The sequence below is a fragment of the Camellia sinensis genome, chromosome 13, assembly GCF_055761805.1.
Source record: "Camellia sinensis isolate YWXY chromosome 13, ASM5576180v1, whole genome shotgun sequence".
In the NCBI taxonomy this organism is placed as follows: domain Eukaryota; kingdom Viridiplantae; phylum Streptophyta; class Magnoliopsida; order Ericales; family Theaceae; genus Camellia; species Camellia sinensis.
The window spans coordinates 108,654,796-108,726,884 of NC_138973.1; the positions used below are offsets into that span (position 1 = coordinate 108,654,796).

General features: G+C 36.5%; 1 protein-coding gene and 1 long non-coding RNA gene across 3 annotated transcripts; both read right to left on the minus strand.

Moving 5' to 3' along the window:
• Positions 1-1,954: 1,954 nt before the first annotated feature.
• LOC145805956 (uncharacterized) lies at positions 1,955-4,583 on the minus strand. The gene is made up of 4 exons (XR_014348315.1): positions 4,414-4,583; positions 3,110-3,157; positions 2,253-2,491; positions 1,955-2,162 (listed from the first exon to the last, which is right to left on the minus strand). It is a non-coding gene; the product is annotated as an uncharacterized LOC145805956 (long non-coding RNA).
• A 3,572-nt stretch (positions 4,584-8,155) lies between these two features.
• On the minus strand, positions 8,156-58,436 carry LOC114319352 (putative sulfate transporter 3.4). Of its 2 annotated transcripts, XM_082903128.1 has the most exons (13): positions 57,931-58,436; positions 56,239-56,287; positions 55,801-56,008; positions 52,435-52,606; positions 50,248-50,313; positions 41,521-41,634; positions 25,057-25,173; positions 14,154-14,280; positions 13,667-13,953; positions 12,030-12,220; positions 11,152-11,237; positions 8,394-8,470; positions 8,156-8,293 (listed from the first exon to the last, which is right to left on the minus strand). In XM_082903128.1, the coding sequence occupies exons 1-13, from the start codon at positions 58,300-58,302 to the stop codon at positions 8,156-8,158; spliced, it is 2,004 nt and encodes a 667-aa protein (XP_082759254.1). In that variant the 5' UTR covers positions 58,303-58,436. The 2 variants fall into 2 exon arrangements, with proteins under 2 accessions (XP_082759254.1, XP_082759253.1); XM_082903127.1 differs by lacking the exons at positions 8,156-8,293; positions 11,152-11,237.
• Between the last annotated feature and the right edge of the window lie 13,653 nt (positions 58,437-72,089).

Genomic DNA, 72,089 nt, shown 5'->3' on the forward strand with positions numbered 1-72,089 from the left:
AAGGGGCATTGTCCTGTTCTACCCCAAGGCGTGGTCTCTTCCTCTGTGAGCTCCAGGTGGACATCGACCGGGATGCCGTACTCCTCCCTGAACGCAGCTAGGGCAGCCGGGGTATCAACGAGGAAGCGAAATTTCCCCATTGACGACCGGCTAAATTAGCTCGGCTTTGGTTTGGCACTGTCAGGTGATTTGTGGCTGCTTGGTCTTTGGGAGCCTCAGGATTGGACAGTGGTCCCCTTAGACTCTGCAGGAAAAGGATGGCAAGTATAAGTGTGAGCGCGGTCGCGCGAAGAAAGCTGGACATTAGCTCGGTCATTAAGAGTGCCAAACCACCTTGGTCGTCTAAGTTAACTAAGGAGCTCGGTCGCCCAAACAGACCAGATGTTAGCCCGGTCGAGCGACTAATTCCTTTTGCTATCTCGGTTTTCGCTAGGGTTGGGACAAACATGTTATTTGCTCGGTTAGATTGGTTTTTTGAATCAAATAAAGACCAGGAGCCCGGTCCGCCCCAGTTCTTCAGTGTTCTTCACGAAAAATAAAGAACACCAAAAACAGTGGGAGGTTTGGGATGGTTTCTATGGCCTTTGCCCTAAGAACTAAGTTTTAGTGCCCTAATGTGCGAAATATTAAAGAAGATAGCAACAAGAGGGGTTAAAGGTCTTACCAGTGAAGGGCAATTACTTTTCCTTCGAGCACAAACGCAAAGAATGGCAAGCGGGGCTTGGAGGAAGATGCTAGAGCTCTGGCGAGTCGGATAGCAGAAAGACAGTAGGAGGAAATTGAGTAAGAAGGGTCTTGTATGTATAGACAAGAGAGACCGCCCAAATTCAAATTCTAGCAAAAACGGCGGGTTAGCTGCTCGAGAACTAATGGCGGCCCGCCACGTGTCCCCATTTATGGCAACGTCAGAACTGAAGAGACAGGTTGAAGAGTCGAGGAGCCAACCGGGCTATTTTCGAATAAGAGGACGTCAGCCGAGGAGTATAACCGGGCAAGTTTGCAGGCAATCATGTTAACTAGCCCGGTCGCCCTTTGGCATTTTGAAGACCGAAGAAATGTTACCCCGGTCGAAGTATAGGTAATCCCAGTCACGCTCGCACGGACGGAATTAAGGGGCAATTGAGAGGGAGATTTATGATCTGGAATTGGGCCGAGGTAACGGCCGAGCAGGTTGAGAGCCTAATGATGCATGGGGCCGAGATGACCGGCGATCCGCCCCTAGATGGGCTACCAGGACTTGGGTCGGGCAGGAGTTGGGCCAAGTATGTGCCGCCCCAGACCGTAAAGAAGCTGCTCGGCAAGGCAGTGCTCGGTTGGACCGAGCTGCTTGATCAAGCGATGGTGGAGCCAGTCAAGCTGAGTGACCGGCGCCCGGAAAGGCGTGGTCAGCCGAGGTAATCGTTTGATCGGCAGGAAGGCCGACCACAGGAGGTGCCCCGGGCTCGGCTTTGCCGAGATGCCGCCTAGCCCGGTCCTCCTTGGGCTTAGCCAGTGAAGTGCTTGGGAATGAAGCACAGCACGGCCGTGGATAGAGGAGCTCGGCTGCCAAGCTCCAGCTGAGAAGGCAGGCAGTTGAGATTAGGTGATGTTTAGCAAGGTTTACGCTGACAGATAGGATAGCGGAGCCACGTGTCAGGAGATGACTAGGAGTGGATATGGGACGCAGAGGGTATATAAGCATGGCTGCGCCCCCCATACACAGACGGATGAACATTTTGTAAGGGAATTCTTACACTCAAACACTCCTCTCTATATCTCACTATCCTAAGGTGTGTGCTAACTTGATCGTCGGAGGGTTTTTTCGGCCACACACCGCCGGGTAGCTCACCGTTATTTGCTCGCAGGTGATCGGACAGAAACGGAGCTCGAAAGAAAGGAATACGGGATTGCCTGAATATTTGCTCCCCGTACAACTAGTAACACAAAAACCAACTAAATATCAAACTTTCTCAACTAGCATTGTTCCTAATATTAACAAACTAGTTGAAAATTTCTTAATAATATGTAACATTCGAAACAATACTTTAATCCATCGTGCATAGGTATTATATAAAATCAATTAATCAAAATGTGCTTTACCTAGACTGGATTATAGATGTCAATGAGTCTGAAACTTTGATAACATCAGATGGATTTAATAGTGAGACTGAATTTGCAATCACCTGCAAGAAATACCAGGAACATAGTATTTGGTAAGTCATACCTTCACATCATTAAATATGTAACCAAAGAAAAAGGGACTAAGGAAGAACCTTATCATCTTGGGTATATAAGCAATTTAAGATTAGTGCTCAATCATTAGCATGTATCGCTAAAACATAAACAGAATCCACACTTGGAGGCATCACGTGCTAAGAAATTTATTTTTTCTCAAGGCTCTTAACCTTGTCATTCTCTAGTAAATTTAAACTTGCAAGTTTCTCACCCATGGTTGGCTTGTTTAAATCCTTGTCAATTTGGCATCCATCCATTGGCTCTCCATGAGTTGTATCTAGCAGCAAAACCAGCTTATTTGTTAAATGCTGAAATTCTAGTGTTGGTGCATAAAATGCACATATTTTATTTTAATATTAAAAACAATATTTTATTACACCAACATAATGATGTAAGAAAACCAACCTCAAATAACAAGTTTGAAACTGACAAAACTTTCCCGCCCAAATAGACCTTGTATACCATTAATTTCAAATTTGTTCCATCACATATCACTGACCAAATATCAAATTACGTTTCATCCGTGCACACATAATCATAAGAGAAATATTAAACAGGACCATTCTATCAAATTTCAAGCACATTTTAATCAATAAATTGATATATAGAGGACAAACCTAGATCGAGAAATGAAATTAAAAAAAAAATTCATGAATAACCAAATATGCTATTGATGAAAAAAATATGAAATCAATTGATCAGCTACAGATCAACAAACGGTAGAGGTACGAAATTGTCAATAAACTCAGAGTTATTACATGGTCCTAGAGCACTATCAGATTTAGAAAGATGCAAAAGTTGTTGCTCAAAGTTTGAAGTAATTTATTATTATCAGCAACAATCAACACCAAATCAGATTATGGATTGCTCAATGTTTGTTCGAATAGTGGCATACCTATTCATCTTCTTTTGAAGCTTGCTGCCCACTAGATGCATCCGACACCTACAAGATGTTAGTATAATGTGTTAATATTTGATAAAATGTCCCAGAATGTGCATTATTTCCTGTTTTAGTGGTTCTCTTTATCTCCACAACAAGTTTCTTTTCCTATATCAACAAATAATTTATAATTAGATCAAACACCAAAAACTTGCAACAGAAACATTACCTATAAACTCTTTAACATACTTCCAATTGCAAGGTGGTGATTTCCCTCTCAAATGTTTGTTGGTTTCTTTATAGCACTGAATAAATACTCTATAAATACTTGTTTTCATTGTCCGTGGTTAAAGGATACATGCGTAATAGATGTTTTGATATATCTATATAGGTAACTAATCCCCACAAGCAAAGCATCGTCATAGTTCCCCCAAAAAAAAAAAAAAAACATTTGGGTAAAACAATAATAAGAAAGGGGTAATTTAGGCTTTAGGTACATGGGCATATCAAGAAAAGATTTTAAGGTTGATTCTTAACTCCTTCAACAACCAACCTACCCCACTTCTTAAAAATAAAAACAGAAGTAAAAAGTAAAAAACGGAGGTTGGTTGAAGTTGCAAACAACATTTGATGACTACCCTTTTTTCTGTTTTAAACTTTTGTTATCATTGTTGTTCAAAAAAAAAAAAAAACTTTTGTTACCATTCTAATTTTTCCTCTGTACTATCTGTTCTTCATCTCCACATAATGGCCTCTTTCAAAACTGTTTTCCCTCTACCCTGCTGTTTTTATTTGATTTTTTAATGAATCTAAAAAATTTCCTGAAATATAAATAAATAAATAAATCACTAAAAATAAAGGAAAATTCATATAGAAACAGTTTTGAAAACCTCTTATTAGCTAGCATCCAGAAATTCCAACAATAATTTCAAGCAACCAAACACTTTCAAAACCAAGCCAATTCGAACAATTTTCCTTCCATATAGCCCAAGATTTTACAAGCTTTCCTTAATCATCACTATTCATAGTTCATGAAACTACCTAACATAGTTGTGTACAAACAATTGAATCAACAATTCTGGATCAACACAACACAGATGAAATCATAGTTGAAACAGTAAGAGTAGATAGAGATTGTTCCAAGAGGTTCAAACACCTCTATTGTTTTCAACAAAGAATTAAATTCAACAGAATATTGAAGAGGAGAGAACTAAAACCTCCCCAAAACTGCCACATCACAGAATATTAAAATCATTAAACACAACTAATAGATATAATAGAGAGAGAAAGTTGGATTCATTCATAGAAATTAGGCTTACCAATTCTGAATCAATCAAAATCTTCAAATCTTCATCAACAATCGATCAAAATCTTCAAATCTTCATCAACAATTGATTCAAATCTTCAAATAAACAATAAAATTGAGATGGAGAGTCCAAAGAAAGAGTCGAGCGAGAGAGAGTGCAGAGTGAAGAGTTCATGCCATTGGAGGTCAATCTTAAATGAAGATAGCGAAATCGATTTGGGAAATAAGGGATAGATAAGGCAAGTTTTACATGATTTGGTTATTTTATTTTATTTTTTTAAGTTAAGAACATGATTTGGGGGTTTATATAAAATGATATTTTGGTGTAAAAAGTGATTTTTTGTGACGAGCAAACAATTAGCCGCAAAAAAATAGATGCAAAAAGCCCTATTTCTAGTAATGTAAAGCATATATTTAAAGTTGATGTAGTGTAAGCCATACTCAAAATCCATTTAGTCCATACACTTAATTTTTTGAGAAATAAAAAAGTTCTTAAAAAAATAATACCAAAGTCTCTCAATAAATAGGGTAAAAATTTTGAAAAAAAAAAAAAAAAAAAACAAAAGGACTTCAAGCTCCTACCTACGTATGAGTCGTATGAATTGTATAGATCAGTTGTAGAACTCCATCTATTTATCTATTATTTTGTGGTTGAAATAATAGTATTAATATATTATTTTTTTGGATAAATTACACTGACACTCCTTGAAGTTTATGTTTATTACAGTTTCCTCCCTCCTCACCTTTTGGAAATTACATGTCCATCCCTAAGGTTTAAAGTTTCATTACAGATTCCCCCCTCAACAATTTATTTTTTTTAAATACCAATTTTTCCCTCACTAAGTAAATTACATTGACACCCCTTATATTTTAGAAATTACAATCTCCTCCCTAAGGTTTAAAGTAGTATTACCAATTGCTCTCTCAGTTAGTATTAGTTGGAAAAAAAAAAATCATTGAAAAAAAAATTAATTGAAAAAAAAATATTTGAAAAAAAATATTGTTAGTAAAATTTTTAAATTTCTGTTTAAAAACCAACGTAAACTCATTTTTCGAATTTACGTTTTTTGTCTTCAAATTTACAAACCGAGACAACCATTTATAAACCAAAAAAATTATCGAACAAGTTTTTATGACAATTTTTAAAATTTTTGTAAATATAAATTGAAAACTGAAAACGACTCAAATGGTGAAAATGTCATAAAATTAACAAATAATTAAACAAGTTACTAACGTAGGAAATGACTTATCGGAAGATTTTTAGGCTATGTATGGTTTGATTTTTAGAAAAAAAAAATTAAAATTTAAAAATTAATTTGTTTAAGAAATAAAAAATAAAAAAATAATTATCATTATATAATTTTTATCTTTCGAGTGGCTAGAAGTAATTTTTTACAAATTAAATTGAAACAGTCATATATATGTATATATAACATGCCCAAAAGTTAAAATGATAATTATTTTTTACCCTCAAATGATAATTATTTTTTATTTTTTATTTCTTATTTCTTAACCAAATTAATTTTTAATTTTTAAAAACAAATTCTAAAAATCAAACCGTGCATAGCCTAAGAATCTTTTGATAAATCATTTCTTACGTTGGTAACTTATTTAAGTATTTGTTAATTTTACGATATTTTTACCATCTGAGACTTGTTTGGTAACTATTTCGTTTTCAGTTTTCAATTTATATTTACATAAATTTTAAAAACTGTCATAAAAACTTGTTTGATAATTTTTTTGGTTTATAAATTGTTGTCTCAGTTTGTAAATTTGAGGAAAAAAATAAATTTAAAAAATCAGTTTACGTTGATTTTTAAACAGAAATTTAAAAATTTTACTAACAAATTTTTTTTTCAATTAATTTTTTTTTCAAACTAATACTAACCGAGGGAGCCATTGGTAATGCTACTTTAAACCTTAGGGAGGAGATTATAATTTTTAAAATGTGAGGGGTGTCAATGTAATTTACCTAGTGAGGGCAAAATTGGTATTTAAAAAAAATTAAATTACTGAGGGGGGAATCTATAATAAAACTTTAAATCTCAGGAAGGGAGATGTAATTTCCAAAAGGTGAGTGGAGGAATTGTAATAAACATAAACTTCAGAAGGTGTTAGTGTAATTTGCCCTTTTTTTTTTTTTTTTTTTTTTTGTGATTTAACAAGTTTAAATTAAGAGATTTATTGAAAGTGGATGATAGATATTGACAAGTGATTTTTTTTTTTTTTTTTTGGCATAAACTTTAATCAAGTATTTGAATGATTACCCCAAGCCTTATTCTTGGAACAGCCACTGGTAGAGGTAAAAGTGTTGCTATAGAGGAGGTATTGGCAATGGTAGGTATATGTGGTAGTAGTGGTGCGATGAAGATATTCGGTATATGGGGGGCGAAAGTGTGGTGGATGTATCATGAGGTTGTTGTGGTGCTGGCAAAGGCATTGGTACGTGTATGAGAGGTGGTGGTGTTGTTGGCAGAGGGATTAGTGGGGGTATAGAAGGTAGTGATGGTGGTAGAGGAGGAGGAAGTTATTGAAGGAGCTGTTGGAAGCGGCATCCGAGGAAGAATTAGTGGTGGAAGTGGTAGAGGTGGAGGATTTAGAGGTATTGGAAATGATGTTGGTGGAGTTGGTGACGGTGGATTCAGGAAAGGCTTATAAGGCAAAGGAATTGGTGGTGGAGTAGGCGGCAATAGAGGAGAAGGTGATGGTGGAGGAGGATTTGGAGGTGCTAGAGTGGTAGTAAAGAAACCATGAGGCTGAAAGAGTAAATTATAAAATAGTTTGACTTAATTTCACTTTGATCCCTATTATTTAAAATTGAACAATTTGGTTCCTTCACTTGAAGTGTAGTTTCAATTAGTCATTATGTTCAAATTGGAGGACACTACATGTAGAAGATTAATGAAAATTTTGATAGAATAACCAATTGAAAATCAACTTAAAATGTAAAAACTAAATTGTTCAAATTGAAACAATAGAGATCAAAATAAAATTTAAGTCAAACTATATGGGTGAAAAGTGTAATTTGCCCAGGGTGATAAGTGTATTTCTGGTGGTGTATTATTCTTCTACTAATACATAACATGAGTTTCTTTCTACCTTTCTATGAACTTTATTCTTTTAGGTAACCATGCTATCAACTTTGTTCTTTTGGTTGGAACTCTCAAAATGTTAATTGTGTATTATTCCAGTAACAACAGTTGCCAGGTGAATCCATTAAGAGTCAATTTTTTTGGCTATCCCTAAAACTCATCATTATTTATCTTTACCATTCAAGAAATTAAGACTACAATTGATTCACCCTGAACTCCTGTCTGTGGTACATGTAATAGTCCTAAAGTTTGATAGTTAATCAGTTTGAAGTAATTCTCATGATATTTTTAAATAATCAATTACATATAACAAACGCAAAGCTAAATATAATATTCTAACTACAGAAAACAAGGCCAATTGATACAAACCATCAATTCTGCAATCAAAGAAGCCGTACATATGCGAATAAATGTCCTTGTTTTACAGTATTAATTCTAAAAATTCCAATTTTTTTTCTAGTTAAATACAACTCCTACACCTTCTTCTAAGCAAAGTTCATTGTACATTGCTAGAATAAAACATCAGGTGCCACATTCTTGTAGCAGCGAAATGTTAAAATCATCCTATGTCTGCTCACGATCAAGGCTTCAATAATACTAATAATACAAATATCAAACTTAGAATCGGTCACAACTGTTTTGTGACCGGTTTCATGTTTATCCTCAAGGCTTCCACAAAGATGATGTATCAGCAACAGCTTCCCCAACTGTCAAATAAAGCCCACTCAATCTAAATAGATCTAAAATTTTTGAGTTGTTGAGCTTTTCCATTACATCCCCAACAGGATTCACCAAAACAAGCTGCAAGTAATATAAAAAAAAAAAAAAAATTAATAAGAAGTAACAAAAAAAAAACAATAATTTGTGCGGAAAAAATTATTTTTTGGGCTGATTTCCTTGCCTGGAGTGATCTCAAGTGCAGTGTTTTGTTCAATTCATATATAGCATCAATCCCGCTAGTGTCAATGGCTGTTACAGCTGAAAAAAATTTAAAAAATAAATAAATAATTGTGAACATTGTGTTAGATCTAAACATAGAAGCTGGTCACAGATACATAATGACGCAGCGGAATACACAGGGACTAGATATCATTCTAGTAGACGAAAGGGGCTCTCGAATCCACGAGAAAAAATAAAACCTTGAATCTACAAGGAATAGAAAATATCTTAATATTAAATGAAAAAATTTTCTGTGCCATGAGGCTTACATAGTTATTTATAATAAACCAAACCTAATACTTGTAGAAAAAGTAATTCTAAAATAAACTAGAAAAACTTAAATCAATACAAATTAGGAAACCTAAGAGAATAGGAAGCTAGAATTCTAAACTATTTAAAATCCTAGTCAAAATCTAATTCCAAAATAATAAAATTAAGAAACCTAATAATTCTAAAATATTTATACTAAATTACAAGAATCCTAATATTATATCAAAAATATTAAAACTAAAAAATATAAAAATTCTTAAAATCTTGTCCTTAAAATCTTGTCCTACATCAGACTCCTCTTCTTTGAAAGAACTCGTCCTCGAGTTCATATTAGAGATCTGCCATCGTCCATCCCAAATAAAAAGATACTTGGAATACTTCAGTTTTTTGTCCCTCTTCTGAACATTATATGCAAAGAAGTTTACTTTCTGAAAGTTGTTCTCTATATGTTTCAACTGGTTGACAAGATCAATTAGACAAGAATTGAAAATCAAATTAAATTGCTCCACACCAAGAAAATCAACGAAGTGTATTTTATGTTGATGTTGGATACTCTTTGGACTCTGCTCTGTCTTAGAATCAATTGGATATTCAATTATCAATCTTGGAATATCAATTGCAACATCCTCAATCAACTTCTTTGGTGCACATGTCAACTTTATTACCTCATCTTTTATTTCTTCTTTTCCATTGAGTTCAACTAGATCTCCTTCTTTTGCGATCTCATAACCATCATAATAATCAAGAGATGATAGTTCTGTCATTAGAAGCTCTTGGCTACCTTCAACGTTTTTCTCTTGCTTCACCTTTTCATTATCTTCTTCAAACATCTTGATCAAAGTAATTTCAGTGACCTCTCATCCATCAATTTCAACGTTCTCACCATTATTGAAATCAACTTGATTTTCTACTTCAATTGAATGTCTGTTTGGGCTTTCAAATTTTTGAAACATTGAGATATTCAAAACCTTTTCTTCTTCAATGTGTGGTGGAGCGTAACAAATTTGTTGAACTATAAGACTTGATTGACCCAAACTTGGCAAAGCCGTAGTCATGTTTCTCGAATAATCTTTATCCACAATTGCATAATAATTATTGAGTTGTGAAGAATATTGTGAATCAGAATTACCTTGGAACAATTGTTTCGATTCAAGCTTTCTTTGATATTGTTGATACAATATTTGCCCATGATTTGATTGAAGGAATCTAGAACTCATCAACTTCTTCATCTTATGCCACGTCCTAATGGGTTGTTTGTATTGTCGCCTTCGACCATATTGCAATTGTTCCCACCATGTAGACACATAACCTTGTAACTTACGTGCGACATATTTGGCTTGCTTTTCTTCAGAGATTTCCATACACTCAAGGAATTTGTCAACTTTACAAAACCAATAAATAAAATCCTCGGCATGACAAGAAGCATTAAAATAGGAAATTTCTAGTGGTACTTGATAATTTGAAAAGTCATGATTGATACAATTATTGCTATTGAACACATCACTAAATCTTCGTTGTTGCCTTACCGACTGATATTCACCATAATCCTCGAATAACTCATCTTTAGATTTATCCTCATTATCATATTGATAATAAGAAGATCGTCTCAAGACGTTGTGGTTAATAGATTGGCCTTGGACAAATCCCATAGCACGGTTCCTATTAACATTGTGACTAACAGGTTGGCTTTGGGCAAATCCCTTGACTCGAATCCTATTAGATATTTCTCTATGATCATCGTCAATAGAGCATGTGCTTCCTCTTCCGATGAATGACATCGAGCCAGGAGAAACCTTACTCTGATACCACTTGACGCAGCGGAATACACAGGGACTAGATACCGTTCTAGTAGACGAAAGGAGCTCTCGAATCCACGAGAAAAAATAAAATCTTGAATCCACAAAGAATAGAAAATATCTTAATATTGAATGAAAAAATTTTCTTTGCCATGAGGCTTACATAGTTATTTATAATAAACCAAACCTAATACTTGTAGGAAAAGTAATTCTAAAATAAACTAGAAAACTTAAATCAATACAAATTAGGAAACCTAAGAGAATAGGAAACTAGAATTCTAAACTATTTAAAATCCTAGTCAAAATCTAATTCCAAAATAATAAAATTAAGAAACCTAATAATTCTAAAATATTTATACTAAATTACAAAAATCATAATATTATATCAAAAATATTAAAACTAAAAAATATAAAAATTCTTAAAATCTTGTCCTTAAAATCTTGTCCTACATCACATAATAGACAAGAATGAATAATAAGATGTTATAGGGTGGGTTCACTTTTGAAAAATCTTATCTGTAAATATACATTATGTGTTCAATTATATGACCAGTTTCTGTATTCATAGACTTTTTTTTATATATGTAATTGTTAAAATGATTGCATTTCAAATTAGGCAAAATCAGATACAAAGAATACTTGTAAAGGGTATACCTGTCATATCCAAAATCACACATTTTAGGGAAGTCTCCTTGTTAGCTTTGATCCTCTCTTCCTCTTCCCTAACCCATCTTAATATTCTGCAAAAGCTTTTGAAATCAGCTATGCATTATGTGTCACTTTGATCCTTCAAATCTCAACTTTGTCAATTTTTTTCCTATGCTTTTTAATTTGAATCAAATTCGTCCAATTCTTAATGTACAGTCTAAATCATTCATGAAATTCTAAAATGCACTTATGAACCCTAGAGTATGTATCCGTTGTCATTGTAGTCCTCAGTGTTTTTATTTTTTTTTATCATTTTGTCTTAAACACTAACAAAAAATTTAAAGCATAAGATTACAGTGTTTAGGGACAATAATAAAATTGAAACTTTGGAGGCCAAAGTAACATAAAATGCAATTTTAGGGACCATATGTCAATTTTATAAATATTTCGTTAATGATTTAAATGGTCATGTGAAAGTGAACCAATTTGACTCAAATTTCACCTCTGTAATTTGATCTAAATTTCACTTTAATGCCTATAGTTTCAAATTGAAGAATTTGATTTCTAGGCTTTAAATCTAGTTTCAATTTGATTATTTCGTCCATATTGGGGGTTAAAATTAATAATTTTGAAACACTTGTTAATTTTTTAAGATGTACACGTAGACAAAATTAATAAAAATTTAGATGAAACGATCAAATTAAAATTAGACTTAAATATGGGGACGAAATTATTCAAATTGAAATTATAAGAACCAAAAAGAAATTTGAATCAAACGACAGGGATGGAAATTATAATAAACCCAAAAAAAATCACCAAAAAAAACAAAAACAAAAACAAAAAAATATTTTTAAGAATTTAAAACCACAGAGAGTGAATAGTACCTTTCTTGGAGATAGGTTGAGTTTGCAAAATAGATGGGAGATTCAATGGCTAAGATGAGGAATGCTGGAACTCTAGTTGCATTCTCATAACGACTGAGACTTTGGTATATTTGAGTACCTTGAATATTCCCCAACATATCAGTGTTTGGCCTTGTAACATGGAGGATTATCTTAAATACTGACACTCCCACCTGTAATTCCACCAACAGTTTCACTTCAAACCATTAGTCATTTTTAGCAGATATAAAATAACACTTGTATGTAAAACTAGATAGAAGTACATGCAAATTGGGACCCAAAAAGAAAGCAACAACTCTTATGTATAAAATGTGGATCGTTTTCGAAAAAATAAAATAAAATAAAATAAAATAAAAAATCAGAGTTTTATCAAAAAATAAGAACACAACAGAACATGTTGAACCCTTATCCCCTTATCTAAGGCTCTGCAAATGGGTCAAAGTGAATCTAATTTTGGGGTGTTTAAGCTTGGCGCACTTAAAATTAATTGAGTCTGAGTTCGAACCAAGCTTAAATAATCCAACTCAAGTTCAGTGTCAAAATTTAAGAACTCAAGTTTGACTCAATTTACATCGATTACATAAATAAGTAGAGATCGAGCTCAAGCTTGAGAAAAAAAAAAAAATCTAAATTATCCTGCATATATTAAGAGAAAAAAAGAATATTATAAGAAAAATATCATATTATTAATGAATTTCATCAATAAATTATTTTATTTTTCACAAATACAAAAAATAAATAGAGAAATAAAAGAAATTAATAAAAATATATTACCTAAAATAAATTATTACTTTATATATAATTGTATTCATGAACCTATCTCAGTCAAGCTTAGGTCTACTAGACCTCAACTAAATTATTAAATGAGTCAAAAAATTTAGTTTGAGCTCCTTCATTTAGACGATATTAAAATGTAGAATTTGAGGAGAGATTTATAGAGTTGAAAGAAAGAAAAAAAAGAGAAATTTAACAAAAAATCAGTTTCTATTTCTTTCACTTTTCCCTTCATGTTCCCTTTCTCATAAGTCCCCCCTCAAATCCTTAATCTAAATTTTATAAACAAAAAATTGAGTTTAAACAAGCCAATTTCAAACTGGTCATTAACAATTCATTTTTTTTTTTTTTTTTTTGCAGCCCTACTCTCACCCTCAACCACATATCTTAAAATTTCTCATTTTTGTCCCATTTTCTAGTGTCTTCCACAAAATTAAATAGAAAATGAAAAAAAAAAAAAAAGAAGGTAAATTACACTGACCCTCCTAAGATTTCAACAAAATAGAAATAATCTTATAATTTTAGCATAATTATACTGACCTCCTTTTTAGTAAGATTAAAGTAATCAAAATTAATGTAAATAGTGTAAAGACACACGGATAAATAATGAAATGTATATATATATTCAATGTAAAAGAAAAGACAATATCATACTTTTATCTGTATAACTAATGAATTATTGATAAAAAGGAAAACAATTATTATGTGAATCAAATTTTAAGATAGTAATCATGTTAAAGTTGTGGGACTTGCTATATATTTTTCAAATCTCAGTGTAACTTACTCAAAAATAAATAAATAAATAAATAAATAATTAGAGAAAAGAACAAGGCTGAGAAGAGTACAGCAATGGCAAGACCAGTCTGCACAGAGATAAACAGAACCCCAACAAATGAACACAAACATGCAAAGAAATCAAGCTTGTCAATCTTCCACAACCGAATAGCTGCATCGTAGTCGATCAAGCCAATCACAGAGGTTATGATAATTGCTGCTAAGATCACATTTGGAGTGTAATAAAACAGTGGCATGAGAAACAGCAGAGTCACTAGCACTGCTGCTGCCATCACTATGTTTGAAAATGCTGTCTTTGCTCCGGCATTGTAGTTCACAGCGGATCGCGAGAATGATCCTGCAAATTCATTGGATTACAAAATATTATAAATGAATTTAATCATCGATAGTTTTGCTACAGACACGGAAACAAATCACAGAAAATTCTAAATTGGATTACAAAGTATTATAAATGAATTTAATCGTCGATAGTTTTGCTACAGACACGGAAAAAAATCACAGAAAAGTCACAGAATAGACGCAAGATTAGTGGGTTACCTGTGGTGACATAGCATGAGCAGCAAGAACCAGCCATGTTCATGAGACCAATTGCTGTCATTTCTTTGTTTCCATCAACTTGATAGTTTTGAAGAGAAGCAAATGTTCTTCCTGCTGCAATTCCTTCCTAAGAAATAAGAAAAGTGTCATCTTGCAATTTAAAATTCCAATTTCAACTATAGGAACACAATCCTTTTCCAAGTTTAACAAGTATAGGAACACAAAAATCAATGGCAGAACTAGATACAAAATGTATATGGATTGATAAGATTTTTCATAAATGATTCTCAATAACAAATTATATAAAATTTTAAAGGGTTAATTAGACTTTGTATCCCTACACATTACACCGGATCTCATTTTAGTTCCCTCACTTTTTAATTGTAACGATCAACCTCTTACACTTTCGGTCCAGTTTCAATGTCATCTTTCCCTTAGTATGTTGTTAAACCCATTAACGAAATTTTGGTTAAATTATACTTTACACCCTTACACTTTAAATCAGATTTCAATTTGATCTCTGTTTTTCAATTCGAACAATCAATCCATTGCACTTTGGGTCAAGTTGCAATTTGGTCCTTTGGTTAGTTTGGTTTTAAATTATCTAACAAAAATTGTCATGTAAGCCTCACATAAGGTAATTTATAGGGGAAAAAAAATTAAATTTTCTTCTATTGTCATATTTTTCTTATTATCTATTTTTTCACTCTGTTTTATTTTCTAAACCCAACACCACTAACTATCCCTTCCTTGCTACTCTCCATCATTTTCTCAAAGCCCTCATTCATTTTCCACCACCTCCACGCCTTTCTCACCTGTTCTTTACCACCCATCACCACCCTTACTGTCTGCCCGCCAACCGCACTCCTTCCCACCGCCTAACGCCACCCTAACCTTTCAGCCCACCTATTGTGTTTCCTCTGACCTTTTCTCTCTCAATCAACCTCCAATCTCATAAATAAGGATAAATTGCAAATACACACCCTAAGATTTGATTAATATACGAATCGACCCATGTGGTTTTGGAAAATGTAGAAATGGTGGCATTGAGTGGTGGGAAGGGATAAAATTGGCCATGGGTGATGGAAAGGAAGTGAGGTAATGTGTCGGGTGGGAATAGGTAGAGAGATTGATAGTGTGACACCAGGTGGTGGAAAAGGTGGGCAAAAGGTAGAGGTAGTAATGGGTGGTAAGGATTCTATAGGGAAATGATGAAAATGGCAGTAAAGGGGTAAGTAGTTGCCACAAGCAATCACTACAACAAATTGCAGAATTGGCGACTAAAGTTTCTTTTTTCGTCGCTAAAAGTAGTAGAATTGGCGACTAAAATGGAATTAGTCGCCAAAATTGGTCACTTTTGCCGACTAAAACAGTTTAGTCGCCGAATACAAGGTTTTTAGCGACTGAAAGGCAGTTTAGTCGCCGAATCTGGGGGTTTTAGCGACTAAAGGTAGTTTAGTCGCCGAATGTGGCAGTTTTTGGCTACTAAAATAATTTAGTCGCCAAAAGTGATGGTTTTGGCGACTAAAAACAGGTTTAGTCGCTGATTATAGCAGTTTTGCCGACTAAAAGCAATTTAGTCGCTGAAAGTGGGGGTTTTGCCGACGAAAATCCATTTTAGTCGCCCAAAGTAGTGGTTTTGGCGACGAAATTTCTGTTTAGTCGCCAAAAGTGCTGATTTTTAATTGAGAACTTGTTTTTTTAGCGACAAATAAATAATTAGTAGCCCAAAATAATACAATTAGCGACTAAAAAATGGTTTTAGTCGCCAAAAGTCGCCTAATTTTTTTTTATTAAATAATTTATTTTTTGACAAAAATTATATTGAATTTAAAAAATTATATTTATAAATATTATTTTGTATTAATTGCGGTTAATATAGTATATAAATAATATATATTGCATATATGATCATGTGATGATGTACTGGCATAGTGGAGGGAGTGTTGTGCAAAGGGTTTGGCGTGTGCAAAGGGGCGTCGCAAGTTCGAAACCTGTTGGGAGCAGCGGAGGCGAAATTTTTTTTTTTCCTGAAAATACTTTCAGCGACTAAAGTGAATGGTCGCCAAAGGTATTAATAATAAAATAAAAATGAACTATTGGCGACTAAAAGTTTAGTCGGCAAAGGTATAATTTTCAATACAGAAATTGACTATTGGCGACGAAATATTTAGTCGCTGAAGACATATATATTGGCGACTAACAGTGTTTTAGTCGCCAAAGGCATTCGCGACCGTTTATTGGCGACAACACGGGCGACTAAACTTTTTTGTCGGGAAAAGTGAAATTTTGACATTTGGCGACTAAAATCGGACCTTTGGCGACTAAAAATTTAGTCACCAAAGGTGTTTTTTCTTGTAGTGAATGGGAAATACAAGGAATGAGTGGTCGGTGGTGATGGATTTAGAAAATATAGTAAAGAGAGAAAATATTGTGAAAAAATCAAGTACAAAAGATAATAAATTTACATTTTTGCACCTTAATCAAAAGTGTTAGGAATTGATTGTTATAATTAAAAAATAAAAAATAATAATTAAAAAAAAGGTCAAAATCAGATTCAATGTATAGTGTAAAGGTACAAAGTGCAATTTATCCTAATTTTGGGTAGCGAATTTAACACCATGCTAACAAAAAGATCACATTGTAATTTGACCGAAAGCACAAGGGATTGATTGTTACAATTAAAAAATGATGAACTAAAATGAAATTTGGCGTAACGTTCAAGGGCACTGTTAGGTTTTCGTAATTGGCAATCCCGTTTGACAAAACTCCTTTCAATTGTAATTTTATTCACTTTGATGTTTCAGTAAGGATGTAGGTGCTTAGATGCAAATCCAACAAGAATTGTGCCTATGCAGAGGAGTTTGTGATCTTGATCCTTTCATGTTTGCCACTTCGTTGACTTTGTATGGGGATTGAGCTACCTAATCAGCTCGCGGGGGTCCAAGGGACAACGCCCCATGGTGGGTCCAAAGCAAAAAGGAAAAATGCAGTTAAAATTGTTTGACCGTTCGAGCAGTCATTTGTGCGCTCAAGCAGAGAAACGGATCATCCATCTGAACTTCTGGAAAACAAGTTTTACTGCTTGAGCGGTGAATGTTGCGCTCAAGTGGCGAGCCTATATGTTTTACACTGCCTTTATTCACATCGCTCGAGCAATAAAATGTGTGGTCGAGGGGTATTCACGATTCAATTTACTGTAAAGTGCATTGTTTGCTCGCTTTAAGGTTTGAACCATCTAGATTTTCAAAGAGGAAGAAAAAACAAAGTGTTTTATATTAGAGGGTACTTTATGAGTGTTTCCTTGATGATTTTAAGACTGATCAATGGATCCATGAACTTTATATCAATATCATCAAGGGGTTTGTTTATTTTCTTTTATTCACAAAAAAGAAAATTGCTCTTCGGTGGATTTCGAGGAACTTGGGCCTGAAGCTTTGGTGGATTCTGAAGTGGCTCATCGTCGTGGATTCCACATCAGCATTGTGGATTCAATATTAGGCAAGACAATTCTGAGGTGAAGAAAGTGATGGAAAAGGCACATCAAGGTCGGTTCAATTCAGTCGTAGATTCGCTACGTAATTGAGGGTACACATATGTAATTCCTTTTTATCTTCTTAGTGAATTGTTTTGCGGCTTTAGCCGATGATTTTTTTTTTCACAATTAGAAGCGCTCTAATTGTGGTTTTTCAACATTAAATCGTTGTATCGATTTGTTTTTGATTATTTAATTGGGATTGTTATTCTTTGTTTAAAATTGAAACCTAATCGCAAATCAATATCTTGGGAATTTTTGATTTTTCAATTGGTATCAGAGCAGGTCGCTCAATTTTTTATATTTTTTATTTATTTTTTTTTTTATAAACTTAAGGAGCGGGATCTTGTTTGAGTTGTGATAATGGATTTAATTCGTGAAGAGAATTCTATGGTACGACCACTACTACTTGACGGATCCAATTATCCTTTTTAGAAAGTTCAGATGAGAGCATTTTGAAATCTATTGATGAAAAAGTTTGGCAATCCGTCATATGTGGGTGGACCGAACCAACGATTACCATTAATGGAGTAACTTTCACCAAACCAATTGATAAATAGGACGTAACTGATTACCAAAATAGTAGCTGGAATAGTAAAACTATCAATTCTAAAGTCACATTTGTAATTGTAATATTTGTAATTGCAAAGTCACAAAAGAGGGCACAACTGATTACTAGAAGAGTTTAGTCATATTTGTAATTGTAAAGTCTCAAAAGAGACTTGGGATAACTTATAAACTATTCATAAGGGCACTCTTTCTGTTAAATGTTCAAAACTTCAAATGCTCACTTCGAGTTTTGAAAACCTTTTCATGAAAAATAGTAAGACCTTTGATGAATTTTATGTGAGATTGAGTGACATTGTAAATTCTAGCTTCAATTTAGGTGAAAAAAAATACCACAATCCAAGATTGTAGGAGAATTTTTGAGGTCTTTGCCCGATCAGTTCCAACCAAAAGTTACAACTATTGAGGAGGCTCAAAATGTTGACAACCTCAAGCTGAATCATTTGGTTGGAAATCTTCAAACCTATAAGGCACATATGAATTTCAAAAAGAAACAAAAAGATGATCTTGCTTTTAGTAGTGCTCATAGAGCTGGAAAGGATTCCGATGAGGATTATGAGTTTGATTCCAAGATTACAGATGCATTTGTAAAACAATTAAAAAAGTCTTTTTTTGAAAAAGAAGTCTAATCTTTTGGAATCAACTCATAAATCTAAAAGCAAAGACAAGCTCAAAATTGATTCTACAACCAATAAGGAATGAAAAGTACAAAAGACTCCTCAAAGATTCCAATGCTATGAATGCCAAGGTTTTGGTCACTTTTCTTAAGAATGCCCTAATCGTTTGAAGAAGAAGAAAGCCTTCGTTATCACTTGAGATGATGAATTAGAGTCTGACAAAGATGAAAGTGACAACGAGGCTCAAGACGAAGAGGAGTATAAACAATTTCTTGCTTTCATGGCGACTTTTGAAGCTGAAGGATGAATGGAGTATCCCAAGAGGCCAGTTAAGAATATCACTGATGATGAATCCTCGGGGAGTGATGATGAAGTAGATGGTAAAGCGCTTCAACATGCTTATTAAAAATTGTACAAGTAATCTCTTAACTTATCCAAATTGAATAACAAAATCACTATGAAACTCAAAGCTTGTGAAAGTGAGAATATCAAACTAAAGGAGGAGATTTCTAAAGCTATGAATGATGCCATAAAGATCTCAAAGGATCAACAAGCTCTTTGTGCAAAACTCTTGACTTGTGAGACAAAGAGGAATGAGCTCCAACAAATCTATGCAACGTATGAAGAAAAGATCGAAACTCTCAAAATGTCTGAAGCTGCATTGGAAGAGCTAGTCGTCAAGAAAGATGAAGAGCTCAAGTGTGCTGTGGCTACCATTGGTCTTTGGAACAAAGGATCAAAGACTTTGGACAATATCATTAGATCTCAAAGAATGTGTTATGACAAAAGTGACATTGGCTTTAGTGGTGACAAAGAAGAAAAATAGAGTGCATCTGTATCTCATGATACAGGAACTCAAGGAAAAAAAGAGCAAGCAATTCAACATAAGGATGAACTTCTCAGGGGTTGTTTGGGATGACCTAAATAAGTGTACTTTTTGTCTTTTTACGAAAAAATGTGCAGAAAAGTAGAGAGGTGATGTGATGGAAAAAAGATAAAAAGATGGATTATTTATCATATGCCAAACTTGGCCTCAATCTTCCTAGAGTTGATAAGGTCAAAGAAAATAAGGTATACCTTGTTTTATTTGTTATCATTGTGGTATGTATGGTCATATTTGCCCTTATTATTATGAGTTGTATGGGAGAATGTCTCATAGAGGTAGAAGAAATTCTAATACCTTATGGGGTAGGAGACTGTTTAGTGGTCGTAATGAGGTTAATGGTCCAATTAGATCTCATTGTTTTGATTTGCTAGAGACCAAACATGAAACGAATTTGCATTTGCCTAGACCTTGGAGTAAGAGGTTGGTAACCAAATAAAGACAAACTCACATTGAAGGGGAAGGGAACAACAATGTCAAGACGTCACCTAAGAATCACAATTCTCATAACTTTGTTTATACTAAAGTGGTTTGGGTGAGAAACCTTGACTTCTGTTAATTTGTTTATTTGTATTTTTTTTTTCTTTCTTTATCTTTGATTGTAGGTTTCTATTTGTTTTTCTTTTTGGATTGTTTTGCGTGTACTTGTTCATTTTCTTTCTTGCTTTGTTTTAAAATATTAAAATAAAAATCCAAAAAGATTTTCTCAGTATGGTTTTGCAAGCTTGAAATTTTTGAGAAGTTCTTGGTACACATTGGAATTGATGAGAATATCCATTACATGTTAATATGTTTGTGCCATCTATGGTCGTTACTCAGTTTGGATTGTTTGTACTTTGATTAATATGTCTCATTCTGTACACACTCTTGGATTAGCAAATACTGGACTCTTCCGCATAAGTAATCAAAGTTCGCTATGGACTAATTACAGTATTTCATGTGCTTTTTCTTGAGAAATTGACCAATGCTAGCATATCTTTGGTGATGTTGAGTCTCTTAACCCCCTACCATCTTTTTGCATCTCCACGGCTTTCCCCTTGGGTTATTGTAGTCAAGGCATGAGTAAAAGGCTACCTCAAAGTCACCAACTAGGCTATCCTTATTTTCTCCATGCATCTCTAGTTAGGTTTCCATACATTTGAGTGTGAAAGCCGCCAATGAGTGCGCAAAAGAAAAGAAAAAAAAAATATAAAATAAAATTATTCATTGACTGAGGGGGAGTCTCTGCCTTTACTCAACAAATATCCCTTGATCACTACAGGTTTGATTTTTTTCAGTCATTTTCATATTCTCTTGCCAGAAGTCTAGCCATCAGATCACTACTGGATTTGAATCTAGTGTTTGTCGAACTCCAAGAGCCACAACACTTTTATCACGAGATTTATGCTTTTCTTATGTTGCATCACATTTTTTCATGAGGAATCTTCTAAAGGTTGTACACATTGTGTTTTCAAGTAATTGTATTTCTTGAATATTCTTGTGTGTTTTAAAGTACAAATATGAAATTCCTTACTTACTCCACCATATTGTTTTTGTCTTTTCCTTTTTTCGTCATTGTTTTGGTGCCTATGGTTGCTTCTAGTAAGAGGGATTTGGTTAATCATTGCAGCGGAGCTCTTTTTGCATGGACATACATTGATTGGTTTTGTAAGGAAGATTGATGTTAGTTGGTTTGCAAGTTACTATACACTGGTTATTTATAACTTATTTCCCGCATGCTATTATTATTACATCATCATGCCCTTGCTTGTGTGGTTTATTTTTTTTGCTTTAGTTAACTGAGCTTTTTTTGATAATTCATGACAAAAAGAGGGAAATCTTTGAGATAGAGCTTTTTTAGATAATTTTGAGGGGGAGTTTTTTTAGTGTGTCTACATGTTCAAGTTTCCATCTATTCATGTTGCATGTTCTTCAAATTTCCATCTATTCAGGCTTCAAGATAATTTTTTCATATGTTTATTGCTTTCATATTCTCTTGTGGCATTAATAACTATTTTGCAAAGTCATGACAGTGAAAAAGAAGTTAGTTTTTATTGGTTGGAATGGGTTAGGGTGATTAGGATTTTATTTATTAGGTGTGTTTTGTCACGGAATTACCAAAGGGGAGATTGTTTGGTTTTGGTAATTGGCAATCCCATTTGACAAAACTCCTTTTAGTTATAATTTTATTCACTTTTATGTTTCAGTGAAGATATGAGTGCTTACATGCGAATCTAACCCAAATTGTGCCTATGTAGAGGAGTTTGTAATCTTGATCCTTTCATGTTTGTCACTTCGTTGACAATGTACGGGAATCGAGCTGCCCGGTCAGCTGGTGGAGATCTAGAAGCTAGCACCCCATGGCGGGTTCGAAGCAAAAAGTAAAAATCCAATCGAAGTTGTTTCACCGCTCGAGCAGTCATCTGTGCGCTCGAGCGGAGAAAATGATCATTTAGTATTTTTGCAAATCGTTTGAACTGTTAGGAAACAAGTTTTACCGCTTAAGCAATGAATGTTGCACTTAAGCAGTCAGCCTATATGTTTTGCACCGCTTTTACTCACACTGCTCGAGTGGTATTCGTGATTTAGTTTATTATAAAGTGTGTTGTTTGCTTATTTTAGGGTTTGAGCTGCCAAGATTTTCAAATAGGAAGAACAAACAAAGTGTTTTATATTAGACGGAGCTTTTTGAGTGTTTCCTTGATGATTTAAGAGTGATCAATATGGATCCATGAACTTCATATCAACATCATCAAGAGGTTTGTTTGTTCTCTTTTATTCACAAAAGAGAGAGTTGTTCTTCAGTGGATTCCGAGGAACTTGGGCCTGAAGCTTTGACGGATTCCGAAATGGCTCATCGTCATGGATTAGACATCAGCATTATGGATTCAATTTGGGCAAAACAATTCCGAGGTGAAGATGGTGGTGAAAGAGGCACATCAGGATTGGTTCAATTCGGACATGGATTCGCTAGATTATTGAGGGTACACATGTGTAATTTCTTTTTGTCTTTTTAGTGGATTGTTTTGAGGCTTTGGCCCGTGGTTTTTTTATTACAATTAGAGGCGCTCTAATTGTGATTTTTTCATATTAAATCGTTGTGTCGATTTATTTTTGTTTGATTTGAATTGTTATTCTCTATTTAAAGTTGAAATATAATAACAAATTTATATCTCGGGAATTTTTTATTTTTCAGGCACAAAATGTAATTTACCCAATTTGTAATTTCAATGTATTGTATGTTTGGTTTATGTTTTCATAGAAGAATTGCTTTCAGTGCGACTATAAGAATCCGTACAAAAAAGGAGCGGGCCAAAAAGGACTAAAGTGAACTCTGACAATGCAATGTAACTCACATCAAGAATGGATTTAGAGGGTGCAGGCAGGTGCGGTTAGGGGTGTGGGGGTCCAATTCGGATGGTTTAAAAATAAAATTATAAATTGAATCGTAGATTGACAGATTAAAAGATTGACAAATCACGGTTTGGGTAGATTGACAGATTGAAAAATATTTTAACTAATTATCAAATATTTGTATAATATATAACACTAATTTGCATAATATTTTTTTATATACATAATACAAACTAATTTTACATAATATGTTTTATATATATAACTACTAATTTATAACAAATTTCACATCTTAAATCCCTCTCACACTCATTTTACTTTTATATTTTATTGAAGATTAAAAAATATATATGTATTAACTACAACGAAGTGGAGCGGTTTTAAAATTTAATCCATGATTAGTGGTTAGAGCAGTGCAGATTGATGCGGATTAGCATGGTTTTAATAGATTGGATGGTATTTTGAATAATCCTAGGTGCAGTCGCACATCCAAAACTTTTAAAAATTATGTTTATTATATTTGTAATTAGTAAGATAATTTAAAAGTAGAATACTTTGCACCCCAAAATTTCAGTAGTTTGCACCCTCCAAATTCTTTATATTACAAAATTTTTAAAAAAAGTTTTTAAATTGAGTTTTATCAAATATTGATATATTCCATTTGTTATATTCTATATTATTTAGATTTACTTATATTCTTTTATTTATTATTATTCTTGTTTTTTGTTCATGTCATTCATGTTTTTTTTTTTTTTTTTTTTTAAATCACACTTAAATTTGCTTATGCATCTCGTTTTGCATTTATTCTTATTTGTTGATTCTCTAGAAATACACATTTTCAATTATAATTTTTTTTCAAAACTAAACTGCGTAATAAGATGGCGTTTTTTATCAAATACTATCATCACTAATTATAATAAAGAGGACACAAAAAGCGGTATGGTCCAAGATGGCGTAATCAAATTGAAAGGTATGGTCCAAAACGACACAAAAAGTAAAGGTTCCAGCTTGTCTCAAGTTGAGATCAAAATTGAACCCGTCCAGTTCGGCATATGGGGCCCATTTTTTGGGCCAGTTTTGATAATCCGAACCGTTCAATGTGTAGAACTCGTCGAGTACTACGTGCCTGTAAAAATCACGTTGATCGGATATCAATAACTATGTAATCAAATCAAATTTGTATAAAAAAACGGACGGTGAAACAATTAACGGTTGATAAAAAACTGTTTTGTTCATATAGCTATCGATATCCGATCAACGTCATTTTTTTACAGACATATAGTACTCGACGAGTTCTACACATTGAACGGTTCGGATTATCAAAACGGGACCTGTAGAGGGCCCCCACGGGCCCAACAGCACGGTCCAATCCGATCTTGGACTGGACCAAAGCCACTGCCAAAAGTAAAAGAGGACTTACGTGTAGGTCCTAATAGGTAGACTCATAATCCAATAGATCACGTGATAATTAATGGCGTTTTTCATCAAACACTATTAAAAATGTCATTAATTCATAATTTTCAGTGACAGTTTAAAATTTGTTAAAAAAATTATCACTAATTATAAATTTTAACGATAATTTAAAAAATCATTACAAAAAAAATGTCACTACTTTTCAACTTTCACAAAAAAAAGTCACTAATTAAAAGTTTTAGCGATAATTTATAAAAACTGTAATAAAAAAAGTCACTAATTATCAATTTTTAGTGACATATGAAAAAAATCATCACAAAAAATTATTTTTAGCAATTATTTTTGTAAGATTTATTTTCAACAATGCTTGATAGAAATTAAATTCAATTATTAGGATTTACAAATAAATTACCAATAGTAAAATATAAATACTACTGCTGTAATTGTCCTAAAATTAATAAGTATGATTCTCGATACCAGTGTAGTGTTAAGTTGGCATAGACCAACCACAAGATTGAAGTAATCAATTGCGAGTTAAGGGGAGTACCTACTTACCGTGAGAGACAATATCCCAGTTACAATGCCTGTTTTGATACCAAGCCCTAGATGAGGACCTTTAAAATACAGCATGCTTACTGTAGGTCTGTTGATACCCACTGGCAAGCTTCCAATCTGTTTCATTTTATGACAATGGAACAAGTTAAATGATGTGCACATCCCAAGATCTTTTCAATTTTTTTATTAAGATTCTATTTAATTCATAAATTTGAAAAGAAATTTTAAAAATTAAAAAAGAAAAAGAAAAATATAAATAAAATATAACTAGATTTCACACACAATTTTCTTTTACCTTTATAAATCTCTCCCTAAATTTATAAATCAAACACAATGTAAGAAAAAAGTTCTAAAATGTGTTGAAAACAATTCAAAGTTTTTTTGAACTTCTTTGGTGGACTATTTTTGATAAGGGTAAATTTTAGAAAGAATTATATGTCATTAAAATAGATAAAAAATAATTGAGCAAATTATAAATAAAAAAAAATCTCAGAATTTAACGTGTTTTTTAAATTAAATTCGAAAATTTCAAGTTTATCAATTTAAATTCTTAATTTTTTTTTTTATTTTGAAAAAATTTCAGCCATTGGTCTGTTTTAGTTAAATATAACTAACGAAGTTAGGGCATTTCCGTCAATGAATTCTCTTGATCATTTTCCTTTATATATATAGATGAATAATATTAGGAATTATGAAAAAAATATCAACTTCATAAAGAATTTTTATCCCTTAATTAGCGTGTGGTGTTTTTTTTATATGTGTAATCTAATTGTGAAGAATCTTTATAAATAGATTGATATACACATTATATATAAAATATATGGAGAGAAAAGGTGAACAAATCTGATGTTTTTTTTTTTATCAAGAGAGCAGCGAATGGAGCTACGATCTGGACTCCGAGATCTGACTCTGAGCCTCCTTCAACCTTAGACTCATCACCCTCGACGGCTATGTAGATGACTGGAACGACATTGATAGGTCACATTTCTCTCTCTTATCCACTTTGGACGGTTTGTTTGAATCTATCATCCTTGTTCTTTCCAATTCTCTCTCTCTCTCTCTCTCCCTATCTAGCTGAGAACAAGTAATGTCATGGTTTCTAAAGAAATATGAGTAAAATGTTCCCCAAAGAAATGCGGAAAGTCGCATAATGTCCTCTTGATTATGAGATGCCCTGTTTGGTTAATGAGAAAAGCAATGTACAAAAGGAACGGAAAAGTTAGAATAAGAGAAAAACTAAAAAATATATAATGTTAAATCTTATGTTTCTTGACTACTAGACAGAGCACTGTCGTAGTGGTCCGCGTTATTATTCAACCCATTTGGCCTTTTTGGTTGGAGCACATGGTTGTTTGGTTCAACCTTTGACTTCACCTTGTTGAGTTTGTCCTGGGAATGCCTTGGATTGGTTTTGAAACGTTGAGTCTAGAATCTGTTCCAGGCGTGGTTGCGTCCGCGACCATGAGTGTCGCACCCGCGATGATAGAGGGTCGCGCCTGCTAGGGGCCGCGACTTGGCCGTGACAAAGGCCACCTTCAGGTCTGTTGGCCTGGAGGAGTGCGTTGCCCGCAATTGGCCGCGGTGGCTGGCTGCGACCAACGTGGTTGCGCCAGCAGGTCGCGCCCGCGACTGTTTCATTTTCCGCCACGATCTGTTTCATTGCGCCGCAATGGTCTGTCTATATAAGACAATAGTGCCTGTGAAATGCCACTTTTTTAGATCTTTTCTCTCTCATGTCCGCCATAGCCAAGCTTCCAAGCTCTTTTACCTTGGGTTTCATCTGTTTTTAGTCATTTCACACCTTACGTTCCGTATGCCAAAACATAGAGCGCGACAAAGGCTTTCATTTTATCTAAGCAAATCATGTTTTTGTCACCGTTGGATTTTCGGTTTTTCTCCTCTTCACTTTAAGAGGTATGGATTTTTTTTTATTACTTTCAATACCTCACCATAGATAGATAAGTAGTAGTTTTTATCGCATTAAAAGCATGAGTTGTTATGTGGTTTTTCTAAAGCATAAAAGGGGGTTTAGGGTGTTGAGTTTTGGGAGTTTAAATATCATGTTTTTGGGTGATTTGGTAAATTGGGAGGTAGATAATTGTGTTTGTGTTGATAGTGGTGAAAAGTCCTAATTTGAAATTGAGGGTGTAATAAAATGAATGAGTTAATATTGGGTAATTGTCGGACTATGGGTTTACATTAATGAATTAGAGTTTTGATTGCTAAAATGAGGTTAAACAAGTCTTGCGATTGTATTGGTTGATGTTGTGCTGTGTTGGGTTATGGTTGTAAGTCAACAAATTGGGATTTTCAAAATTAAAAAGGAATTTTGGCTAATGGTTGTGAGGGTTGGGGATTGAGATAATGGGTTTTGGTTTTGAAATAAAAATAAAAGATGCTTGCAAACTCTTTTGTAAATTGGGAATGCCAATGGGTTTATATATTGGATATTTGTTGTTGAATAGAACACACATGTTATCTCATATTGAATAACTATGTAATTGGGAATATACGTGGCATTGTGATGAGTTGATGATGATAATAAGCTTCTAATCGGAGGTACGACTACCTTACAACTAGCATCTGATAAATTGGAAGCATTTTGAATCAAAAGTGCCACTACCTTCTAACTTCCAACTAACGCCTGGTAAATTAGCAGAGGTACCATTACCTGGTATTGTTGTGGAAAGGTATACTGTTAGCTTATCGTACTTAAGGCAGGTAGAGCATGGATTTACTTTTTGTTGTTGTCTTGGTTTATCGTTGGAGTGTACCTTGTGTTGTGATGGTTATGGATTGGTGAAGTTGGGTTGTCCTATGTGTTAGTGTTGTGTCGTTGTTTTCGTATATGTGTTGTATTACAAAGAGTGCACTATTTGTTGGAGAAAAATGCTTGAATAAGAAATTATCTCATAAATGTGTATATAACTCACACATTTAAGGCTCATCAGTTTTACAAAATTGATTGGGCAGTTTTGCTAACATTAGTTGCCAGCCTTGATGGGTAGAGGCTCCTCCCCTCTCCCCCATGGTATATAAAAAGAGGCCCTATTCCTTGAAAAGAGATATAGAATTTTTCCTTGATATCCATACACTGTCAGTCTACTTCTTCTATAATTTTCTTCCCGAGAGAGAGTGCTGCCGTTGTCCATTCGCTAAGCTAATCAGAAGGTGCTTCTGTTGTAGCTGGTAAAAACCGTCGTATCCTGGGAAGTAGACGCCGACGTACCTCCAGCACCCAACGGTGAGGCGGCGAATCTATTTTAAGGAGACTGTGATATCACACAGGCTTCGGTTTGCTTCCTTTAACCATTTTATATTTTATCTGTATTTTATTCAGCATTTTATTTTTCCTGGGATTGAAGGTTTGTTTTTTTCATATCATAATTTTGCGATATGCAATGTGAAATTATGTAATGTGAGTAGTTTTTCCCAACAAGCTTAAAATAGATTTAACGTTTATCATAGAATTAGATTAATAGATTCATAGGTGTGTGTAATAATTTTGCATGTAATTGGCCACTGGTAGTACTAGCGAGTTAATTGGTTTATTAGATGCATATACACTGGGTTAAGCTTTTGATTTTGCCATTTTGTGTATGCTACTGTTTGGTCTTCCCATGGCATGGAATAGGCCACTGTTATCAATAGGGAAGAAGAGTTCCATTGGTGCAACGTTAATTCACTGTATTTTCTAATTAATTTATTAATTTATGGTGTACCGGTTCATGCCTTGTATTTCTAGATTTACATGCTTCTAGTTCACATGCTTCTAGTTTACAATATAAATTACATGTTCATTCGGGTTTAATTTTTAGTGTAATTTACATTTCTAGCATATTTATTAGGTAGTAAATTTTCATGTAACTTGTACCTATTAATCTTTAATTTAGGTGTGGAGTTGTAAAGTTTATAACTTGCCTATATTTAAATTCATGTTAATTTCTCTAGAATTATTTGCATGTTAATCATGTCATTTGCAATTCTTGCCTAGTAATGTGATTTAAGTATTTAGGAGTTATAAAATGTTTGTAAATTGCCTCAATTAATTACATGTTTAGTGTACCATAAGTTCATATGTAACCTTTACCAATTTAAAATATGGTTTAATTATATTTAATTTAGGTCTGTAACTTATATAGTTAATTACATGTTTATTATGTAATTAATTTTTTACAATTTTTTTTAGTTTAAATTCTAGATGTATAACTTAAGGGTTGGTCTTAATCTTTACTTACAGTTATTTATTAGTTTGTTTGCTAGTACCCTCCCCTTCAATCACTACTTTGCCAAAAGCAAAGACAAGCTGAGGGAGGTTTTGTTGTATTTTGCTGCTAACTCTTTATTGCAGGAATACCTATGAAAATGGGAAAAAGGATTAATTTGGACTAAATATTTGAAGCAATTGTTTGCTTGAGTGTTCATTTGTGGTTATTCACCAATATGTAAAGCACGTTTTATTTGTTTGTAATTATTGTAGCAATTTTGTTGTAATTGTTTGTACAGTTTGGAACTTGGTGTGTTTAACCTAGTTCATCCCTTGGAAAATTTAATTCTTAAAGTTGTTTCCCATGGACTAGGAGTCAACATGCTCTTGAAAGTTTTGTCTAAGGTTAACTGGATTTTAAGTGGGACCGGTGTGACCCCTCTAGTCTTCCTGCAAACTTTCCTGACCATGTTCGATTCTAGGTTGCGTGGTGAGACTAGTTTTGAATTAAATTTCCAATTGTGGGATTTTCTAGTGTTAAATTTGATTTCTGGAAATACAGAATAGTGAAAATTCTGCTGTAATTTTTCAGAAATGGCAACTGTCTCTAATGCTGCTACTGCTGCTGCTAATGTTGGTGGGGATCCGAATCCCGAGGCGACTGGCTTGCCAACCCCTACTGTGACCTCGGTGGTCAATCCTCCTGTTGTTACTCCGGCTGTTCCGGGAGGACCGCTCAATTATCACGAGCGCCCAGAGAAGTTCACAGGAATGAATTTCAAGAGATGGCAGTAGAAGATGCTATTTTATTTGACTATTCTAAGCCTTGCGAGATTTCTGAGTGAAGATGTACCAACCGTAGAGGAGAATGAGCAAGATAAACAAAAGCTCATGGCACTGGACGCTTGGAAACAAGCAGACTTCTTATGCCGGAATTACGTTCTGAACGGCTTGGCGGATCCGCTTTTCAACGTGTTCTACGCCAAGAAATCGGCTAAGGAGTTGTGGGATGCCTTGGACAAAAAGTACAAGACCGAGGATGTTGGGGTAAAAAAATTTATCGTCGGCCGGTTCATGGACTTCAAGATAGTGGACTCTAAAACTGTCCTGAGTCAAGTCCAAGAGTTCCAAGTGATTCTACACGAGATACATGCAGAAGGGATGGTCCTAAGTGAGTCATTCCAGGCAACTGCTTTGATTGAGAAGCTGCCTAACAGCTGGAAAGACTTCAAGAACTACTTGAAGCACAAACGAAAGGAGATGACAGTCGAAGAGCTCGTTGTCAGGCTCCGGATTGAAGAGGACAACAGGAAGAAAGGAGGGAGTACCTCCAGTACAAAGCCAACATGGTTGAGCATGGCGAGTCCTCAAGGGCGAAGAAAAAACCACCGACAGGCAAAAGCTCAAAGTTGGGGGCTAGAGAAGGAATCTCCAAAAGGCCAGCCTACAAGCCAAAGAAGCCTACTTTTAGGTTTGATGGCAAATGCTTCAACTGTGGAAGTGACGGGCATCGGGCAGTTGATTGTCTGAAGAAGAAGCCCTACAGAAAAAACCCTCCCCAACATAAAAATCGGGCACATATGGCTGAAATGGAGGAATTGTCACACGATGTGGATGACACGCATCTGTCAGCCGTCGTGTCAGAAGTGAACATGGTGGGGTCAAACCCGAGGGTGTGGTGGGTGGACACTGGGGCCACTCGTCATATTTGTGTAGAGAAGAGAATGTTCACAACTTTCGAACCGGTTTCAAACGGGGAGAAGTTGTTTATGGGAAACTCTGCAACCTCAGCTGTTGAGGGTAAAGGCAAGGTGATCCTGAAGATGACTTCAAGAAAGGAACTGACTTTGAACGATGTCCTTTTTGTGCCGTACATTCGTAAGAACCTTGTCTCGGGGTCTCTCCTAAGCAAGCATGGCTTCCGCATGGTGTTTGAATCAGACAAGGTCGTGTTGACCAAGGGCGGGGTCTATGTGGGGAAGGGATATATGTCAGGTGGTGTGTTTAAATTGAATGTAATGACACTTATCCCTAAGATTAATGAGAAAGCTTCTTCTTCTGCTTACATGCTTGAGTCCCCTAATTTATGGCATGGTGATTGGGTCATGTAAATTTTGACTCTTTACGTAGATTAATCAAGTTAGATCACATACCATCTTTCAAGATTAATCCACAACACAAGTGTGAAACTTGTGTAAAAGCAAAATTGACAAGGTCTTCTTTTCATTCTATTGAAAGAAGTACCCAGCCTTTGGGTTTAGTGCATAGTGATGTGTGTGACTTGAAAGTTGTACAATCACGTGGTAGCAACAAGTACTTCATCACTTTTACTGATGATTGCACTAAATACTGTTATGTGTATTTGCTTAAAAGCAAAGACGAGGCTATTGATAAATTTATTCTTTTTAAGAATGAAGTTGAGAATCAATTAAGCCGGAAAATCAAGGCATTGAGAAGTGATCGTGGTGGTGAGTATGAATCCCCGTTTGCCGAGACTTGTGCTCAATTTGGGATTATTCACCAAACCACAATGCCTTATTCGCCTCAGTCAAATGGTGTTGCTGAGTGGAAGAACAGGATGCTGAAAGAGATGATGAATGCAATGTTGATAAGTTCTGGGTTGCCACAGAACTTATGGGGGGAAGCAATTCTCTCTGCGAATTATATTCTTAATAGAATACCACGGAAGAAAGTGGACAAGACTCCATATGAGTTGTGGAAAGGTCACAAGCCTTCATATAAATACCTACGAATGTGGGAGTGTCTTGCAAAAGTGGCGGTACCTACACCCAAGCGGGTTAGGATAGGTCCGAAAACCGTGGACTGTATTTTCATTGGTTATGCACAAAATAGTAGTGCATATAGATTTCTTGTGCACAAGTCTGATATTTCAGATATACATAAGAATACTATCATGGAATCTAGAAGTGCATCTTTCTTTGAAGATGTATTTCCGTGTTGTCCCCAAGACAGGGTTCCGAGTTTCATGAAAGAAATAGATGATCACGAAGACGATCACATAGATGATCACATGGATGATCAAACAGCTGATCAAATAACTGATCAAGTAGATGATCAAGCTGATGAAGTAGATGAGCCAAGAAGGAGTAAAAGGGCTAGAACCACAAAGTCTTTTGGTCCAGACTTCTTGACTTATATGTTAGAGGGAGAACCTCGAACGTTCCATGAAGCTGTGACTTCACCTGAAAGTCCTTTATGGAAAGAAGTAATTAAGAGTGAGATTGACTCCATCTTACAAAACCATACTTGGGAGTTGGTTGATCTACCCCCAGGCAGTAAGGCCTTGGGGAGTAAGTGGATCTTTCGAAGAAAGATGATAGCGGATTGGTCAATTGACAAATATAAAGCTCGGCTAGTTATCAAAGGATACAGACAGCGAGAAGGCCTGGATTACTTTGATACGTGTTCACCTGTGACAAGGATTACATCCATTCGCATGGTGATTGCAATAGAAACTTTACGCAGTTTAGAAATACATCAGATGGATGTAAAGACAGCTTTCTTAAATGAAGATTTAGATGAAGAAATCTACATGGAGCCACCCGAGGGTTTTCAGCTTCAGGAAAAAGTAAGAAAGTCTGTAAGCTTGTCAAGTCATTGTATGGTTTGAAGCAAGCTCCCAAACAATGGCATGAGAAGTTTGACAATGCTATGTTGTCAAATGGGTTTCGAATCAATGAGTGTGATAAGTGCGTATATGTTAAAGACACTGACAAAGGTTATGTCAGTTTGTGTCTATACATTGATGACATACTCATTGTTGGTAGCAATGATGAAATGATTAAAGCTACCAAAAAATTGTTAAACTCTAAGTTTGACATGAAGGATATGGGCCTTGCAGATGTCATTTTGGGTGTTAAGATCACCAGAACATCTGGTAGTATTATACTTTCTCAAGCTCATTATGTTAATAAGATACTTGAGAAATTTGGAAAGTCAGATACAAGTATGTTTAGGACACCGGTAGACTTAAGTCTATATTTGACCAAGAATAATGGTGAGAATGTCTCTCAACTAGAATATTCTCGGGTCATTGGGAGTTTGATGTATCTGATGAGTTGTATAAGGCCGGATATCGCCTACGCTGTTAGTAAGCTGAGTAGATACACGAATAATCCTAATGCTACTCATTGAAAGGGCATTATGCGGGTGTTGGGGTATATCCGTTACACCCTGGATTATGGGCTGTATTATACCAGATACCCGGCAGTACTAGAAGGGTATAGTGACGCAAATTGGATATCTAATATAAAAGATTCCAAATCCACTAGTGGTTATGTGTTTACCCTCGGAGGGGCAGCCGTGTCTTGGAAATCTGCCAAGCAAACGTGTATCTCGAGATCAACGATGGAATCTGAGTTTATTGCTTTAGATAAAGCAACTAAAGAAGCTGAATGGCTTCGCCAGTTTGTTGAGGATATTCCACGTTGGCCGAAACCTGTGCCGTCTATCAGTATTCATTGTGATAGCCAATCAGCGATTGGTCGAGCACAGAGTAATATGTATAATGGAAAGTCTAGACATATCCGTCGTAGACATAATTCCATACGACAACTACTCTCAAATGGAGTTGTCTCTCTAGACTATGTCAAGTGTAAGGACAACATTGCGGATCCGCTAACCAAAGGGTTAACTCGAGAGTTAGTAGAAAAGTCGTTAAGAGGAATGGGGTTAAGGTCTTTAGTAAAGGTTACCGGAACGGAAAACCCAACCTAGTTGACTGGAGATCCGAAGATCTAGGTTCAAAGGGACAACCTAACTTCGTGTAACGGGTGAGTCACTGAAGAGGTAAATCCTTTTGCCCATTTCTTTATACAGTGATGCCCTGTGGGGGTGGAAGGTTAAGCTAATACTTTTAATGACCTTAGTGATGTGGTATAATGAAATATCGTATCTAGGTCACCTATGTGAGTGCGAAGTGGGGCCGCTTCTTTAAGAATTGCCAAGGCTGAATTCTTTAAAAACACTCACAGAACCAGGCTAGTGTTCCAGGGCCATACTGGGCATACCAGTGAGAACAAGAACAATGGTTGGACTAACTCCTGTATGAGGTCTATTGTCTCGGTTTACACAAACGGCAGAACAGTTCAAGACATCACATTCACTGGTCAGCCAGTAAATCCGATAGGCTTTCACTACGAAAGGTTCAAGGCCAACAGCTACCTTTTATGATGCAGGGTTAGTCTATGTGCTCTCTCTCTTTCCGAGTCTTTGTTGATAAACGTTGAGCGTTTGCTATATTCGATCAATTTTTATTCATGTTGGGGATTGTTGGAGAAAAATGGTTGAATAAGAAATTGCCTCATAAATGTGTATATAACTCACACATTTAAGGCTCATCAGTTTTACAAAATTGATTGGGCAGTTTTGCTAGCATTAGTTGCCAGCCTTGATGGCTAGAGGCTCCTCCCCTCTCCCCCATGGTGTATAAAAGGAGGCCCTATTCCTTGAAAAGAGATATAGAATTTTTCCTTGACATCCATACACTGTCAGTCTACTTCTCCTATAATTTTCTTCCTGAGAGAGAGTGCTGCCGTTGTCCGTTCGCTAAGCTAATCAGAAGGTGCTTCTGTTATAGCTAGTAAAAACCGTCATATCCTGGGAAGTAGATGCCGGCGTACCTCCAGCACCCAACGGTGAGGCGGCGAATATATTTTAAGGAGACTGTGGTATCACACAGGCTTCGGTTTGCTTCCTTTAACCATTTTATATTTTATCTGTATTTTATTCAACATTTTATTTTTCCTGGGATTGAAGGTTTGTTTTGTTCATCTCATAATTTTGCGATATGCAATGTGAAATTGTGTAATGTGAGTAGTTTTTCCCAACACTATTTGCGTTCGGTGCTAGTAGATGGTAAAATATGGTAAATGTCTTTGGAAATGTTGTAGGAATAATCGTCAAATATCAAAACGTGGTTGATTTCTTGATTACTAAGAATAAATGAAAGATAAGAATTTGATTATTATTGAGTAGGATTAGGGTTATAAATCTGGCCCGGCCCGGCTCGGCCCACCCGGGTTTCACGGTATCTAACCAAAATTTGGTCCAGGCTGGGCCTGCCTACGGGCCAAAAAATTTGGCCCAGGAGTATTTGGGCCTTGGGCGGACCGGCCCTGTGGCCCTAGGCCTCTCCTCAGGATTGGGCGGGCCTGATTTTTTTTTTTTTTTTTTTAATTTTTTTTATCAAAATTTTATCATTTTTCACTAAAAAATACACTGGGTCTCGGACCAGGCCTTGAGTGGGCCTTAAGCGAGCCGATGGGCTGGTCCCACAGGCCAAGCTGAACTTCAAAATAATGGCCCAAGCCCAGGTCTAGGGGCTCGGGCCCGTGCCATTTCGAGTTGTGGGCGGGCTTTGGGCCGCCTAGGGGCCACGGACTATTTTTACAATCCTAAGTAGGATGATGTTTACACTTTACCGTTGGAAGTGTATATGAGTCTACAAGAATGTCCTTGATAAATGTAAACATTAAGATAGAATTAATGGTATTGCGAGATGTAATTTGTGTTTAAAAACTTTTTGAGTTAACAATGGTGAATGTATGAAAATGAATTTTCTTGAAATGTCGAAGAAGGATTCTTTTGAAAAAAGATGTATTTACATATGTATATTTTGAGGTATTTAAAGTCACTATATATATAATATGTGTTGGAGCATTCATGATCCTATTTATCTATATGATGTTATTGTTTGGAGGAATTGGGATCCTCACTAGACCTTTGTGTTCATTCCACATTGTTGATCAATTTTCAGGTACACAGCAAGAGGAACTAATCTGGATCAATCTTTATCTGTGGGTCTCGGGGCCTAATTCTTGTTGGTAGAATGCCTTTGATATAGTAAGAGGTAAGCCCTTTCCTTTAAGTATTGATGTAATAAAGGCATTTCGTTTACTTGTAATTAATTTGCATTGTATTTACGAACGACAGAGTATTTTTATTTTTTTTTCGTTTTTGTTTTTGTTTTTTTTTGTTTTAATCACACTAATTGTTAGCTTTCACATGTTTCTTTATGTAATTGAATTATAATGATGGTTGTGGTAATATTAACCGGGTAATAAAAATTGGGGCGTTACAATTGTGAATATTTTTTTGATCAATTACGATTTTGGGTTTTGGATTTTGAGATTCCTTCTGTGTTTTCGTTTATAGAAGTTCGACGTTTTGATTGTCGACTTTGCATGATGGTAATGAGGTATTCTTTATGTTGCAAGTTTATATCATCCCTCTTCCACCAAGCCCATCCCACAACCCCTATCCCTCAAGATTCGTCTCTCCTCCTTGCCAAAATAGAAACCCCAAAATTGACGGCACAAGGGCAGAGGTTGGGCTGGGTTTGGATCAAAGTTAAAGTCGCAATTGCATATCCATCGCCGATTCACATTTTTCGGCAATTGCGAACTATGCTGAATCCATATCCGATGATGACACAAGGATGGGTTGGGCTAGACCAATAGAAGAAAAAGAATAAATGAAGGGGTGGTAATTGCCGGTAGAAAAGGAAGAGAGAGAATAATGGTCATTAGTGGAAGAGGGAACGAGAAGGTGATGATCGCTGTACAGTGGGTATTGAAGAATGAATGAGAGCAAATAGTGATGAGGTGTAATAGGGTTTCATACCATGTGTTCTAGTTCATGATAAGTTTATTATTGATGGCTCACATTTAATAAATGTATGATAAACAGTGATAGTAATTAAGAGTGGTATCAAGTTAAGATAGCAAATGAAAGAGTGCTATGTGCATTTCAAAGAAGAAAAAAAAATGTTAATCAAAGTAATTGAGATGGATAGAGATGAACGAGCGTATGGATTGTGACACAGAATAAAATTCAAAATTTAAATTGATGAAATTGAAATCTTGAAATTTAATTTGAAAAACACACTAAATCTAGGAGTGTAAAATGACCCGCGGCCTGTGGACGGCCCAAAGCCTACTCGCAGCCCGAGGTGAGCCGGGCCCGATTAGGCCCGAGCCCAAGCCCAACCCGGGACTCTGAGTGTAGGTTTGGACCCAGGTCTAGTCTGTCATTTTGAAGCTCGATCTAGCCCTTGAGCCCAACTCATTGGCCCGCTCAAAACTTGACCCGCTCGAGGCCCAATTTTTATTTTATTTTATTTTATTTTTTTTTTTATTTTTATAGAAAAGAATAAAATTTTGATAAAAAAAATAGAAAAAAATATATATATATTCAGGCCCACCTAGGCCTAAGCCCAACCCGCCGGCCCGCCCAAGGCTCAAATATCCTTGGGCCTATGCTTAAATTTCTAGTCCATGAGCCAAGCTGGTTCGACCCAAATTCACCTAGGCTCGGACGAGCCCGAGCCAAATTTATACCCCTAACTAAACCCTATTTATTTATTTATTTATTTAATTTGCCTAAAATAATTATACAAACATAAAAGGTGCAATAGTTTTTGAGTTGCACCCATCACAAAAAGAATTGCACCCACTATGTTTTATTGTATATATATTTTTTATTTATCTTATACCCGGAATTCTTATTTCCCTTAAATTTTACTTTGCTTCCATGCACTTTATATTCAATTCAACTTTATTTCTTGACATTTTAATTACAACAATGTTAGGTAGCTCAAAATTTTGTGACTCAAATGGCTCAAATCACTCAAAACGACGTCGTTTTGACAGATTTTAAGTGTAAAACGACGTCGTTTTGACAGATTTGAGCCATTTGAGCCACAAAATTTTGAGCTACCAAACATTTTCCTTTTAATTATTTCATACAATCCTCAAACTTCAAGTCAAGCTATGTTTGAGTTCATTTGTATAGAACAAGCACATGATAATATTAACTACATTTAGCATCACTATATTTTTGTCAAAATTCTATTTAGTTCCTCCACTTTAGTTCTTAATATATTTGTAATGTTATCAAAATCCAACCTTTGGTCTCTTCACTTTAATTGTTACACAACTAGATTCAAATGCAACTTGACTTGAAGTTTAATATGTTAACTAAGGCCTTGTTTGGTATTGTACTAACTCTCTCACTTAAAACTCTCTCTCTAAAAAACCTCCATCTCGGGCCTCACCGCTGGCCAGCCGGCCGCCGCCTTTGGCCATGGCAGTTGGCTGGCCTAGTTTTTCTTCTTGTGTTCATGTTTTTTCTTCTAATAATCTTGAGCCCCCATTTGTTTTCCGTTTTCTCCTTTTCAGATCTAATCTCTAGATTTGCTTAGGATGTTGTTTAAGTCCTTTCGTTTTTGTATAGGATACCTGTTTTCACAGGTATTCTTTGGGGTTCTTAGCTGAGTATTCCTTGGGTGGTTTTAGATCTATCTTATCCGGCGGTCTGTAAGCTTGGTGGGTCGTCACTCTGTGGGTTTTGGTGTTTTTGGAAGCTTTGATAGGTGGTTTTGGTGGGTTTTTTTTTCTCGAATGAAGAGGTTCGGTGGAAGTGGTGCTTCGGCCATGGTGTTCAGCTTTGGCCATGGGTTTCGGTTTAGGGTGGTTGCGTTGATCATGGGTGGGTTGGTTCAGGAACTTCATTCGGGCACTTCTCTGTGAACTGGAGTTTGAGGAGGTAGGAGGATCCAGAGTTGTTTAGGATCTTCATTCGAGCGCTCCTGTCCGAGTGGGAGTTTGAGGGGTGAATTCCATTCAATTCTATGGTGGTCGGTGTTTGTGTTTGGTTAAGAGGAGAATGGCGCCGGGTCTACAAAGAGGGGACTGCTCAGCGTTGTTGGTGAGGATCAACCGAGGGAGTTGTTTGGGCGAGGAAAACCGTGGGATAAGTTTAAGATGGAAATCTGGGTTTTCAGGGTAAAAGCGTGGTGACAGCACCAGCAGCTCCATTCCTAGTGGCAAAGCCAGTGGATGCTGAAGAAGAACCATAGGAGGAGGCTGCAACAGCAACAGAGGAGGCACCAGTAGCATTCCCGGCGGGGTTGAAGTCGAGAGCAAGGAATTTGTTGAGTCAAGGAGGAGAAACCAGCAGGTATTGCAGTCATGGGTGGTTCTAGGCAGCAATGGAGCTTGAGTGTCCGGCATTGGTGCAAGGTGTTCGGGTCAGGCGTGGGGTTTTCAAGTCAAGCATGGGGTTTTGTTTTCGAGGCAGGCGTGGGTTTTATTTGTGTATTAGTGTTTTAGGTGTGGGGCTCAAGAGTTTGAATTGTTGTTTCATTTGTCTTTTAAAACATAAAAGCGTGAGACTTAGTGGTTGGTTGTAAAGACGTGAGTAGCAGTAGTAGGAGAGTGAGTTTTTACTCTTCGAATCTCTCTTAATGCGTTTTTTTTCGTTGTACCTTTAAATTTCATGTTTTAATGAAATTTTTTCTTTGCTGATCAAAAAAAATCTAAGGCCTTGTTTGGCAAGTGTCCCTTTTAGCTAAAAAGTCAAAAAGTTACTAAAAAAATTGAAAAGTCAACAACCCATACCAAAAAGTTAAAGATTCTCTTTTCTCTCTACTTTTTGCACATCTTTTTATAAAAAACTAAAAAGTCATCCCAAACATACTAGTTTTTTTTACATCACATTTTAGCTAAAAAGTCAAAAAGTTACTAAAAAATTTTATTCCCAAACGAAGCCTAAGTCAATTAAAAGATAGGAAAATTGTACTTAGCACCACTATACTTTACAGTAAGTGTCACTTAAATTTTTGACTTCTAAAAAGTGACAATCAACCCCTCAAATTTTTAGTCAAATTCCAATCTAATCCATTTGTTAACCCACCTTAAATCACGTGGCTTTCAAGGGCAATACTGCACTTTGTAATGCTTATATGTAAACATATTTCTTCATTTTTTTATACACAAAAACAAAGCACAACATGCGGAAAGAAGAAAGTATTAATTAATATTCTTTTTATTTATTTTTTATTTTTTGACATAAAAATGTGAATAATTTTTTTTTTTTTTTTTACTTTTTGGACTTAAAAATTGTTAGTTATTTTTTTTTTTGGTTTACTTTGTTAACAAATGTTGATTACTCTACATTTTTGTTTACTTTGTTAATAGGTGTTGATTACCTACTCTATTTTTCATTTTTTCTTTTTCTTTTTCTTTTTTACTTTGTTAAAAGGTATCGATTACTTATTTCTTAAAGGTTTTTTTTTTTTTTTTTTTTTATGTATTCGTCTAACGTGGGTTAACAAATAGGTTAGATTGGAACTTAACTAAAAGTATAAGGCATTGGTTGTCGCTTTTTAAATGTCAAGGGCAAAGTGAAATTATGTATAAAATGCAAGGGCGCAAAGTGTAATTTATCCGTAAAAGATCAAGAGACAAAGTGATATTCGGTGTAAAATACGAGGATGCAAGATGAAATTTGACTTTTCAAAAACAACTTTTAAGAAATTTTTCCAAAACAAAAACAACCAAACATTGTTTTCAAATTTTTTACAAACTATTTTCACACAAAATAAAGAGATAAATTACACTCACCTCCTTTGCAATTTAGATAAAATACAATCAACCCTTTACTTGTGACATAATTACTCTAAACTTTCTTTTAGTATAGTTAAAACTTGAAACTAATGTCAATTATAAGAAAACATTGAAACAAACAAAGATAAATATACACTCTAGTAGGAAAAAAATGAAAACATAATTTTTTTATTCATACGACTAATTAACGAATTACTAATGAAAAAATGCGTAAGTATTAAGTGAATTAAAATCCTGAAGGGAAAATCAATTTAATTATATCAAAAGCATGAAACTGATGTATTTTCTTTAAATATAAGGAAAGGGTAAAAAGATGTGTAAATTTCACTTATTTTGCACTCTTCTGCTTTAAAACTATTTGTCCCCTAATCTTTAATTGTCCCAATCAATTCCCAAAGTTTAAGTCAAGTTGCAATTGGATCCATTGATATAGCATCATTTCAAAACTAATGATGAACAACCACACGATAATTAATTACATTTAGTTTCCCTATTCTTTTTTACTAATATCTCCTTTTAGTTCATTCACTTTAGTTCTTAATATCTTTCTACCTTTATCAAAATCTCATTTCAAACCCGTCACCCTTGTCTCTTTGTTGATTTTCAAAACAAAGTTAACGACTAGGCCAGATTGTAATTTCACTTAAAGTCTAAGAGATTGATTAAAAAAAAAAAAAAACTCCAGGATAAAGTGATACAGTACAGGAGTAAGAAAGTAATTTTTCCAAAAAAGATTTAAAACTAATTTATTTCCAAAACATGAAACACAAAAATAAAAATAAAAACCACAACAAAACAATTAAAAAAAAAAAACAGAATCGAACTTACTTGTGAAATACTTTGTGCGTTAGGTCCGAGAAAGAAGACCAGAAAAGTTGACACAATGACCGATGTTAATGGCGCCGCTGCCGAAACCCAGAATAGCTTTGGTTTCATCAAGCTCTAAACAGTAGTTCATCAAAAAAAAAAAAATGTTGAAATTTGTTTTGATCTAATAAAAAGAGATTTAAATTCTACCTTCAAGTTTTACTTTAAGTTCTCATTTTTTAATTATAATTAAGTTTCAAGCTCTGTCTCATGTTTCAGTATAGTCCTCATGGCACCTTGCCGTTACAAATTTGGATAGAAAATGCTTATACGAGAGCCACGTGAACACATTTTAGGACATTAAAGAGAAAGAAAAATGATTGGTGGCCACAATATTTGCGGCTCAAATGGTTCGAATTGACCAAAACGACGTTTTTTGTGTTGTTTTGTGTCCAAAACGACGTCGTTTTGGTCAATTCGAGCCATTCGAGCCTGAAAAATTCGGGCCCTCTATCATTGCTGAAAAAGAAAATAAAAAACACATATAATTAATTACACGTTTTACCATTAATTTTTACTAAAGTTTCATTGTGGTCTTTTATATTTTAATTATTACTCAAAGTTGAAACAGTGGAGTGACTGAATGATTATATAAAAACCAAGTTAGAGTGTGAAGACTTAATTGTAAATGAGAGGGTAATTTATAAATAAATTGGGCCGAGTTAAGGAATTGCCTTCTTTGTAAGTTAGGCCGCACAATGGGCCGGAGTAAGAGATGATATAGCTTGGTCTAAGAGCTAACTAGTTCGGCCTAGTTGAGGTTCGGACCGAGCTAAGCATCACACGTAGTCGGGCAGAGATAAGGACGCCGTTCAGCATAGTTAGCTCGGTCTTAAGTAATTAGCCTAGCTGGAGTATACCAAACCGAGGTACAAGCAATGAAGGGAAGAACCGAGCTGGTGCTCGGTCAAATCTGCCGCTTTAGCATGGCAAAGAGATAGTGTTAGCTCGGTCATGTGTCATCCAACCTGGGTAAAACCATCTCACTGGCCTAGCAGCTGTGCTCAATCGGTTCATAAGTCGGTCGTCAGACAGATGTCGACCATTTTTCCAAGCATTAAAGGCCAAGTTTAAGTGGGATGAAGAATACGATCGCGCCCTAGAAAGCCTGAAAGAGTACATGTCTTCTCTACCGTTGCTAGTAACACCAATACCTGGAGAAGAGCTCTTTCTGTACCTAGCAGTTTCACAGCACGCAGTCAACGCAGTGTTGGTTAGAGCGGAAGGAATCCAACACCTGCCCATTTTTTATGTTGGCAAGACCTTGCTGGGCGCAGAAACCAGGTACTTACTATTGAAAAAACTGGCCTTAGCCTTGATGATGGCCTCAAGGAAGCTGTCGCATTACTTTCACGTCCACACTATAATCGTCCTAATAGCTTTTTCATTAAAAGCTTTGTTTGAAATGGCGAACTTTTCTGAGCGAATCTTGAAATGTGCGGTGGAATTGGGACAATTTGATATCAAGTTTCAACCTAGAACCGCAATAAAAGCTCAAGCTTTGACAGACTTTGTGGCAGAGTTTACACCAAGAAGTCATCACATCTGCCCAGTTGACTTAACTGGTGCAACCGAAATGGGGACGGAAAGTGTCGTAGGAAATGCGCAACCCTTAATACAAGATACCCAACCACATTGCAAACCACACAGGTTTGAGGATCAGAAGAAATGAATAAACCATGCCACTCCCAGTAAAAACTTGGGGCAGTCAGACAGTGAAGAGCAGAACCCAACTGCAGGCATGAACTCAGAAGAAAACATTAGCAACACGTATGACCCCAAGACTTCATCCGACCCTTCCACTTGCTGGAAGCTATTCGTTGGAGAAATGTGGAAGCTCTTTGTGGATGGAGCATCCAATAGGCACGGTGCAGGACTTGGTATAATCCTCATCTCACCAGATGGCCTACTAGTAGAACAAGCAGTCAACCTTGGCTTCCCAGCATCAAACAACGAAGCGGAGTATGAAGCACTTTTAGCAGACCTAAAATCAGCACTCTTCATGAAGGCCACCGAGCTAATGGTTTACAATGACTCCCAGTTGGTAGTAAACCAGATTTCAGGCGACTACGAGGTGAAAGATGAGAGGATAGCTAAGTACAAAGAGTTAGTCAGAAGGGAAATCATGAAATTCGAAGTAGTGCGGATAGAGCAGATCGGCAGGGAAGAAAACAGTATAGCAGACGAACTAGCAGGCTTTGCTAGTATGGCGGATACATCCATCCCACATCCGTTACTGATCAACTACCTACCAAGACCGAGCATCGAAGAACCTGAAGTAGTTGAGGTATGTTGCGCCAAATTAGGCCCTTTATGGATGGATCCCATTATAGTATTCTTAAAAGACGACGTCTTACCTGAAGAGAAGAAAGAAGCCAACAAGATCAGAGCAAAGTCACAACGATTTTGGCTCTACCCATCAATGGCCTTGTACAAAAAATCCTTCACAGGATCTTACTTGAAATGTGTCCATCCCAGCAAGGTCGAGGCATTCTTGTTCAAGATACACGAAGGAGTATGCGGAAGCCACCAAGGGGGAAGATCTTTGGCCTACAGAGCAATTTCACAAGGATATTGGTGGCCTTACATGCAAGCAGATTCAGAGAAGTATGTGAAGAAGTGCAAGAAATGTCAGAAGTTCGCACACCAAATACATCAACCAGCCAGAGAGCTTCTACCTTTAACTAGCCCATGGCCGTTCGCAATGTGGGGTCTGGACATAGTAGGACCACTTCCAACGGCACCCGGCAACAGAAAGTTCTTTCTCGCAGCAACAGACTACTTCACAAAGTGGGTGGAAGCAGAAGCACTCACCTAAATAAATGAGAAGGATGTGAAGAAATTCGTTTGGCAGAATATCATCACTTGGTTCGGCATATCCAAGGCTCTAATATCAGACAACAACACTCAGTTCGATGGCAAAATTTTTAGAGGCTTTTGTGAGGAGTACAAGATAGAATTCTACAACTCTACACCAGCATACCCCTAAGCAAATGGCCAGACGGAAGCATCAAACAAAGTCGTCTTAGATGGATTAAAGAAAAGGCTGGAGAAAGCAAAAGGCAAGTGGACTGAGGAGCTCCCTCATGTTTTATGGGCTTACCGTACCACATCTCGGCGGTCAACTGGAGAAACACCTTTTTCCCTAGCCTATGGCATGGAAGCAGTAATCCCACTGGAAGTTGGCCTTTCCACTATTAGAAGTGAAAATTTTGACCCAGATTTAAATAGAGAAGCCATAGCCTTGGAACTCGACCTTGCGGAAGAGAGAAGAAAAAGAGCACTGGTTCACATCGCCTCATACCAGCAAGAGTTATCCAGAAAATATAACAAGACAGTACATCCGAGGCAATTCAAGATTGGAGATTGGGTGTTGCGCAAAGTAATGGGAACACCCTGGTACCCGGAGATGGCAAGTTAGGGCCTAATTGGGAAGGACCTTACAAAGTGGTTGGATTGGCAGGAAAAAAGGGCATACCACTTGGAAGATAGAGACAACAAGGCCATTCCCAGGTCATGGAACACTGTCAATCTCAAACTATTTTATTTTTAGCTTTTCTTTAGTGTACTTGTAGTTTTTCTTTTTTCAATAAAACAAGTAGTTTCCTTTTCAGCATAATTGTTTTCTTCTGTAAAAGTAGTTTTAGTGAGCTAGAGGCAATAAATCAGAGCTGGCCGGAATAACCAACTTTGAGCTCTCTTCAGCAGAGATCAGAATCTAGGCTGAAGAGGTTGGCTGGAAAAACCAACACTTACTTCTCTTCAGCCGAGATCAAGATCTAGGCTGAAGAGGTTTGATAGGAATAACCAAACACTTGGCTCTAGGTTGGCAAGAATAACCAAACACTGAGCTCTCTTCAGCCAAGATCAGGATCTAGGCTGAAGAGGTTGGCTGGAAAAACCAACACTTACTTCTCTTCAGTCGAGATCAGGATCTAGGCTGAAGAGGTTTGGCAAGAATAACCAAACACTTGGCTCTAGCTTGGCAGGAATAACCAACACTGAGCTCTCTTCAGCCAAGATCAAGATCTAGGTTGAAGAGGTTGGCTGGAAAAACCAATACTTACTTCTCTTCAGTCGAGATCAGGATCTAGGCTGAAGAGGTTTGGCAGGAATAACCAAACACTCGGCTCTAGGTTGGCAGGAATAACCAACACTGAGCCCTCTTCAGCCGAGATCAGGATCTAGGCTGAAGAGGTTGGCTGGAAAAACCAACACTTATCTCTCTTCAGCCGAGATCAGGATCTAGGCTAAAGAGGTTGGCTGGAAAAACCAACACGTATCTCTCTTCAGCCGAGATCAGGATCTAGGTTGAAGAGTGGTTGGCTGGAATAACCAACTTTAAGTACTCTTCTTCCGAGATAAGGATCTAGGCTGAAGAGTGGTTGGCTGGAATAACCAATTTTTAGTACTCTTCAGCCGAGATAAGGATCTAGGCTGAAGTGGTTGGCAGGTTTGACCAAACAGATTACAAGGTTAGGACCGAGATAGATATCTCGGCCAGAAAATGTTCTACTGAATACAAATTATAATTGAAAAATAAGTGCATGTATAGAACAGACCGAACAAAAAGAAAAAGATTTTCATTCAAAATCCAAATCAGAAGTATAAAAGGTGGGGCCTTAGCCCAGTTACAAACTTTTTGGTTAAAAAAGGAAAAGAAAAATCAGGAGAAAAGGTCTTCCAAGTCGGCGTCCAAATCAACCCGGGCTTCACCCAAAGGTAGCTCGGTTGTGGCAAGCACCCCTTGGTTGAGCTCGGTCGAAGGCACCACGATAGTCGCAACAGGTGAAGGTGAGATGGAGACCACTGGAGTGGGAGAGGTAGACTGGCGACCGGGCTGGGCGTTGTCTTCAGGAGCAGGATCCTCATCCTCCCCTTCTTGAAGAAATTTTTACTGAATGGCAGTAGCATACTCCACCATGTAGCTTGGTATGAAATGTGGAGGAGGGTTTTGGAAGACCTTGGTCTCTTGGCCTTGACTAAGCTTAGCCACAGTCGCCTTCCATCCACATTTGAAGAATATATCTTTGGCGGCTTCGCATTGTTGGATGTAAGTGGCCTCCCCCTCCTTGTAACCCCGGTCTTCAGCGTCTTCCACGCTCTTCTCTAACCGGGCGATCTCAGTATTCTTCTTTCTCTTGAGCTTGGCCAGCTCGCGCAGATATTTGTCTTTTAACTCGGCTGCAACCTTTTGCTTATCTGCTTCAGCCGAGCTGACAAGACCGGTCAGGCGGATCATCTCGGTATGTAGCTCGGCCATTTTCTTATTGGACTCATCTAACTCGGCTGATTTAGCATTGGCCTCTGCCACGGCCTACCTTGTTGTCTTGCGCAGTTCCAACACACGCTTGTGAGCGATGTGGTTTTTTTGCATGGCCTGCAAAAGGGCGGTAAGAAACTTTTGGTAAAACCGAGCAAACAGATGTACAAATTAGAAAGACAAGCAAAGGGAGAACTTACCAGCACCGTCGATTTTGTTGCCGAGCGAATGGCCTTCAGCTCGGTGAGGTGGTCGTGGTGTTCCATGTCGGCTGGCAGGCATACGCTCTTGGTGAGGTTAAAAGCCAACGAATGGTCTTTCTCTGCGACCACCGAATCAGTGTTAGTAATAGCGCGGTTCTTGTAGGTGATCTTTGGTACCCACTCAAAGGAGCTAGCTCGGTCTGAGCGCTTAGGTTGTGGGCTCGGTGGTGTGGTTTGGGGAAGCACGGTTTCATCCTCGTCAACAAGGCGTGGCTCGATTGTCAAAGTCCGAGCACGCTTGCTTGGCCGAGATGATGAAGGCTGAGCGGTTGGAAGGGCTACCACGACCTTTTGTGTTTGGCCGGCTTGTGGTACCTCGGCCTGATTTGTTTCGGTGACGAGGGCCCTTACTGCTCTCTTCTTGGTCATTTATTGTTCTGCAGTTAATGAGATCAGATTGATTTGAGGTAGTGTTGGATCTGGTTCTGGAGAGGGTTCCAGAAGGAAATCTGTCACCCTGGTCTTCCTCATGCTGCTGTATCTGTATGTCGGTTCGAAATTGAGTAGCTGGGCCCAACCTCGTTCGCGATATCGAAGCGCGGCGCGGAGTGCGTCTAGATTAGGAAAACTATACTGCGACTTTAGATAGCTCAAATCTGCATAAAAAGAAAGCAACGGCTAGCACGGTGCCAAACTTATAAACAGAGTAAAGAATGCACAAAACTAAGCCGAGGTAATTATACCGGCTACTCCTTTATTCCAGTTAATCCGGTCTCTTGCTATTTGGGCTTCCTGATCTTCGAAGTTACCAGAGACCCAGAAAAAGTCGTCATCATTTACATCTTTATCTGGGGTGGTTTTTATTATTTTTTCTTGGCGGCGTCTTATTCTTAAATAGTATACCCAGCCGTCTTCGTTTTGGCCTAATGAATATTGGTGGAATAACTCGGCTAGACCGAGGTTAAGGCCAAGCCGACGGTTTAGCTCGACAATACCATTTATTATTCTGTAAGAATTGGTACTGAGCTGGGTTGGGCATATACTAGTCCGCCTTAGGAATTCACAAAGAAGAGGTTGAACGGGGAATCGGAGTCCGGCTTCTACCGTGGAAAGGACAGTGAAGGGAACGAAGCCCGGTTTTCCCCATGGAGTTGTGTCTAGCTCGGCTAGTGAGAGGTGGACGTCATCTGGAATTTGGTAATCCTTTCGGAACTCGGCTACGGCCCTTGGAGAGTTCACTAAAAATCGATATTTCCCCATGTGGCCTTAAATTATGTATAATTTAGCTCGGTGTTGAAATGACCTTCAGTATCTCGGTTGAGCGTGCAAATGTGTGTCTGGCCAACCTAAGTCAGTCTGCAAAGTGAAAAGGAAAAGTGTTAAGCACAGATCGTTGGACCATGCTAAAAGAAACAAAGGCAAAATAAATGGAGTCCTAGCTCGGCTACGTGGGATACTATCCGTCATTGGCTCGGTTGAAGCGAAAGACTTTAGCCTGGTTAAGTAAACAAGAGGTTCATAGCCCAGTTGAAGCTTAGGGTGCAGCATTCTTAGTTCGGTTTTGACTAAGTCAGAGAGCTGATTTGGTCCTAAGTTATAGCTCGGTCGTTGGTTAAGGCTTTCTAGTGCGGTAGTGCGCAAACTTAATACAGTTCGCTAGCTCGACTAAATGAAACATAAGGTTCTTAGATCGATTGAAACTACAGGAATGACATGAAGTTTTAGTCTGGTTGTTAGAAGAGTTATCCAGTTTGGCTAGGCTTGCACCTAATACAAACAAGATCTTAGTTCGGTTGGAGCATTATTTTGGATCAAAAGCATCGTTTCTCAGATTGTTCGTGAATCTAGTGGTTCTATTACACGGTTTTTTCCCACAGAAATGGAAGCTAAAATAGTGTGTGTGTTTTGAAAAACATACGAGTATTATGCTACATATTTCAGAAACTATGCAAACAAAAAGGAAATGGGATCGAGTTATTTATAGTTTGAAGACGAGAGGTTGAAGATCAAGGCCGCAAGGAAGAACACAAGCTTTGTAAGAGCTATAGCTGTGAAAATGGAGGTTTAGAGGAAGAGTGTGAAGGTGAACAGTAGGAATGCCAAGTTCGAAAACTAGGGTTTTCGTATAAGGCAAAGAAAAGGCGGGACTGTTCAAATTTTTCGGAGTACGAGGGCGGCGCAGACAATTGTACTTGACTAATGGGAGCCAGCCATGTGTCCACGCGAATAGGAAACAGTTCAGATGTACAAACTGAAAGGACGTTATAAACCGGACTAGCCGGCAGCCAGGTAGGGAGTGACCTCGGTTGGCTTGACTGCTTTTAGCTCGGCTAGAGGAGAGTAATCCCAAATCATGCTGCACAGATGGAATTAAGGGGCAATTGAAAGGGTAATTTATAAATAAATTGGGCCGAGCTAAGGAATTGCCTTCTTTGTAAGTTGGGCCGCACAATGGGCCGGGGTAAGAGATGATATAGCTCGGTCTAAGAGCTAACTAGTTCGGCCTAGTTGAGGTTCAGACCGAGCTAAGCATCGCACATAGTCGGGTTGAGATAAGGACGTTGTTCAGCATAGTTAGCTCGGTCTTAAGTAATTAGTCCAGCTGGAGTATGCCAAACCGAGGTACAAGCAATGAAGGAAAGAACTGAGCTAGTTGGAGCTCGGTCAAATTTGCCGCTTTAGCATGGCAAAAAGATAGTGTTAGCTTGGTCATGTTGTCATCCAACCGAGGTAAAATCATCTCACTTGGTTGAAGCAGTGAGGGGGGTGTTGAAGGATAAGCATTATCTTTCAGGAATGTGATTCCTAGAAGGACTCAAACGGAGAAATAAGAGTCCTACTAAGATCGTTCCACGCAGAACCTACAAAAGCTCACAACATAACCTAAGTACAGGTAACACAACTTTGATTCTCGGAATACACAAAACTTTTGTCTATTTTGCTGACTTAGGCATCGGAGAGGTATCCGGCACACACCCGCCGGCTAGCTCACTTTTGTGTTTTCAAGGAGTAAAGCGACGGTGTTTGGAGGAGTGCAAACTTGATCAACAGGATTATACGAGAAGATTATTTCGTGCTCGTACAGTAAAAATTAGAAGATGATGGATCAAAGTAAAATTTTGCTAAAATTCAATAATGGAAAATATAATTTACCAACCAAAAAAAATAAAAATACAATGCGAACTTAAGAAAAAAATTCAGAAGTGAGATAGTACAGCTCACAATTTGTCTTGCTGCCAGTAGAAATATTAGGAAACTGAAGCCCATTGTCATTGTTTGCAAAGACCACTGCACATCCAAAGTTGCAGAATAACCTCAACACTAATATTTTGGTTTATTAAAATGAAATAAAATAAAATTGATCATTTTTTAATGTTTATGAAATAATTATTCCCTTATTATTATACATAAAAAGTCTAAAAATGCATATCACAAAACCAAATATAAGGTGTTGTGATTGATTTATGTGCCCCTAATACAACTGATGAATGATAATTTAATTGGTAATATATCTTTTTTCAGAGAATCAAACCTGAAAATGAAAATTATGATGGAAGAATCATTATATTCCATTTCATTCCAATAAAACAAGCAAAATATAAATGAATGAATTCTTTGGGTGAAACACCTGGGTATGAGATATGTATCTTACCTTAGAAATTCAATTATTACTGCTAGTATATTTATGTTATGTTTAGATTATAAATTTAGGTAGAAATTTTAAAAAGAAAAGAGAGGTTAGGAGAATATGAATACAACATAGGTTAAATTTTTTTCTCTATTTCTATTTTCTTTTTTAAATTTCTAATTAAATTCATGATCCACTCACAGTGCTAGTAATTCAAGTTAGTTATAGAACTATGTACAAAACCTCGAAATTCTGCATCAAATGCTATATGGCGCATCATGAACTTTATTTTGCAAGTTAATTATATACTTAGGGTTTGTTTGTTTTGACATAAAATATTTTCGTCAAAATTATTTTACTCATTTTCTATTGTTTGGTTCGATAAAATGTAAGTAAAATATTTTTTAAAGAAAATATTTTTACATCATTTTCTCAAAAATTACTTAGCTAAAAGCATTACGTTAGTCAATTTTTATAAAGTTGACTCTCACTCATTAACTTTTCAACACATTTAATATTTTTAAATAAATATATCTTAGCTTACTAAAAAGTCATAAATGGTACTTTATTGAATCAAAATTTCACTTTTAACAATAAAATATTTTTATTTCAAGTATCAATCAAATGCCGAAAAACAAAAACAAAAACAAAAATAAAAATATTTTTTTTTTATGTAAAATTAATTTATAAGAAAAATATTTTTTTTGTATAAAATACTTTACGTTGAAACAAACGAATCCTTAGCACCTTACATTTTCATCAAAACTCTACGTTGTGCCCTTTATTTTCAAAGGTAATAGTCAGGCCAAGTTTGGCTACAAAGAAAAAAGTGCACTTATTTCATCTTTTTATCTTTTTTGGGTTACATCAATCAACATCTCCTTTCTACTTTTTCTACACATAATACAAAAAAAGTAAAAAAATACACTTATTTAGTCTTCCCAAACTAGGCCTCAATCAACCCATTATTAAACTTACCCTTTTATTGATATGTTATTAATGAGGATGACGAAAGTGACATGATCCACACGTCACATTTTTTCAGTGGCATGATTAAAAATAAGAGGATTAAAGGGAAATTTTAATGAAAATGAAGTGACTAAAGTAAGATTTTAGTAAAAATATAGGAACATAAATAAAGGAATCAATGTGAGATTTTTGTAAAAGTGAAGAGAATAGAGTAGAATATTTGGGTGAAAATTCTTATGTATATGCCCTAAAAAAAATATGTTATTAGTGTGAATTTTTATCAACCTCATTAACAAGTGAACAAAAATATGATATTGCAATTTTATTTAAAACGCAAGAAGTTATAGAATTGGTTGTCATAATTACAAATAAAAAGGACAAAGTGATATTTGATAAAAATATAAATGTAATTAACCATTATTTTACTATAGAAAATAAGAAATATGTGTAAGAAATATGAATATTTTTTTGTGTTCTCGTATTTTTTGACATGAGAGTTAGATAAATTAGACACTTAAAAACATACCTACAACTGATATTCATACCCGAGTCTATGTAAATTAGACTATACCTATTCACATGTCAATTTCGTTAGCTAAGTACATTAATTACAGCTTCATAATCAATTTTGTTACGAACACAAATTTATCACAAAATTAGACACATAACTTACATAAATAGATAAAATTTTACCAAATTTATTAGTGAAATTCATTTTTAAATTTTTTTAATCCGTGTATACTAAATACATTTTGTGATCGATTTCTACGCACATACGATTATTTCTTGTTCGTTTGGTTAAAGTTTCAAACCTCATTCTTGTGATGGAAAACAGAGGACATGACAGGAATAAACTGCATCTTGGCAGTGAAGTGAACAATTCCAAGCAATCCTTTAAGCTGTTGCAGGGACACAATCAGAGCTGCTCCAGCCATGAACCCAATTAGAGTTGCCTTTGACAGAAAATCTATAATGAAACCTAACCTGTAATAGAAATCCTTCCCTAAGAAATTTTAATTTTTTTTAAAAAATATTAGTAGAAAGATTCAATTCTATATGTTTCTCTCTTTTGCCTTTGTCATTTAATTGATCACCCCCTTTCAAAATTTTATATAATAGTACAAAATATGATGTTATATAAGCTTATCTAATTGTGCACAAAAATTAAGTCCAACATAATACTTAGTCCAGCTTGTCTCTAGTTCAAATCTCCAACAAATGTGTTATGTTGACAAACGTTCTTTGTAAATTAATGATTAAGATTTTATTCACCTAATTACAAACCTAATATTTGATTCAAGTAAAAAAACAAAAAAACAAAATTACCCAATATTTAATGAATTAATGACTAGACAAAATTTAAACTTTTAATTTACAAAGGTGTCAAGGTGGCACAATCTGAAATTTTGGATTATTCCCCAAAACTTAGGCCTTGTTTGGGGTGTCCTAAATAATCCATCTTTTTATCTTTTTTTCATCACATCACCTCTCCACTTTTCTGTACATCTTTTCATAAATGTTAACAAACATTCTTTGTAAATTAATGATTAAGATTTTATTCACCTAATTACAAACCTAATATTTGATTCAAGTGAAAAAAAAAAAACAAAAACAAAAACAAAAAACAAAACAAAACAAAATTACCCAATATTTAATGAACTAATGACTAGACAAAATTTGAACTTTTAGTTTACAAAGGTGTCAAGGTGGCACAATCTGAAATTTTGGATTATTCACTAAAACTTAGGCCTTGTTTGGGGTGTCTTAAATAATTCATCTTTTTATCTTTTTTTCATCACATCACCTCTCTACTTTTCTGCACATCTTTTCGTAAAAAGTCAAAAAATACACTTATTTAAATCATCATAAACCACCCCTTATATCCAGACAGAAGAAAAAGCCATTTTTATTTCTTATCCCTTAATCCTACAGCATGGCCTAAAAATTATGTGGAGAATTTGGTGATTTCAACAATCTTTTGTGTCAAATTCTTAGCTAAAACTGAATTATTCTAAAAGCATCTCCACTCAAACTTTCAAAATTTTATACATCAAAATTTTTTTGAAGGCTTAAGTAACAAATTGGTTTATGTCAATTTGACAAGGAAGCTCTCTACCGGAAATGTCAAATCTATTGTTATATTATTTTTAAAATTCAAACTTTTTATTTTATTAATTAAAATAAATTTATTTTTAAAATATAACCCAACTTCAAATTTATAAATAATAAAATTAAATTAAAAAAATTAATTAATTTTTTTGTTTACAACGGTAACAAAGATTCATTTCAAAAAAATAATAATAATAAAATCCGGTAACAACAACATACAGGTTGCTTTTTTTTATTAAAATAAAAAAATATTACCATTTTCAAATAATACTATCCTTGGTATAAAAAAAGAAAAGAAAAGCCATGACATGATGTGGGTTGATTGACAATCACAACTTGTCATAAATTGTGCCATTGGATGCTTTAATTGAAGATAAAAGAAAAGAAAAAAAACAAAAAATGGACATTAAGGAGTTTTCATATCAAAATTGGTATAAAGGAGTGCCGCCAAAAGCCACATGAACTTTTGATATACCAGCTTTTGATATACCAGATAGAGTTGATACTTAATATCAAATATGATTGTTAAAGTATCATATCAAATTTAAAATATCGGATAGAAATGCTCTAACTTTGCACATATTTGACATGGTGTGCAAGCAACTAAATAATTAGAAAACTTTAGTTCTTATTTTAGTTACCATTCACTTTGCTTTTCTAAAGAAAAGATAGATTTGGCAAAAATGAACCAAAATTTGTTCGATAATGTTACGAAAGAATAATGCTATATAAATATAATTTTTCTATATGACTTTCACATAGAATAATGTGTTGTGTGATCTTTCTACTACAAAAGAAGAAACTCACTATTGTGCCTCAAAATTATAAAAATGATACTAATAGATCATTTTGTATGAAGAAAAATGTTTGATAACTCGAATTTGTGTGTTTTGAATGGCTCGAATGTATTAAAACGATGTCGTTTTACACTCAAAACGACGTTGTTTTGAAACATTCAAGCCATTCGGGTCATGAAAATTCGGGCTACTAAGCATTGCCGTTGTATGAATTGTATTAAAAATTGTTGGGGAACTTTTTAAAGATTTATGGTATTAAGATTTTATAAAATAAAAGACATACAATATTTTTACAATAATAGGGGTCCCTCAATATTTTCACAGAGAAAATTTGACACAGAGAAATTTGTCTAGACACAGAAATTTTTCTAATTTCACAGAAAAAAATTAAAGTTTATCAAATCACAGATAAATTTTAAAATTTCTCTGGTATGACCATAGAAATTTCATCGAAGGACCTTAGCTAATAAAAAAATATATATATTGGATGTCTCTTACTACTCGATGTTAGAAATTGATGTTTCACTAATTTTCCAAAACTTATTTATAAATATTTTTTCATTGCAAAAATGCAAAGTATTTTTGATGATGCTAAATATGATTAATTTCTGGGTGGTATGGTATGTAATTGTTCAAATTAGTGGATTTCATCAATTTTTTAGAGTGTAATGTTAAAAATTCATATATTTATACTTATAATGATGTGATATAGGAGTTAGTCTCACCATCATTAAGTATGTAACAAATTAAAAATTAATACATATCCTGTCATATCATTGTGAGTAAAATTATCAATACTTTTTGAGAGTTTCAAACATTTTTCTTTTTTTTTTAATTTCTATATGAATTCATATAATAAAATGTCATGTGTAATTGTAGGATTCACCATGTTCAAAAAATTAATAATGGTGGGTCACATAGGAGCAAGGATCCTCTGCAATGATTTTTCTATCATGATTTTATTGTGATTTTTACTACAGTAAAATACATGAAAAAAATATATAATCCAACTGTTTAAGTTTCAATTTTCAAAAATAAAAACAAAATAAATAAATAAATATTTTTAAAACAAAATACTTAAAATGGCGTAGTTTTATTTCAACTTTAAATATGAATTGTTAGATTATTAGAGCAAAATCATGATAAAGAAAATCATAATAGAGAATCCTAATTCTTTGCATAAGAGATGGGAAAATAAATCGAGGAAAATTCATCTAGAAACGTACAGATTCTAAATGAATGACTATGCAGACAATGAAAGAATTTTCTCACCTAAATATACCCAAAGAAGCTTGAAGAACACCAGCAAAGAAGGTTGAAGTGAAAGCAAGTCTGAGATAGAGATCTGGTTCAAGAATAGGAGAAATCATCTCACCAAGCATTGTCCCCATCGCCAGAGAAGCTATTGACACTGGCCCAACCCCAAGATGACTTGAACTCCCAAGAACTGAGTATATTAATGGTGGCACAAAGCTTGAATCTGCACAATTCATTAAAAAAAAAAAAAAAAAAAACAAACAAACAAACAAACAAACAAACAAACAAGCAAAACAACAACAACAACAACAACAAAGTCATGATATAGACACTTTGTTTTAATTGATAAATCCTAATGTAATAATATACTGTATATTTTTTGCATCTTACTCATATATAGTATACTTTTCTAGCTAATTATAAATTTGACAAATGAGTGATTTAGAACCTTACATATTCCGATTATAGGTGGAAGATTGGCGAGTTTTGCATAACTAATACCCTGCAAAACAAAAATGAGATAATGTAATTATTTAATTTTATTTTTTATTCTTTATTTTTTTTATTAATATATATATATTTTTTACAATCAATAGAAGGAGAATAAGAGGGAAAAAAAAATAAAATAAAACCATGCATCACACAATAATGAGATTTAAACTCAATATTATGTCTGTTGAAGGAGATAAGGTGATTAATTAGTAACCAAAAAAATGTTTTTAATTGTAAAGGAAAATTTATGAAAATATAAGCACCCAACAAATTATTTTCTCTATTTTTCTTCCAAGAATTGGGGTGGTGATTATGCCTATTAATTGAGTACTTCTTTCTGAAAAAATAAATCAAAAAAATTGATATTTAATATTTGCCCCCTATATATAGCCTATTGAATTGAGAAGCCAAAGGACAAGGCCAAAAGATAATTAATAATTACCATTTATTTTCACTTAACAAATAGCAAAACCAACATGGAAAAAGCCAAAACCAAAATAGAAACAACTTCATCCAGTCTGAGAACCCCAGCTTACCCACAACCACAAGGGGCATAATCCAAGTAAGTAAACTCAAATTTCAAAACCAGACAAACCTGATTTTCCCGAGAAACAAAAAAGAAAATAAAAAAGAAAAAATTTCATGGCTTTTCTCACCTATAGAATGGCCAAGCTTGCAATAGTTGTCTAAGTTTGTTAATTGTAAAGGAATAATTAAATGAAATAAAAAAGCACCCAACAAATTATTTTCTCTACATTTTTGCTCCATGGAATGGTTGTAATTATGCCTACAAATCAAACTCAATGGAAAAATAAAAAATGAAAAATTCTGCTCTTAAATTTTTTGGAAGTCAACAAATAATTAGTAGTTAATAATTTTTTTCACATAACCAATTCACAAATAACCCAAGAATAAACAAAACCAACATGGAAAAGACAAACTGTGGATTAAATAGAAACAACTCATTCAGTATGGGAACCCCAAGAATCAAAAAGAAAAAAAATAATATTTTGTAGTAGAAAATATTCTTTTATTTGTTTTTGGGGAAAATTATGCAAATAGTCTATTTATTTTACACGATGTGTCAATTTGATTCTTATAGTTTCAATTTGCTTGATTTTATCCCTTAATTTAACGGATTGTGTCATTTTAGTCCAACAAAGAACGATTGTTAAGTTAATTTAACGAAAAGTCAAACAATGTGTCAATTTGGTCATTGTATTTTTCAGAATGTGTCAATTTAGTTCCTGTCAAAATCGAGAAAATTAAAACTATAGGGATCAAATTGACACATCGTGTAAAGTAGAAGGACCAAATTGACACATTATTTGATCTTCAGTTAAATTAAACAATCGTTATTTATTGGACTAAAATAACACAATCTATTAAATTAAGAAACAAAATCGAACAAATTAAAATTACAGAAACCAAATTGACATATCATATAAAATATCACCACACCACCACCCTACAACCACCACTAGTACATTACTATCACATTAATTTAAAAGTCATAATTAAATATAAGAAAACATTTTCTAACCAAAACTTTAATTGAAAATTATTTTCAATCCAAATAGATAGATCGTAAAAAATAAAATAAAAAAAGGTTTCATCACTTTTTTTTTGTTTTTGTTTTTGGTTTTTTCTAACCTGTGGAATGGCCAAGCTAGCAATGGTGAGACCAGAGATGAGATCAGATCTGAAGAGTTGGATGCTATAACTGGGAAACCACTGAAATATAGGGAAGACATATTGCAAACCCAGAGCCCATTTTCTGAGGAAAGTCTGGTTTTTGAATCTGTAGAAAGGATCGTCTGGGAAGAAGATCTCCGAGAGCCTGCGTTTGAGTTTCTGAAAGGTGGTTTGGTTTGGAGGTAAACAGACTCGGTGTATCTCTTGTGGTGGCAATGGGTTGGTTGTTGTTGTTGTTTCTGTGGAGATTGTGATTTGAGTTTCATCATCATCGCCTGAAATGTCTGGTGCAGAATCTAATCTCTTATTATTAGAATTTGGAGGACTCATGTCCTGAACAAGAAGATTTTTTGACGATATATACCAGAAATTTTTGTGCAGATTTGTGGGGAGAATGAAATGAAGAAGACTTGGTTGAGAATGTGAGAGAGAAAGAGAGAGATGGTAGTTATTCACGGTTGCTCGGGAGGGGACTTACATTTACAAATATTGGAAAATTTCACTTTTCTTTTTAAGGGCAAATTACATTTTGCGCTACTATACTTTTGTTGGCTTTTTTGGCTTTTGAAGATTAATTGTGTAAATTAGAGTGTGCCAGTAACGATCAATAAGTTTTTACAAAATTTTAATTGCCAACCAATTATAAGACGATTATGTTTAAGTTCTTTTAACCTCAATGAAAAAGACTTTTACTGGTGGTTTGTTACGAGAAACTTTCAAATGATCACAGATACAAAAATAGTTCAGAAACTGAATTTCATTAAGTAAATAAAACTTACAATGAAATGACCCAGCTTTGAAAAGGTTTACAACAGCGACTACTTGAAACTACTAGGAAATAAAGTGCAGTACATGAATTGAAGAATTGGAAATTTAAAGAACTGGAAAGAAAAATATGAAGTAAATGACTGGTTTCTGGATCTGAGTCTGGGTCTTTCATTCTAGGGCATTCTCTTCTATTTATACTCTCCAATGGTAACCGTTGAAGTAGACTTTTAACTGTTGAAATGCCTTTCTACGATCATTGGTTATGGCTCGAACAATCTGCTCCCACGACGCTTTCTTTGCAGTTGGGCTTTTCTGTTGAATTTGAACTTGAATTGTGAGTTACCGTTGGGCCACGTCATCTTACACCTTCTAACTGCTTCTATGCGATGCAGACCCACCATTACCAATATGAACTGCCACGTGTCCGTCTCTGATTGGAGACTTGCATTAACTCTCCAAATTATCCTTTACGAGTCACTTGTTAAGCTGCGATTGGCCTGTACAAAATATATAGCCAACATTACCCCCGTATTAATATATCCAATACTTGATGATATTAGTGGATCAATGCACTCTATCCACGTCCTAGGACGTGCATGGACCATGTTTATCTTAGAAGTGTAACCGTCTTCTTATAAATGAAGTATTGAACTTCATTAAATTCTCCCTTACGCTTGAATATTTCCTCCACTATCTGGGTATCTGAAGGGACTTTTACATCTTTAATAACTAATCAAGCCCTCTCCAACATTGATTGAGCATTCGAGGAGGTGTTTGATAATGATAACCGTCCTCGAAAGAACCTTCATGCATTTACTGGCCACACTTATCCGCCCAAATTATACAAGTTATGGAAGCTTTTGCACCATACGAACCTTTGGACCAAGCATTCGCACAAATGGATCTTGGAAGCTCTTCATCTGCTCCAACAATCTCTACATGGGATGAAGTTGTTCCATTTTCTTCTTTTGGGAATATTGGCTGGGACGCTTGGTCAACACTAGTTCAGCCTCAAATAAGAGAGCGAATTCACCACAGAATTTTCGAATTCGATGATCCTCTACTGGTGCCTCATTTTTCTCGAAGTTCAGTAGTATATCCCTATGTACCCATTGATCGCCGTCGCTGTTTGGAGGACAATTTGCTTTCAGTGTGGTATACTTCTTCCTTGCCAACGAGGATAGTGCAAAAGACCCCTCATCCAATCAAAGCATTGGGGTTCAGTCCTTTATTCTTGTCTAAGAAGGCAAAATATTGCTCTACTGACTACTGGAGCGTATGAATGGTCCCCAATCTCCTCCTTCTTTTAGGATGTACCCTTATGCACCCCCTCTTCTTCATAATCCTTATTAGATGGAGGAATTGAAACTTACTTTCTTTGAGAGTCAACATTTCTCTTCTTATCAACCTCCAGTTCCTCCAACTGCATTTCAGCAGTATAAAGCTCAACTTTTTCTTGCTACCTTCTCCTATTTGCCCTTCGAAGTCCTTTGAGAGGATGTTCCTTATCGGAACTTCTTATGGGCTTGTGACATTGTGTCTCGAGGTCATGCTCTTAACCCCATAGCCCAAACAAAACTCCATACCTTCTTGGACCAGCTCCCTCTTCTACTTAATTAGCATAAAAACTCCTTGGCCACCAATGACTCATTGGACGAAATTGCTGCCAATCGAATTCAAACTCAGTATTAAGTAGAGAACCTCCTTGAAGAATATGATGCCTTCAAGAACAAGGACTCAGCATACTGGGATGATGTAGATATGGACAAAATGGATTAAAGTTGAAGGAGACTGAGTTTGAAGTGAAGGTTGAACAACCTTTCCACCAAATAAGAGCACATCAACTACAAAAACCTAGTTTAGAAAGAACTGAAGATAGGATAAAGAAAGCACACAAGTTTATATAGCACTGTTGGACTAAATTCAATGAACTTGTTACTCTCTCTATCCCTCACTATTATGAAATTGAATTTGTAGCCAAATAGGCCTTCCAATGTAAATATTTTTTATATCAGTACAATTGGGCTCTTCAACTCTTATTTGCATGATTTGGTTTTGTATTCCAATTGCATGATCGACTGTATGGTTAATGCGACACTATTCCTTACTTTGTTCACATAGTCTATGAATAGTATCCTCGAAACAACCAATCTTACTTTGAAACCTAGTTTTGAATGCTTCGAATCATGGAATTTCCCATAGGAGTGATAGTGTTTGTTTTAGGTTTTCACATTCCAATTGTATTGTTAATATAATTTGTGTAAAGAACAGCTTCGAACTAACTAATCTTGCTTCAAAGTCATTTTTAAGTGTTTCGAAACATGTAATTTCTTTTCAAAATGACAACATTTGTCTTTGAAGGAACTTACTTTAGTAGAAAGGTGTATGGGTAAGTCTTCTGGCCTTTAAAATTTTCACATTACTTAACCAAGTGCTGGCTTTGCAATGATTATTCATTCTGAAATCCAAAAACCAAGCAAAAACCATATTCTATTCACAGAATACTATAAAAACTCCTTCGAAGGAATTTGCCTTTTATGGAAAGCCTAAAAGCACACCTTCAAGATTTTGAAAGTAAATAAATCCCAGCTATGCTTGAGTTTAAGGTATAAGACTGGCTTCGAAGCCAACTTCCCTTTTCCAAAACCAGGCCAAGTACTTGAAAACTGGCTTCGACACTTACTACCTATTTTCGAAGCCAAGCTGAGTATTTGAAATATGTTTCCCTCCTTCATAGGTTTCCACTTACTATCCTGGAGGCAGCTCTTTTTCTTGTGTTTTCAGGGATTTAAAATAAAAGCCTTAATCACATATGGGTTAAAACTTGGGTCTGTTTGACCCATTCTATTAAATGGGTAATTTTGGACAAAAAGGTTTAAAACCTCTTCTTCTCGCATTTTAACCTCCTCACTTGTCCAATATTTCCCACTCTCCATTGCTGTCTATTTTGAATCCTTACCTTTCTCACACTCGTTTTCCTTGCCTTCCCTTCAACTCCATACTCATGGCGTCTTCCTCCTTAAAAGTACCAGTTCTTGAGTGTGTAAGCCCGTTTGTGGCCTTGAAAAGATGTGCTGATGAAGAGATTGCTAAGTTCAGAGCTGGTGGACCAAGTGCTATAGGTAGGCGCCTCTTTATTCCTCACCATAGTGCTCAAGAAGAATACATATTGGGACCTATCTTTAAAGAAGCCCCCGCCCAACTTCCTACTTTATATTCTCATTTGAAGGATCCTTGCATTCTCTACGAAGGGGGGCTTGACTGGGGAAGCTGGAAGATGAATCAACCCAACCACTACTAGCCCACATTGACGGTCGAATGGGCAGAATGGTATGACAGAGTTGTGGTTGCCAGAGAATGGGACCTACAAGAGCTCTGCATCCTTGATGCCCTTCGTCTCTCCAGGTTCATTATTTCTGAAGACCCTTTTTTTATCCCTGCAACCCTTTGCTTTTGGAACTCAGCTTTCAGTTTTTTTTTTTCCAGTTTCGGTGTGGTATGATGGCCCCCACTGTTCTTGATGTTTGCCATCTCTTAGGGCTTTCACCAATTGGTGCTCTCTTCACGCTTGGTTATCCAGACCCTCTGGTTAGTTTCACCATTCCACCCTTGAACTCTTCCTTCAGTGATTTTGTAAAGGCTAAGAATAAGAAGGAAGGTCTTATAGAGGACTGAGAGTTCTTTTTTTTTATTATTTTATACTGGCTATGTAAGTTCTTTTTTTGCACCTCATCTTAACGGATTATACCTGCATTTGCTCCCTTTGCCAAAGCTCTTGCTTCGAAGAAGAAGATTGCCTTGGCTCCTTATATTTTAGGTTATGTTTATAGGGCCTGCTCCCAATTCTGTGAGAAACCTCTTGATGTTAACCAAGGAGGCCCTCTATAGATATTGCAACTTTAGCTTTTTGCATACTTTACTGATTTACACTCTAGGTGTTTGAGATTCTTAGTGCAGGATCCCACCACTTATGGAGAAAAATATGCTAGGGTTTCCCTATACCCCTCTAGTTTTGCCTACTATCTCACTTTTTTCCATCAACTCCCAATTTCTCCTCCTTCTACCCTTTTCTGCCCCTTCGAAACCAGCAAAGGGCCAGCTTGGCTGAGAACATTTTTGGCTGATAAAAGGTGTTCCCAGCCTTCGCACAAAGATATGCGGGTCTCCATCTTGCTACCAAGGGAGCTTTGTATTAGAACTCTGAACTCTCCAGCCTATAAGTGCATCTCTGAGGCTTATTTCCCCTCTCAATTTGCTAGGCAATTTGGGCTTACTCAAGGGATTTCTCTCCCCCTCTGTAGCCTCTCTAACACAAATCTTACAATCAGAGATCTAAAAATTCCCAAAGCCAGGTTGGATGAAGTAACCTTTAAACTGATACAAGATTTGGGTGAGTTTGAATTTACTCTCTTTATCCTTCTCAAAGATCAACTAGTGGGGTTAGATGCTAAGCCCAAGGAGGCTGGGACCACTACTACTACCTCCACTGCTCCTGCTATCTTAATTCCTGCTGCTGCTGCTCCTCTTGTTTCTAGAGTCACTAGGGCTGCTTTGAAGAAGGGTATGCATTTTGTCTCTTATACCCTTTTTTTTTGATGTCTTGTCTGTTTACTCACAACTTTAATATTTGATGCAGGAGCTTCATAGGAGGCTTTTCCTTGTGGACTCGCCTTTTTCTGCGCCCCTATCTTTCAGAAAGGGTTAAAAAAAAGGCCTCACAGTTCGGACTCCTGCGGTTTTGAATCTAGTCTCACAAGTGCAATGTGAAACTGATAAATACCAAAGTGTCTAAATCTGACAAACCTTTTTAGAAAATCAATTTTAAATCAAATAATGCCAAAATTGGATTGTTTTTCCAGATACAGAGTCGCCACCTCAATATTTTGTTTTTGGAAAAATTTAGAAAACCTTGACTCGTGCCAAAGGCCATGTGTCCATCATCACTAAAGTTGCCTCGGCTCGGGAACTTAGGTACGAGAGGGAAAGGTCCTGAAATGAGCACCCCCGCTTGCCCGATCAAAGATCAGCATTTATTAATCATGATATGATTTTTTATAAACATTATGTGTTCTTAATCCAGTTATTAGACTAACTTTACTATGTGACGCGCACAAGCAAGTATAGATTAGTTGCAAGACTTGGAACAATTCAACTCATGTTTGTTTGCGAAAAATGGTTTGAATTTGCCACCCTCAAGTGGGCTTAAAGATGTGGATTTGCCACCAAACATAATGGGCTTAAAAATGATTTGTTACAACAAAGTGGGCTTAAAACACACATTCGTTGAATCATTCCAATTCAAGTAGCAAGCCTTCATCCACAGGCATTCATACAGTTTAGCAAGTAAGCACATAGCCTCATGGCAAGCATGTGAAACATGGTAATATGGCCATCACACTCATACAAGTATGCTAAAGCATAAAACTCATCGAGTACTCTAAGCCAAAATAGAAACTAGCTAGAAAGATGCATGATCCTAACTATACAAGATGTCTAATGCAACACACGCGAAGAATGCAATTAATAGGCTCGGCTACTAATATGGCATATGAACCAATTTGAACATGCGGTTAAACACAAATTCAAAGAAGTACAGCTTGAATGATGCATCGAGCCTCGGTGCATGCAAGACAAATGAATGGATGCACACATGCACGCATAAGGTATGCTAATTGAAAATATGACCCTAATCTAACCATCAAAAGTGATTAAATAAATGAGAGAAAGATGCGGGATTGGAAAACATTCACACACGCACACACACACATTTATTACAACATTATGCCCTCGTGGAGGAGGGTCCGAATGAATAAGCTAACTAGTTACACTAATTAAGCTAATTGTTACAAAACGAAACTAATTAACTAAGTGGCATCTGGGAAAGATAGAGAGGTTGAGAAACAGAAAGAGAAGCATCCAGAGGAAAAGGCAGTGTTAAAGAAACTAAAGAAAATCCAAGCTGATATCTCAATTTGGGGTTTTCTTATGGCCTCTCGGGTGCATTGATAGGCTGTACTATCAGCAATGGACAAAGTTAAATTGTCCATTGACATTACCCCTGAACAACTTGTGGGATTGGTCTTCATAGGTGGTGTCGGGTCAACCCTAACCTTTTCTGACAAAGAACTACCGCCGGAAGGCTCAGCCCACAACAAACCCCTGTACATATCCGCTGAGTGCAAGGAAAAATGGGTACCGATGGTGTTGATAGACACTGGTTCAGCTATGAATGTATGTCCTTCTCGCACAGCTTATGCCATCGGCCTTAGACTGGCAGACTTTGTGCCCACAGCCCAAGTAATTCGGGCATATGATAATACAAGCAGAGAGGTCATGGGCACGGTGAAAATCAGAGTCTAGGTAGGCCCAGCTCAGCAGGATGTCGAGTTTCCTGTCCTGGATGTCCTAGCCACCTTCAACTTACTGCTAGGGAGACCCTGGTTACATCCAGCAAAAGCAATCTCATTTACCCTCTACCAAATGTTGAAATACCTTCATGGGAAAGGAGTGTTGATTGTTTTTTAGAATTCATCTGTCCATCCCTCGCCAGAGGTGACTAAACCAGTGCTGGAAATCACCCATGGCAAGGAGGATGTATTCCTCTCAGGGTTTACTTTGGCCGAGGCCCGAGTAGTGTAGAACATCTTGGCAGCAGTCGAGGGCATGTATGTCAGTGCCCAATCAATCTATTTCATGAACAAACTATAGCATGTGCCAGGAATGGGACTTGAAAAAAGTGGTTGGAAAGGCGTCACAACATTGACAAACGTGCCGCACAATCCACATGCTTTTGGTTTGGGTTATGCATCTACCAAAGAGGACTGGATCAGGAAAAAGGAAGAGATGACAGGCAGAACTAGAGCCAAGCTGGTCGGGAAACACTATGATGTCATTCATAGTTTAATCCAGGGAACACTAAATGGCCGCTTTGTTTAGGAAGGAAAAGACTTCCCCTTTGGTGACTTTCCCGAGCCCTGGATGAATTTTGTGAAGCAACGTGTCCCCGGATTCGAAATCTTCTTTGACCTGTAGTTGCAAGATAGTGATGTTGAGGAAAAGGCTAGGCCAAGTACTGAAGCTGAACAGAGCATGGAAAGTGACTCGGACAATAACGAGCTTGGAGTAGGGGCAACATTAGCATGTCTCCTTACAGATCCTCTACTTGACTCGGAGAAATTGGGAGATAACCTTACCATCTCCACGATCAGGGACCAACCGGGTACGAACCCATGCAGTAGCATTTTGGATGCATCTGAAACACCATCTCTTATTTGGCAGTTGGAGGAGGGCTACCTGTCTAGTTTTGAGTCGGGTGATAAGATAGAATCTGATTCCACAGAGTTTGTGGAGTCGGAATCAGATTATGATTCTTCTGGGTCCATGTCTGGTATTTCTAGGGGTGATAACCCGGATGCCAAGGTCTTGTCCAGGTCCTCTTTTTCTTTTGTTTTTGAGTCAGTTGTAATCGAAGAGCTGGATCTTATGAATAAGAACACTGCCAATTCTGAGTATTTCTCAGTGCCGCTTATTTATTGTGTTGACCAAGATTTTCATAATTTTAATGAAAACAAAGAGGAAGGAATTCCTTTGGCTTTGAAAAACTTGATTAATTGAGAGGAGGAGAGGTTTGCAAAATTCTGTGCTAATGAAATCATTACTATTAATGTAGGTACTGAGAAGTATCCATGTCTGGTCCAGATCGAGTTCATGTTGTCTTCGGAGGAGCACGAGTGCTTAGTCGCTTTATTAAAAGATTTCAAAGATGTTTTCGCGTAGTCCTATGAAGACATGCCTGGAATTGATCCTGAGATTGTACAGTATCGGATCCCTTTTGACCTTAAGGCCTGACACGTCAAGCAGAAGTTGCGTAGAATCTACCCGGATTGGGTGTTTAAAATCAAAGAAGAGGTCACCAAGCAGATCGAGGCAGGTTTCTTGTTAGAATCTGAACATCTAACTTGGTTGGCCAACATCGTTCTGGTGCCAAAAAAGGATGGTAGAATCCGAATGTGTGTGGACTTCCGAGATTTGAACAGAGCCAGTCTGAAGGACGGCTTTCCTCTGCCGCACATTGATGAGTTAATGAACTTCACTGCGGGTCATGCAATGATATCTTTTATGGATGGGTTTTCCAGGTATAACCAGATTCTAATGGCACCCAAGGACAGAGAGAAAACTACATTTACTACATCGTAGGGTACCTATTGTTATCGGGTTATGCCGTTTGGGCTGAAGAATGTCAGGGCTACCTATCAAAGGGTTGAAACCACCATTCTGCATGACATGATCGACAAAGAGGATGAGGTGTATGTTGACGACATAATTGGCAAGTCCAATGAAAGAGAGGGCCACTACACTGCCTTGAAGAAATTCTTTTAACGGATCAGAGAATACAGACTGAGGTTGAATTTGTAAAAATGTACTTTCGGCGTAATAGTAGGGAAAATGCTGGGCTTTTTGATCACACAGAGGGGCATTGAAGTAGATCCTTCCAAAATCAAGGCCATCTTAGAAATGCCACTACCAAGGACTGAAAAGGAGGTGTGAGGCTTTCTAGGTAAAGTGCAATTCATAAGACAGTTTATTTCCAAATTAACCTTGACTTGTGAACCACTATTTGGTCTCTTGAAGAAAGGGAATAAATTCCGATGGAATGATCAATGTCAATTCGCCTTTGAGCAGATTAAACTGTACCTTCAGAATCCACCGATGTTATCGCCGCCAGAGCTGGGGAAGCCATTGATTTTGTATCTGTCAGTGACAGACAGCACAATGGAATGCATGCTCGCTTAGGAATCTGAGGATATGGTGGACAAAGCCATCTACTATTTGAGCAAGAAAATACTGGATTACGAGACCCGCTACACTCCATTGGAGAAAGCTTGCCTAGCCTTAGTATGGGCTACTAGGAAGTTGAGACACTACTTGTTAGCTTACTCCATAATTCTAGTTTCGACATTAGATCCCATCAAATATCTCTTTGAGAAATCATCGCTTACAGGTAGGCTAGCCTGTTGGTTGCTTCTCCTCTCCGAATTTGATCTCAAGTATGTTACCCACAAGTCGGTCAAGGGGAGAGCTGTAGCGAAGTTCTTGGCAGATCACCCAGCAGAGGGGGATGAAGCGGTGGAGTACTTGTTCCCAGATGAAGCCATTCTGCAAGTTGAGGAAGAGACTTGGACAATGTACTTTGACGGAGCGTCTAGTCAATATGGTTATGGGATAGGTATGTTGCTGATAGCACTCGACAACTCCCATATACCTTTAGCCTTTAACTCTGGTCCAAGGTGTCCAATAACAAAGCAGAATATGAAGCGTGTATTGCTGGTTTAGAAGCCACCCTAGAATTAGGGGTAAAAAGGTTAGATGTTATCGAGGACTCAAACTTAGTTGTTTCTCAAGCAAATGGAGACTGGAAAGTCAAAAAAGAAAAGATGAAGATTTATCACCAGACCCCGGATGTTCTGATTCCTAGTTTTGAAAAAGCTGACTTTTACGCATCTACTAAGAGAGAACAACAGGTTTGCTGATGCTTTAGCAACTATATCTTCTATGATAGACATCCCACTTGGAGTTCAGATGCGTCTGATTATTATTGAGTAGAGTTACACGCCTGTCTATGAAACTATCGCTGCAATAGATGAAGTGCAAGACAGAAACCCTTGGTACTACGATATTTGGAACTTCTTGGAAAAAGAGATTTAACCACCAAGGGCAAATGCCAAGGACAAAAGGGGAATACGACGAATGGCCATCCAATTTATCATCTACAGAGGTAAACTGTACAAAAGAGGTAAACTGCACAAAAGAGGTCATCTGGGAATGCACAAGTTGTGTGTCGAAGAAGAGGAATCAAAGCGCCTGATGGAGGCCGTCCATGGAAGAGAGTGCGGAGTGCACATGAACGGAGTGATGTTAGCCCAGAAGATTCTCAGGCAAGGTTACTACAGGTCCACCATGGAGGAGGATTGTATTGGTTTTGTTTGGTGATGCCACTAATGCCAAATTCATGCTAATCGCATGAATATCCCGCCGTCAAAACTGTACAACATGACTTTGCCATGGCCTTTCTCGGTCTAGGGAATCGACGTCATCGGTGCAGTCATACCAAAAGGGTCGAATGGGCATGAATATATCTTGGTGGCAATTGATTACTTTACAAAGTAGTTGGAAGCTCAGTCCTTTGCAACGTTGAAAGTATCGCATGTGGCCAAGTTCATCAAAAACAATATCATTTGCCGATATGGAGTCCCAAACGAGATCATATCAGATAATGACTCCCACTTCAAGAAAGAGGTGCTAGAACTATTGGAGAAATACAATGTGGCTTTCCATAAGTCATATACATACCGGCCGCAAACCAACGGAGCTATTGAAGCCGCCAACAAGAACATTAAGAATATTTTACGGAAGATGGTTGAGACCTACAGGGACTAGCCAGATAAATTGCCATTCGCACTCTGGGGCTACAAAATTTTAATTCGGATGTCTACCGGGGCAACTCATTATTCTCTTGTCTACGGGATGGAGGCTGTTTTGCCAATTGAAATTGAAGTCCCGTCACTGTGAGTTATGGCTGAGTGTCAGATAGCAGAAGTAGACTGGCAATAGAGCAGATTTGAGAAGTTGATGTTGTTTGACGAGAGAAGGCTGAAAGCATTGCGTCACATTCAGGGTTATCAACGCAAGATTTCCAGGGCTTTTAACAAGAAAGTTAAGTCTCGAAATCTCAAAGAGGGGCATATGGTGATGAAAAACAATCGAGCTCCCATTCATGACCCTAGGGGCAAGTTCAGACCCAATTGGACTGGTCCTTACATCATCAAAACTATCTGGTCGGGTGGAGCTGCTATTCTCATGGACTTGGATGGCATGGAATTTTCACAACCGATCAACATGGACAAGTTGAAGAAATACTATCCTTGAAGGCTTGCTAGGCTGAAAACCCGAAAGGGCGACTAAGGCAAAAGCTAAAGCATGAAAAATTAGAAATGAAGAAAAACTGAGCTCGTAAGGTTGAAAACCCTAAGGAGCGACTTTGGCAAAAGTTAGAGCGCAAAAGGAGAGAGTTAATACTCGAGTGAACTTGAACCGAACTACGTAAGGCCTGATTCCCATCTTTGGGATACGTAGGCAACTTCATCCTGAAGTTCGGTCGTAATCATCTCCAACTCAACTGTCCTATCCATGTATCTGATCAAGTTATCTTTGTCTGTTCTTTACTTGAGGGTTCGGTTGTGATCTTTACTATGAGAGAAGGGTTGGGTACAATGGAGAGCAGTGGTGTTCAATCAAGAGGCAGTTATGATCTTTTGATTCGGCATTGTACATCTTGAGGATTGATTCTGTACGTGTCCAGTGGTGATCCTTTTCGAAAATGGTTTTGAAAAGTTTTGATAAAAGTTGATTTTGTTCAAATTTCACCTTTTACAACTTAGACCATTTTTGGACCAAAAAGAAAATTTTCAGTACTTACAACTTTAATTTCATTGATTTTCACATAAAAGTTCTCCAACTCTCTAATACAAATCAAAGTTGCTTTTATTACATTCAAAACACTTGAAAAAAAAGGTCAAAGCAATAAACTAGGGGCATAGGTTAGTCAGGTACTCCTGCGTCCCCTGCTTGTGCTTATGGAAGTTTCTGAAGCCAAAGTGGGCTCGGTTTGTGCCTCATCCTTGAGCCGAGCCAAGCCAAGCATTCGCCAGAAATGGCGTAACTGAAACTAAGGGCAGGGGTTAGAAGCTCTCTTATCCTCTAAGTAGTGAGGTACCTAGCCATGTGCGAACCACAGATGAGGAATGAAACCGGGTACTTTACACCCTCCTTTGGGCAAGTCTGATCATGCTCAAACTAACGCCTGAATCGGAAGGGAAAGTAGAACACACAGTGCGTCAGTCCGATCAACTGTATGCCAGGTTGCCAAGCCATGCTGTAACCCATCTTGGTCAGATTAAGGCAGAGGCAACGCCAAGCTATGTCAACAGCAGACCTGTTGCACATCTAGTTGCACCACCATCCCTCATTCGAGACATCCACTAGTCAATGGTGGAAGAAATAGCCTTGAGCTGAGTACTTAGGGTAAGAGTCCACTACCTTCAGCTTATCCATAAGCCACACCTGGGAAAGGATGAAAGAAAAGAGAGATTAAAGAATAGAGAGATGTATGTTGAGAGAAAAGTGAGAAAAGAACTTTTAAGAGAAAAATAGAGCATAAGTGCCGAGTGATGTGAGAAACACATATGAGGAAGGATGGAAAACAATACCTAAAGAAGCAGTGGGCTCCCAGCGAATTTGGTAGTCTCTCGCCGATGAAAGGCGTCTAAGCCTATCAATGTCTCGGCCAATGCCAAACCAGTGTAACTTTTGCCTTCTTTCAGACCTTGGGCCACTTCGATTAATCGAATGTTAGACCCACCAAAGCTAGGGGGTAAGAAGGGAATGAGAAAGCATACACAAACAGAGGGCATGTTGCCGAAAACCTCGCCAGAGAAAGTTGCCTCTGTCACCGACATCGAAAAATCAATGAATCAAGCTGGGAATGTCCAACTCTCCGTTATGGGCCAAAGATCGAGCTTCGTGCAGAGTAAGCCCACACATCTGTCCCAAAGCTTGGGCGTGGCCAAAACGGGGCTGAGGAATGATTTCTTCATCACACCGGGATTCCATTAATGCCTCAAATTCTTCAATTGTCAGGCATATTTCTTGTCCTCCGAAGCTAAAGACGTGTGTAAATGGGTCCCAACATTGAGCTACGACATGAACGAATAGAAAACAAAGTGGATTACGACTCAACGAAAAAAGTGCATTTATGTTGAAGCCCCAAAAATTTACCTTTTTCGTGTCGTCTAAAGTCGCTATCCAATCCGAGAGCTAATGGCTTCATTTGTGAAAGAAATTGCAGCTGAAATGAGGTTATGAAGGGAAATCTCAAAGCTGAACCTTTTGTAGGAGATAAAGCTGTGAGTGGAAGTCAGCTGTCAACAATCTAGCGATTCTCACATTTATGGCCGGTAGGTGGCCAGCTGGCCACTCTCTATGGCCAACCAGCTCTATCTCTGGTTGGCAGCCTTTTTCTCAGGCCTGCCGTCTACCAGTGTGCTAAGTAGTGCTTGAAGCATGTGTTTTGTTTTCATCTTCGTGTGTTTTAAAGTCTTGTTTTAAGTCTTCTTGGATTTGGCAAGTTTGTTTATTTGTATTTGGCAAGTTTGCTGATCGGCTCATTACTCGATTAAGAACATTGTTTCAATCAAGTGCTCTGTTGGCCAATTTGATTCCGTGTCCATTTCATGCAAATATGGTGCTCATGATGCAAAAACGACAACACTTTTTATAAAAACTGTGAGGTT

Excerpts from the sequence above, each read along its gene's own strand:
- LOC114319352 (XM_082903128.1), bottom strand. The coding sequence starts at position 58,302 with ATGAGTCCTCCAAATTCTAATAATAAGAGATTAGATTCTGCACCAGAC. Across the intron at positions 52,607-55,800 it reads GCTTCTTTGGGTATATTTAG|GTTAGGTTTCATTATAGATT; the intron begins GTGAGAAAATTC and ends TTTCTATTACAG. Across the intron at positions 14,281-25,056 it reads CTGGGATATTGTCTCTCACG|GAAGGAATTGCAGCAGGAAG; the intron begins GTAAGTAGGTAC and ends CTTATTTCTTAG.